Raw genomic sequence first — 72,089 nt, 5'->3', positions numbered from 1 at the left:
TGTGAGTAACTTACAATGGTACCAAGCTACTATTGCTGCTATAAATCCAGTTATAGCAGCCAAAAAGGCTTTCATTTTCCCTATCCTTTCTTCATCCTCCACCACCTCCTCCTCCTCCTCTTCTCTAGCACGCTTACACCAAAAATCCATCCTGAGTTCCTATTTTCTTCTCCATGGTCATAGTAGCAGCGAGACACATTAACATTTCAAACCTGAAAGGATGTAATTTTTAGTCAGTAAATTTAATTTGAGAACAAAAGAATCTCTGAGAAAGTAACTCCTAATGTAAGCCAAAAAAGGAAGAGCAATCATTGGAAATGGGAAAGAAAAACGAAAGAAAGAAAAAAGAAAAGGAGACGTAAAGAAAGACCACCAAGAATTGCTCTAAGAACAACCTTATATACACACTCCTTTTAGCTACTTTTCAACCTATGAAAGTTAACTTACAGATTCCACGAGCCACTAGAAACCTGAGCTTTTTCCTAACATAATCAATCTTCAACAAACAATCATCCCTCCTACCTAATGCACTTCTAATCCAGCTTCCTTTTAAGTTTCACTCTGTTTTTCTAAGCAGAGTATCACAATCTAGTGTCTGTAAATCTTACCCCACCTCATCAAATTGTAGGTACTGACATCTATCATGTCTCTACAATCAAGTTTGTTATAATATATTTAAAAAAAAGTGTTGAACCTATAAAATCACAATTGGTGTGCTTACCTTAAGCTTCTCATTGCCCTCCGTCACTGTCTTTCCATCTTTTTTCTTCCTCCAGTTATGATGACTGTCCTAAAAGTTCTCAGCACCTTCCGATCGAAAAGAAAAAGCTTATGCTCTTCCGATATGAGAACTGTAGGCCTCCAGAGTCGACTGAAATTTCTGGCAGAAAACTGCTATATATAGGGCCACAATTAACATGATCCAGTGCCTCACTTATCATTTGCCTTTCTCAGCTACTGGTGAGATCGGTGTCTTAAGGTCCAATTCTCAATTATGTAATTGCCCAGCCAGTTCAAGATCTTGTTGGTTAGCTCAGTTAACAAACACAATATTTCTAATTTGAAAGCTAAGATCAATAATTCTAATTTTCATTTCTCTACAAACACATGAAAGTTTACAACTATTTCTAGTAGCAACACCTATTGATATATACCGTATCATGCCTGGTGAATGAAAAAGAACAAGTTCTTTCTTCAATAAGAAAACAATGTCCTATTATCTGAGACACGTATAAGAAGCACTAAGATGCCTATAAATATTAATTAAATGGAAATGGTAAGTTGAATCTGATGCTTCAGTGGTAAATTAAAGAATATGCTGAAACTAAATGCTATAAATAGAACGCTCCGTATCACTCTCAATCTCTATAACTCTGGACTATTCTCTATCACCCACAGAAACAGAATACGATAAGAACCAAAATCTTCTTTGTGTTATCTTTTCACCAACCCAGTAATTCAGAGGAAAGAGAAAAGATGAGAAACCAACACATGAAATGAACCAAACAGAAGCAAATGCAGAAAAACCAGAAAGTCACTGAAACCTGAGTTCCCTAGATCAGAGGCAACTCATTTCAGCCTCAAGAAATATTGGGATTCACTCTTTCTCTACAACTTTCCTGTTTCAAAACTTCAACCAACAAATCAATATATTACCACTGAAGCATCATATTCAACTAATTAACTACCATAGCTAATCTATAATCTAGCATCAAATGCAAATAAAGATTCTGCTCAATGCAGTCAAAGCTTAACAAGGAACAGCCTCAATCTGGCTTAATCTAATTGCCAGTTTTTTCTGAAAAACTCAATTTACACTTCTAAAAATCAACAATCATTCTCAACTCTTGGAGCCTACATGCTGCCCACAATCACAACAACCAAACTCCACAACAATCACAGATACAATATCAATCCAACTCTTCTGAATATCCAATATCCAACAGTTTCTCAATTACAAATACAACTTCCAAATCAAGACAATAATTCCACATGTTTTTAGAGCAGTCTAAAGAGGAAAATAGAACAAACCACACGTAGGCTAAATAGGTAACCTAAGATCAAAATAAAGCAGCGGCTGATGTTTTGCCTCAACTCTTACTTAGCAGAACCAACTGATGTGCAGTTTGGGCAATTGAAACCAAAAGGCCTAGGAAAAGTATTTGGAAGAGTGGACAAAAATAATGATCTTAAATAGAAGGGAAAATAAAGAAGATTTTAATACTATCCCGTTTAATTCTTTCTTAAAAACCAATGCATGCCACAATGTATAAAATCCTTTCAAAAACCGAAACGAAAGTCATATATCAGACCAGCTTCACCCCGCTGGTCAAGTAGTGAAGGAAAACTGAAAACTCGTAAGAGCAAGTTCACCCGTTGGGTCACCGGGTCACCTACTATTCACTGCTTTTTAGTGTATATTTTCATTCTCTGGGTCACGGTCGTGCCCGTGACCCAGAACACTGTACAGGGTGACCCAGGGCACGAAATACACTATACTCGTGACCCAGATGGTGAAATTAACACTAAAAAGCAGTGAATAGTGGGTGACATGGTGACCCAACGGGTGAACTTGCTCTAAGTCGGGACTAGCCCCACTGGTCAATTAGAAAAAGTAAGGGTTAATGCTCATACACCCCAGATTCCTGAGAATACTTCTCATACACCCCAGTGTCTTATTTTTATTCCTCTTTACACAACTCTTTCTCATTTCTTTTCTCACCAACCCATCTTATCAAAGTTCTTACCAGTAGTACCCTTCTCTGATGTCTCTGTCAGTTGTTGGTTTTCTTTGCTATCTGTTTTCATTTGTTTAAAGTTTTGATGAAACGTGGTGGGCCCATCAGAGTTTATTCGTTTACATATATATACAGACGTTGCAATCATCCTCTATTTCAAAGGTAAACAGTACACTTTACTATTCAAGATTTCTATCATTGACAGACTTGAGTTAAATGCTATCTGCAAAAATACTAGCAAAGAACTGCATAAGGAAAGAGAAAAATTGAGAAAATTGAAAGAATATAGAGAAAGTCTTAATAGAGAGATACCCAATTACTGGGATATTATCTATAGACTTCAAACCAGAATTTATAAATTAGAAGAAGATATTGAAAATCTTTTATACATTCTGGGAGAGGAACAAAAACCTCTTGATTACCTGAGCATTGGTTAGATCCGCAAATCACTGGTATCAGAGCTTGCAAAGAGCTCAGCAGGGGAACCCCCCCATGGGGTCAATATCTGATTTGATTATAGAGAAACTAAATTATCTATTAGAAACTTCTGATGAAAAATATCAGATCCTGCAGAAAGAAATATCTAGATGTCAAAATCATCTAGAAAAAATTCCTGTTATAATCCACCAATTAGAAAAATTGGAAAACAAACTGGATTATATCAAAGATCTTCCAAAAACGGAAGAAGAAAAGCTAACAAGTGTTAGTAGAAAAATCCTTGAACAGCAAAAAACGCTGGATTTTATGAAAACTATACTGAAGGACAAGAAAGTGCCTACAGTAAAAAAGAAAGCTAATGGATTCAAACCATTAGAAAGACCAGATAATCCTGTTCCAAACTTGATTTTTCTGGATCCTTCTACTAGTTCTACTAGTATTCGGTATGAAAAGCCGACAGAAACTTGAGATGTCAATATGATGAGCATCTTCGGGAAAAAGAAAGGAGTACAACTCCTAAATGCTGAAGAATTTGAATACAATGAAATCGAGCATGAGGTAAAAAACGCCTCAATCCCAAAGCTAGATTTCAAACAAATATACAAAAGGGGAACGTTTGACCTGATGGATAGCCATCATTTCAAATTATTTGAATTTACAACCCCCTCTACAACAGGAGAAACTGATCTACTTCTGATCACTCCTGCTGAAGTTGCCAGAGCAAAGGCAAAAAATTATCAATTTATGCACATTGGAGCAGTCCAAGTTGGCATAAAACTTCTTGCTCGAGAAGGCATAAACTGTTCAGTTCTATGTGTCTTACAAGACAATATACTGGAAGATTTTCAAGCTAGTCTTTTGGGAACCCTTGAAGCATCTCTATGCAACCAGGTGGCATATTTCAACTGCTTCCCCAACTTCTCTACCAGCTTGAAAGATGCAGCTCACTGTCTCCGACTGAGAGTCAAGACAGATGGCATATCTATGAAAAATGATATGCAAGAATTGGCAATAGTATACATGATATACTATAAACTGATGAGTACCACAGTAGAGCCAAAGACAAGGATATCAAACATCCCTGGTCGTACTGGATTCCTCACCAGTCAGAAGAACCATTCACAACAGATCCACAAGGTTACTTGGAATGAAGTAACGTTTCCTATTGAATGGAAATTATCTGGTCCGAAGCTACCAGCAGAAAGTGCAAAAGCTAAAATTTATGAAAGCAGAAAGACTGGAGAAATCAGTCTAAATTTTGACAATCACAGAAAAAGTGATGTCTGTCCTGAGAATATCAGGATAAACAAAAATCTTCTCAGAAGAAGCTATAGCACTAGAGAAGCTAGTACTAGTGGAACAAAACCTACTACTGAAGAGCCAATCACTGAAGAAGACCTAGAAGCTGATCTAAACAGACCAGTAAATATGCTTAGAGCACAAAAGCTCTATGATCTTTATGAAGAAGCAGAATTCTGTGAAAATCCAGAAAGATTAGAAAAACTAATCGAAGAAATGAAAAATTTCAATCCAGGAAAGGAAAGAAAACTCCTTCCCTACCAGGATGTCGAAATGGAAGAAGGAGAAAGCTCCAAAACTTCCATCACCAGAGAAAAGGGAAAGGTGAAACACCCTGTGCAGAAAGCCCCTACGGGCATAAATGGAGAAAGAAATTCTCAAAGATTTGTCCCAGAGGACAAGATACCCAGAGTACCTATTACCAATTTTGGTATCTGGTTAGATCTGGATAAAACTCTAGACAAGAGAAAAACTCTTGACCAATGGGTAGACAGCCTGATGATGGCATCCGCTCTCACCTTTGGAAAATTCGAAGCTCCTGATCTTCAGATGTACTTTGAAACTACTCTCACAGGAGTAGCTAAGAAATATTATTTCTCTTTCAAAGAAACAACCAGAGGAAAAGAATGGCTGGAAGATATCAAAGCTTCAAAATCTCCGTATGATTTTGCAGTACCCATGTACGATCAGTTCTGTGGAGATTCTGCAAATATGAGTGAAAAGGCCAGAGAAACGGCCAAATCAAATATCTATGCTCTCAAAATTTGTGACATGAGATATTTTGAAGAATACTTGAATGAATTTCAAGAATATTACTGTACAATTGGTGAACTAGAAAGCACAGATCTAGTCAACCTGTTGCACAGGAAACTCCCTGAACCATGGAGAACAGCTGTGCGAGAAAGCATAGCAGAAAAATCAATTGAAAGATTTTCAGTTGGAGGGATTGCCGACAGAATCCGGCAATTACTGAAAGAACAATGCAAAGCCAATCTTAGAGCAAAGATGGCAAAGAAACAACTCAAAGGAGTTGAAAATTTCTGTTATGGAATACTGGACATGCCAACCAACTGGGGATGTCATGAATCTAAGTTCCATAGAAATAAAAAAGGAAAATATTACTCTAAAAATTTCAAAAAGAGTAATCAAAGAAGAGATTGGAAATTCAAGAAAAGTTCCAATTACAAGAAACAACAGAAAGAAGATCCAAAAAAGAAATTCTTCAAGAAAAAGAAGAATACTCATCAACATAAACAACCAAGCAAGAAAGCTTGCAGATGTTGGTTATGTAAAGCTGAAGGGCACTATGCCAATGAATGCCCGGAAAAGGGTAAAAGATCTACTAAAGCTCTCTTTGAAGAATATGAGCACATAGTAGAATCTGCAAATATGAAAGGCTACAAAATAGCCTATTCTGATGATGAAGAAGACGACAGGTCAGTTTACTCTGCCTGGTCTGAAGAAGAAGACTGTTCATCTGAGTCTGAAACAGATTCTGAAGTAGAGTACTTCGAATCCAGACAAATGAACGTTTTGAGAATCAAAAACTGGGAAGAAAGCAAGACAGAATCCTTAATGTCTTCTTATCAGGTGAACCCTGGTACATTTGTTTGTGACTACTGCTTATGTCACGAAAAGAATGGTCTCCCTATGTTTTGTGAAGAGTCAAAAAAGACTTATCACAAAGAATGCTTCATAGCTGAAGCAAGAAGAAAAACCAAGAATGGTCTTATCAGCCAACTGGTTAAACAAGAATATGAAGAATATTTCTTTGAACAAAAAGAGAAAGAAGTAGAAACTTTGTTCCAAGAAATTATAAAACCATCTTCCTCAAAAATAAAGGAAGAAATCATCGAAGAAGAAAAAGCCGATGAAAATTTAAATTTTGAACTGGTTGAACCACCAGAAATTGTTCCAAAAGAGTGTAAACCATTCATTCCAAAGGAACAAGCTCAAGAAAATGAGCTTCAACAATCGAAAGTCGTCTCTACGAGTAGATACAGCAACTACATAGAGATTGGGCTAAAATTCCCTGATCACAAAAAATATCATCTACATGTCTTTGTAGATAATGGATCAGGATTTACAGTTGCAAAGAGATTTGCAATTCCAGAAAAACTCTGGAAAGAAGAAAATAAAACAGTTACTGGTGTTACTTTCGATGGAAGCCATCTCACCATGAATAAAGTAGCAAAAAATGTTCACATCACCATTGGTGGAGGAACATTTATTATCCATAACGTCTGGCAATCTGAAGGCCAAGGCGCAGATTTCTTGTTGGGAAATGATTTCATTCTCCAACAGAGATTTATTCAGGATGAAGAAGCAATAGGCTTCAGAAAAGGAGAACGGGTGTTCTGGGCTGATAGGCTTACTCAGGCCAAAAGTATTGTAGGTCCAAACTTTACTACCCAATATCAGAGATCGCAACAGAATAGTGGTGATCTTACCCCCTACAAACCCAAATTTGAACCCATACTCCAAATCAAACAACAAGAAGAATTACTTGTTGAAGACACTTCTGAAGAAGAAGAAGAAGAAGCAGAAACTAGTGAAGAAGAAGAAGCTAGTTTCATCCATGAGCATAACCTCAAGCACTTTCAGAATAAGCTTGAGTCTCAGAAAATTCCCACTCTTGAGAAAATCAAGAAACTACTCGAGCAGAACATCGATGTAGATCCTCAGAAGTTTTGGGAAAAAGACCCAGTGGTCTGTGAATTAAGATTGCATGACATGAATGCCATCTGTCATGTAAAAGCCATTCCTCAGTACAAAGAGGAAGACCAAAAAGAATTCAGAAAAGATATTAAAGATCTCCTGAACAAGAGATTAATTCAACCTTCCACTAGCCCTCATCATACCCCAGCATTCTACGTGAGAAACCATGCAGAAACGCTAAGAGGAAAAGCTAGAATGGTGATTGACTACAGAGATGTCAACAAGAAGATTGTCAAAGACGGTTATCAAATTGCTCAAGTAAGAGTACTGATCAACCAGCTCAGAGGAGCTAAAGTCTTTTCGAAATTCGATGCAAAGTCGGGTTTCTGGCAGGTCAAAATGCATCCTGAGAGTGTACCTCTCACTGCATTTGGAACACCTCAAGGACATTACGAATGGTTAGTAATGCCTTTTGGTCTAAAGCAAGCTCCCTCAATCTTCCAGAGAAAAATGGATAATATCTTCAAACATGTTGCGGAGTTTTGCGTCGTCTATATAGATGACATTCTGGTCTTCGCCAAAAACAGAGAAGAACACATGAAACACCTCTATGAGGTTGTTAAGCTGATAGTTCAGCATGGAATCATCCTAGGTGAAAAGAAGATCTTCTTTATCCTCGATGAAGTTGATTTCCTAGGAATAAATATCAAGAATGGAGTGATAAAACTCCAACCTCATATCCTTGAGAAAATTTGGAAGTTCCCAGATAGACTTCCTGATGCTAAGAGTCTAGAGAGATTTCTTGGTGTCATAAATTATGGGAGAGATTTCATCCCCAAAATCTCAGGGTTAACAGCAATGTTATCTCCTAAGACAAGTTCCAAAAGAAAATGGAATTTCACAGAAGATGATGAAAAAACCGTGAAGCAGATAAAAAATCTCTGCAAAAACCTCCCTCCTCTTCAACAACCAGAAGAGAATGATGAGATTATCCTCCAGACAGATGCGAGTGATAATTACTGGTCCGGTGTGGTTCTGGAGAAAGCACCTGGAACTAACATTGAAAAGATCTGTAAATTTTGTAGCGGCAAGTTCAGCCCTGCAGAACTGAATTATCCCACAGGGGAAAAAGAAATTTTGGCTGTAAAGAAAACGATTTTAAATTCTCCAGCTTTTCTTGGAAAACCCTTTACTGTTCGCACCGATTGTGCTAGAGTAAAGAATTTCAAAAATTTCAAACTTGATAAAGCTGCTGATAGAGGAAGATTAGCTAACTGGCAATTATTTCTTAATCAATACGATTATGTTGTTGAGTTAATTGCAGGTAACAAGAACTATCTTCCAGACGCCTTGACAAGAGAATTAGCCATGTTCAACAGAAGAGATGACGACGAAGGTCGCAATCCCAGAAGCAGAAGACTTGGGAAAGAACATGAAGATATCGAGGATCCCAAAGAAGAAATCCTCAAAAAATTCCTGCTAGGTCCAAAAAGACCAGCCATAACTGATCAATCCCAGGGTAAAGGATTGACTAGCCCGTCTCAAACGGCAGACGGTAAAGGCTCATCAAGACCGTTGACGGCTGTTGCTTTGCCAAAAAGCAAACCTACTCCAACTGGAGTAATAAATGTTTTCAATTATGAACTTCGAACGTTCGATACTCCTGTGTTCAGAACTGGCAGGAGATTAGCTTACCACCAGAAGGCAATTCTGGATAATCTTTTATTTGCCTTTCAGGAAAGAAGCAGTGGTCTAATGTTTCCAGCTCTCTTTGCATTAGCTGAAGAACTATATGAGAATGCAAGGCCACAGTTCGAAGAATTACAGCAGAGTGCTGTCAAGAAAGAAAAAATTAACTTCCTTGAAAGTCCAGAAAATGCTAGGGTCCCTATCATGGCACTCACTGAAGCAGACTGGCATAACTTCCACAATCTAATAGGAAGGCACAATTCAGAAGACCTAGTTCCTCCAACCCTCTTCATCATAGCTGGATCATATGTTGGAAGATACTTGGTAAATGTTCAGAGTGAACACCCCCAAGAACACAAGCTTTGGCTTGTTGAAAATGGTTTTGTCCATAATCTGTGGACTAAAACTAATGATGATCTAAAAGGTTTGCCGCCCATCATCGTCAATACAGTCAAGAATGTCAGAAGAACTGATGGCATACTCCGACTGAAGTTCAGATCTACTCCTCCAGAATGGATCAGAAAGGCAAACGGTGAGGTTGAATATATTTCTCCATATCATTATGTGAGAATCATTCAAAGAGAATATCTACAACCTGCCTGTGTTGGGTACAATGGCCAACCAAATTCAAGCATCCCATGGATGAAGGCCATGGCCCTGGAATATATGAAGAAAATCATCTCTGAAGATATCAGCAATACCTTCCTGGCAGCAGGAGAGAAAACTATTATCACTGCCTATGATCATCCTGACGTAGTCAGCAGTGACCTATTTCTATCTCTCACCAGAAAAGAGATAGACTCGACAATGGCATGCATGCAGTGGGTGGAAAAGCTTGAAAATGACAACCACTATAAAATGTATGTTGATACAGATGTCGAGGACAACGTTACAACCACTCGCATGGCCCAGACAGACAACAACTCCTTTGTCTTTGGCCACCATTCTGAAACAGATGAGAACATGTGAAGCCACAGGTGATGAATAAAACACTAACTTTGCAACTGTAGAGCTTTAGACTTTTTCTAAAGGTTACTTTTGCTTTTTCAAAAGAAAGAAAGAGACGCTTCACCTACTCCTTTTCTGCTTTCTCCATCCGACCTCCATTATCAGGAGCACTCAGAAAGCTGAAAAGTCACGGAGTTGTTCTGTACATTTTGGTATTTTGAATTCTAGTTTGAGTTCCGCTCTCTATATAAAGAGCTTTGGTTTCATTTGTAAGGCATTCGAAAAACGGGAAAACATCAATCCGATATTCGAAAAGAGCCATAATAGTGTGTTTCCATTTATATCTAGAAGTGAAGTAGTGTGCTTCAATACAAGTAAGTACCTGTTCTCATTCTTATGGATAGCTAAACAGCTTTTGCTGTTTACCTGAGAATGAGGCTCTGAATGTTTAACATGTATGTATATTTGAATAAATAAATTCGTATGGTTGCTCACCCATTTCTTCAAACATTTATAGTTGTCATTAAATTTCCTTAATTATAGTTGTCTTTATGTTTCATCTTTAGGTCACCATCTAAGTGTCTGCATCTTGTAGAATTCTTAGGTTCTGGTTGTACTGTTCAACTGAAAAAATCAGTTTTAAATCCAAAATTAAGACAACCAGCAATGATTCCGTCTGTTAAGTATCCGTTAGGCAAGAGGCCGTTAGGAGAAATTAGGCATGTTGAAGGCTAGTTTTGTTTTACTTTTGACGTTTAAAATGAAGTTTGTTTGGTCAAACAGTATTAGCAAAACCACAGACTAATATAGGATACAATTGACATTTAGATAAAGACTTATCCCTGTTAGTCTTTTCTTAAAAGAAACAGTGTAATACAAAAGTGTTGGGTAGTTGGGAAAAATACCGGTGCTTTTCGGGTATACGGGAAAAACCCCAAAAAGTAAAATAGGAGAAAAATGATCACCATACAATGATGAGCCTCCCAGGCTTGGGTAATAGCCTCTCATGTTAAATACTCTTTTTACTCCTATAGTATCGTTACACCACCAAGGCGGAGGGGATACAGGGCTGTGGTGAGCCTGCCACTAAGGTTAAAAATTTGTTAATTTATTTTTAATCATTAAATTTAATCCATCGCATTTTTCTGGCTGTCAGATTAGAAATTAAGTGATTATAAACGAATTTGGGCCATTTATTTTGAAATAAATAAATCTGAACCGTTGGATTATTGACCGTTGGAGGCAGCATAGTGACTCCAGTCATGTGAGCTTTACATGTCGCTTTTACTTATCGCGCACATGTGAAGCACGTTCGTCTGCTTCAGACCCTTTGTTTTTGTCCTTAGCGCGAGTTCATTTTGCACTTTCTCTCCGCGTCGCTCAACTTACTCTATTATTCCAATGTATGCTAGGGCTCACGTCATGTCCCACCGAAGCCAAAATGACTTTTGTCCTTCAATCCTTCGTTAAAATGACGCGAGTTTTGACAAAAGAGTCATTTTGACTCCACATTGGATTGGGTTGGAGATGCTCTGTTGGATTGGGTTAAGCCGTTTTGGCTTTGTTTAAGGGCATTGGAGATGCCTTTAACTAGACTGAATGAGCCTCGGGTAGAATTATTGTTGACTAAAGCTAGCCAGACCTCGGCTAGAATTGGTCTCGGCTAAAGTTGTCCGAGCCTCAACTTTAATTTTTCGGCTAAAGCTAGCCCGCAAAACATGGCCAAATAAGTGAGGCTACTAACAATACTTCCAAAACCGAAACAGAAACCAAAACACACGACAGTGTGACACGCCAATAACATTGACAATTTGAAAGGTCAAGAATACGGGCAGGTTCACTGCATTCATTTGATTCAAGTTCATCCTTGATACAGTAGTAGTAGTTTATGAGAAGCAACTCTGTCTTAGGCTTTGCCTCATTTACACAACACTCATCACTGACTGTTGCTTTGCAAAATTCCAAAAGCCGTTTTCAGAATTATTTTCTACCCAATAACTACTTTTCACTCATATTTCTAGATTTCTCCTACTCTTTTTCACCCAAGTAGCTTAGCTAGCTATTTTACTACTAGATTTCTTCTCCTTTTACCGTTCAATGGAACCAACTGTACATCCAAGACTGTAGAGATGCCCAACCCTCTTTGCTGACTGAACTGCACCAGTTTTTCTGCAACACACGAAAAACCATGGTGGTGTCCTATTTGGTTTACGCTCTTTCTTGCACATTATGCCAAATCTCTCTGTTTGAAGTAGAGCCTACTCCAAGGAAATCAATGAATGGCATCACGCTCGTCTTCTCATTTTGATCTTCTCCAGACATGGAAGAAACATTATTATTGTTGGTCCTGTAGGTGGTAAGTACTGATTCATCTCCAGAAGTTTCTGAGTTTGAAACTGATGACTGACCGTTCTCATTGCCCTTGATCCTGCAAGACTCTGCAACTACAATATGCAATAATTAAGTAGCAAAATTTTGATTAAAACAAAAAGAAAAAAGAAAACTAGGAAAGAAAAAAACAAACAAATAGTATGCATTTGATTTTATGACTCGGAGTGGAAAACGAAACATACTCATTTGTGATCCAAAGATTTTGTGTTGCTGAAATGGATTAATGTTCTTGAAAAAGCTGGGAACAAGTGGTCTGTGTGAGGGAGTGAGGGAAAGATTAGTACATGTTGAGGCAGAGGCTGCTGAGCCAGATTCATCACTACTGGTGTTGATTGAGATCGTTGAACGATCACTAAAGGCATTATTCTTAGTCCCATCTTCTTCATCATGATCATGATGAGGAATAATAATAGGCTGAGAACTAGAGGAGGGCTTTCTTCTCTTGTAAACGTTGGATTGCTCTCTGTGCTTTCTAGCCATGATGACATGCCAATGGTTCTTGACAGCATTATCAGTCCTTCCAGGGAAGAGCCTCGCAATCATGGCCCATTTGTTGCCATAAAGTCTATGAGCAGATAAAAGCCTCTCTTCTTCTTCCTCACTGAAAGCCCTTCTGTTGATCCTTGGATCTAGCTGGTTAAACCACCTCAGTCTGCAACTTTTCCCTACACAAGATCGAAAACAGTCAGCATACATTTCCAAAATTGAAAACATGAAGCTAGTTTGATTATTGCTATTACCTGATCTGCCATCAAGATGCTCAGCAATCAAGTTCCAGTTTTGAGGACCAAACTGGGCCACAAGTTCTTTGAGTTTTGAGTCTTCAGCTGGCCTCCAATGGCCTCTAACACAAAGCTTAGTTTTGCCAGCAGCCGTGCTCTGTATAACATCATCATGATCAGATTCATCTCCAACAAGATTCAGAGACAAGGCGCTCTTTCTGTCATGAACACCATAACCCATTTCCGAATTAGCCACGACTCCAAAGGTGGTTTTTGAGAGACACAGTTGAGATGGAAAAAAGTTCAAATCTTGACGATAACTAGAGTCACTCCTCATCTGGTGATGTTGTTGAGGACCCATTAATTGACACACGCACTCACACCAGAAAAACCAAACTGGGTATTTGCCGACACTACAAGTGCAATGGCAACAGTTAACAAGGGGGTTTTGGTTTTTCTGTTAGACTGGTTAATTAGCTTATAGTGAACCACAGAAAGAGCTTAGAGAGAAATGGATTTTGTTTTGGGAGAGAAGGAAGATATGATGAGCAACAAATCTAAAGGCAAGAGGGAGAGTGAGAGGAAGAGTTCATCAAAATCTGAGCTTTGTGAGGGGATCTTATAGAAAATGTGAAAGGAGAGAGTGTGCAGTTGATGCACTTGAATAGAGATCCGCTCGTGTGGGTGGCGAAGGTGGTGGGACGTGAAAACAAAACATATGCTTTGGGTTGGTCTTCGTTGTTTGCTTTGTTCTGTGTGAATAGCTTGTCTCGTTCTTCCTCGGGCTTTGGGGAAAACCAGAATCTGTTTGTCCATTTGCGAAACGTTTCTCTGCTTTTTTCAAATAACGGAAATTTTCAAGGGACAGAGTCTTACTTTTATGCGCATCACCTCTTGGTTCCCATAACTGAATATCATTTGTTTAATATTATAATCGTCTAATTTATTTTTGTACCACTTCAGTTTTCAATTCCTACTTGTTATTCTATTAATTCTATTATATTTTCTGTTCCCATTTTGAACTATGCATGTCGGTTTCACTCAAATGGAATACTATGCTATATTCTATATTTCAAAATTAAGGTTTTGTGCATTCCAAAATTTTGATCACAATTATGGATAGTGCAAGTACCTAGTAGTAAAGCCTAACTGCGTAAACAAAGTGCTTCATTTTTGGAAAAAATAAATGATTGTAATAATGTAGATAATAATAGAGAGAAAATAGAGAGACAAAAATATGAGGGAGGTAGAAGTCTGTGTTTTATTCTCATTATTCATAGGGTTTACACTATAAAATATAACTAATGAGTATTTATGTAGACAACCACTTATATATACTATTTACACCCTCCCTCCTGAATGTTCACTAATAATATGGTGTTGGACGCGCTTAATGTTGCCTCATTAAACAAACGAATAATAGAGAAATTAGAGAGACATAATATATGAGAGAGGTAGAAGTCGTTTCATTCTCATTAGACCTTTTTATATAGGAGTTGGGTCAAAAGGCAACTAGGTTGAATAAAAAACTCTTAGATCATCCTAGAGTTTATAAAAATAAGGGCAAATTTCATTTTACCTTTTGGATCTTTATACTGTAAATCACTTGTGTTCCTACACTTTTAGTTTAATCACGATTGCCCTGTACCTATCATTTCAATCAATCTTGTCTAATCCTTAGCTTTTTTTGCCAACTATTAGGTAGTATATTTTGAAACGCCACTTATGATTTAATTTTGCATTTCATGTAAGTGAACCATCATCCAACAAGATAGCCCAATAGAGCCGCATTTTCACAAAACAATTGACGGAAAATCTAATAATTGGATAAGATTGATTAAATTGGAGAACACATGATGAAATTAAAAGTATAGGGACAATTTAAGGTGTAAAGGTGAGGGAGGTAAAATGAAATTAGCCTAAAGAAAAATTATATATAGAGCCAAGTATGCTGATAACATGCTATAAAGTAGAGAATAATAGAGAGAGAATAGAGAGAAAGAATATATGAGGGAGGTAGAAGTCTGTATTTCATTCTCATTAGACCCTTTTTTATATAAGAGTTAGAGTTTACATCATAAAGACATGCCTAATGAGTATTTACTTGGCTATATATATATTATATATAATATTTACAACAATGATCTTACTTACAAAAAAAAAAAAAGGATTTGGAATTCTAGTTGCCTGGCTTTGGGTCTTCTGCGATGCTTTTATGCTATGGGCATCGAATTCAGCGTAGATGTGTTATTTTGTCCACTGAAGTCACCACATCTTTTCAAAGGTCCAGACATTCGTTTTGAGTTTTGAGTTTTGAGCTCGGTTATGCGGGCTTAGGACGTGACTGAAAAGAAACCCACATTGATACTATATTAAACAGCAGCAAGTATGAACAGTGGCTTACTACCGCACCGATTCAATTTTGGGATTAATTTGAAAAGTTTTGTACAATAGAGAATAAGTCACCCACCTATAAGTTATATTTTATCTTATCATTTTCCTAATCTGTGATCTTCACTCTCCAACAAAATGCATATTAACGAGTTTTAGTTGGGTCTTTTACCAATTTCAAGAGAGTTCTTCACATTCGATTAAGATTGACGTATAATTTTTTAATGGTTGATTTTGATGAGAATGGCTGCATTTGGTTCTATGGTTGGTGGATCTATCAAGCTTTTAGCAACGGTCACCTCGAAGTCATTTAGAGTCTCCCTCAAATCCGCAATAATGGTAGACCGGGGTGATCAGAGTCCTCACATATGGGTCTGTTTAGGTGCATGTCGTTGTATCACCTTGGCTTGCCAACCGGTGTGACTGTGTGAGACTGAGAGAAATTGAAAATAACGACCTAGATGTACGTGTTTGTGATGGAGACTCCCTAAAAGGAAAGACATACATTAACATAGAGCTTGATCGACTATGGAATATAACGAACTTGATTTTATTTTCAAATGCGGGTCGCTTTCTGGGTCATTTGAAAAGGAAATTGTGTTGGCCACTTTGTTGGTTAACTGTATAATTGTGATTTGTGGAAGATCCTAGGGGTCAAAAGTTTTAACACTACTATATATGGTTCGTTCAAGCAATGCATGCAACAAATTAAAGGTCATCTATCACCCACAGAATACAGAAAAAGAGCATGAAATAATAGACAAAAAGATCACTGTGTAGGAGAGGGACATCAATTTTAATTATATTGCAGCACTAAGAGCATCTCCAACAGACTAGTTAAATTTAATTTTTAGCTATATATAACTATTTTTAAAACAAAAATCAACTCCAACAGACTAGCTATACCCAAGTTAAATTTAGCTTTAGCTAAAATGGCTAGCTATATTTAGCTAGAGAATCTTGCATAGCTAAAGCAAAAGTTATATTTCTCTCTCATTTTTGTCCACATGTCAATTTACAATTCGATAAAATTTAGTATATTATTTACAAATAGTTACTACTGCTGAAGCAACATTGTAACTAGGAAATGTAAATCCAAACTAGGAAATGTTGTTAATTGCAGGGTGTACTTTTCCACCGCCTAAGGGGCGAGGGGCTCTCTGAGAAAGTTGCATTTACCTTGAATTTACCAAAAAAGCCCAGCCATGATTACATTATTCCCCCACTGAAAAGTGAAAAACACTGATCAAAAAGAAAAGAGACAAGAAAAGTGAAAAGCAGGTGAAAGAAAGAAAATATATCAGATCTCGTAACAGAAGAAAGAGATTGACAGCAAAACCCGCTGCCGTTTCGTTTTTATTTTTATTTAACAGATACTTGAATAAATGTCTTTTTTTTTTTTTGCTATTAAGGGATCTCTCGTCGAGCTCATTTTTCGATTATATATCGTCATTTTAATAGTTGAGTTTTTAAGTCTTTAAAAATATATTATTTCTGTAAATTTTCAGCTAAATTGATGGTCGTTAATGTATTCATAATCGTGATTTACTGTTATGAACATGAACAGATTCGAGTCAGACAGATTATCAATTTGGATGAAAATTCACTAAAGTAATCTATTAATGGGAGTCTCAAGAACTCAACAATCAAGAGGTCAATATTGGGTCACAAAATTGGTCTCATAAGCGATACTTTACGATAGCTAATCCCTCACTAGAAGAGTTTTGCAATAAATAATTAAATTTTTAACAGTCTGTAAAGAAAATTATAAGATTTTCGGCTCACAAAGCTAGTATTAATACCAATTGATCAAATGGTAGTCATTTTCTTTAGTTTGTAACGTACACGCAGTCAGTTTAGGGGAACTGAATGGTTATTTTTGTCGATTGCAAAATGGCCGTTTTGTCTTGTTCCCAAAACCGTTTTGGTGTTTTGCCTCGTGGATTGGGTAGGTTGCACGTGCGGATGGATTCCTGCAGGGTTACACGTGAAGGGTCAAGGGCAACGAAATCTAGGAAGATAATGGGGAGGGAAAGTGGGTCCCTGCGCTGCAGAGAGTTGTTGAGAGAAAGTTACGTGGGGAATTCGGAAGGACGGTAATGCCCTTGGTGAAATGCAGTCGTGCGGCCTCGACGACCGAGCCTAGATTACTAACTCCTACATCATCATTATTTAGCTTTCCAGGCCCACTCCTATCATCATTTTCTATTTTCAGTCACTTTAGTTTTTTTTTTTGTTTTTTTTTTATATTATGAAAATAGAGAATATCACAAATGATCATTCAATTTTGATAAGTTCGACACTTTGGTTACTGACTTTTAAATAATATAACTTTAGTCACTCAATTTTAGCACTGTTTTACACTTTAGTTATTGTCGTTAAATGTTTCACCACGAGGTGTTAAAATTGAGGACGTTTTAGTCCAACCATGAAAAGATGAATCTGAAAAAAAAATTAAAATTGTTAAAGTATATCTGAATTGTGTGTCTGGCGTAAACTCTAGTTACTTGTCTGAGTTGTAATAAGGTTAGTCTTACAGATATTCTCAAAGATATCTTCGTAGATATCCAAATCATTATACGATTATGCTTCCTTGTAAGACTCTGATTCTATGCTTGTAATCTTCCATATAAAGAGTCTCCTATTATCAATGAAAGCACAACTCATTGACACGACCTGCCCTATATTTCACCCTGAAATCCGAAGTGGTCATGCGGGGCCCACCTTAGAAGAAATTCTACAAAAAATTTGGCTGAACTTCCCCTAAAAATGGACTACAAAAAACCTGTAAAAACATTATAACAATCCTTAGTAATCAAAACCATCATCATCTCCTGGAGCCTACCTGCTCCCCACAATTCATAATCAATTTTCCAACAAATAACATAAAACAAATATGAAACTCAAATCTTAAATACCAAACTATCTTTCTTATAACACAACTGAAAAATGGTTATCAGAGCAATCTAAACAGTGAATTGAAATAAAGTACAAGTAGGTTAAACACTTAACCCACAGGAAGTCGGAAGCGGATGAACACTATGCCTTGACGCCTATGCATGCTCGATCTCAACCTATATGTATACTGGGCATGAGAAACCGAAAAGCACAAGGAAAAGCATTTGAAAAACCGTTAGAGTGAGTGGACAAAAAATAAATTATTTCAATGGCAATGGAAATAAAAGAAGATTTAATGTTTTCCCATTTTATTATCTTAAAAACCAAGCATGCAGTAAAATCTCGTGAAATAATCTTAATCCTCATCTTTTCTGCCATCTCAAAATGTACTGTAAATCATATCAAAAACTGTCTCAAAATCTCATTAAAATATTCATATACTTAAGTATCTCGAAATCCTTTCATAAATCTCATATATCTCAAGATATAATGATATCTCAAATCATATTATAAATCTCAAACACCTATTGTAAAGTATCTTGAAAAACTTCTCGAAATCTCATTAAAATGCTCATATACTGAATACCTCAAAATCATTCAAAAATCTCATTAAAATACTCGTATCATAAAATAGGCGATGACTAGATGGAACTGCTGACTAGTCATCTCATGCCACCTGGAGGGGACTACCGACCAAGGACGTATCGGAGAGTACCACCGACGAACGAGGAGGTGATGGCTAGAGCGTACTGCCGACTAACCATAGATAGTTAGAGGTACTGCCAACTAACTACCTCATGCCATATGGCGGGTACTGCAGACCAGATGACGCATCGGAGGGTCATGCCGACCGAAATTATATTCTGGAGGGTACTGCCGACCAGATTATTGTCTAGAGGGTATTGCCGACCGAATAACTAAAATCAATCTTGTTAATAAATGCTTTCGAAAAAGAAACTCAGCAAATCAATAATAAATCGTCGAAGACATAATTCGTGGACTCTCGAGAAATCGATCATACACAAATATAATCATTGAAACATACGGTAAATCATCTTGAAAATATACTGTATGAATCTCAATTTACCGAAAGGAATCCTCGAAAGCTCAATAATTCTCATAGTGAAATCAACTCCATAACTCAATATAAATTCAAAGCCAATATTAATATTCGAAAGATAAATCAATAATTCTCATAATATTTTTCTTAATCAACCACTTTCCGAAAACCATTTCTCAATAACTCATAATTCAAATAGCTCGATAATTAATAAAAGTGCTCGGAAAGGAATTTCGATACTAATCTCGTAAATCATAAATAAATCTCATTAACCAAAGCTCATAAAATCATAAAACTCAATAATTCAAATCATAAATTAAACTTCAATCGAAAAAATAATAATATATTGCAAGCACAGTTAATTTAAAATTAAATGTCCACTCACAGGTTTACGCTATGACGTCCGTCCAAAAATTTCATCCTCAAACTCGATCTACACTTTGTCCTGAACAAATTAATATCATGAATAACTTTTCTTGAGAATCGAAACTAAATTGACTCTACTAAAATCGAAGCCCTAAAACGATAATTCGTCCAATGCTCAAGATCAAACGTCCGGGGTGGACTTGTGTATCATATTTAAATTGTTAGAGTTTCAATTAATATGATTTTTGTGTCACGGGGTGGCTTGTGTTGTTTTCTTTTGGGAAAAGAATTTGTTGTTTTGGGAAAATAGGGTGGGTGTTCCTTTTTCGCGAGTTGATAGGTTTTCCTTGTTGGGTGAGTTGTGCGTGTGTGTCTTGAGTTACTCATACTAGCTTTCATAAGCTTACCGGTTTTGTTGTGTGGTAACCCGGTGCACTATTTAATGGTGTAGCGGTTAATCCTGCAGGTTAGGATAATCGTGACTGAAGCTGAGACCGCGTGCTTATAGCTATACGGTAGGAAACCAATTTTGTGACTTTACCGTTGAAAAGACTTCCGTTGTAGTAGCTCTGAGGAGCATTTACTTATTATTTTGTTTGGGCAATTTAATTCGTAAACTTGTGTAATATTTGACTCTGCTGAGAGAGTCTGTATTGACATAATGGGTTCAGGGCATCAGTATGTACTTGGTTTAAAAGGAAAAAATTTTCCAAGTATTTTGTTATAACATCCCGTATCTTAATTCACCGGTCTACTAGTCATTTGGACAGTAAACGACAATTTGATTTACTTTTACTCTTTTTCGGTAACTTTAGTGGCCCTAAAAGTTGACTTTTTGATCGGGTCAAAATTTGAGAAAACTTCCTTCGTGAAAGTTGTGGGGGACGTTAAACCGAGCGCGTGCATATGTGGTTCGTAAAAATCGGAGCTCGTATGTGAAAGTTATAAGCGAAAAAGGAAAGGTTACTGTTCATGGTAAGTTTCCAATTTTGGAAACTTACCGGGCTCTCTCTCTCTCTCTCCTCTCCCCCGATCTCTCCTCCTCCGGTTTCGGGGTTTTTCGAATTTCCGGCGTAACTTCCGATTCCGGCCACCTGACGGCGTGCCACCGGTCATTCTAGGACCGCCTCTCCCTTCTCTACACGCTGGTACCCTGGGCTTTCGACGATTTGGCCGGAAAACCTCGATTCGAAGCAAAATCTCCTCCGGGTGCGATTTCGGTTTTTCCGGCGATTCCACCGTTTCCGGCCGTCGCCGACCACCAAATTTGGATCGAATGGAGCACCTCGAGCCGGCGAACGTTTCCCCTAAGGCCTCTTGCTCCGATTTGCATCGTGGAGGCCGAATCGACGAAGAACACCCTAGGGTCCGAAGCTTGATTTCTGGGTTTTCTTCATCGGCTTAATCCGAGCTCTTAAAAGTAAAATTGGGACTTGTTGCAGTTTAGAAATTTGTGGGGTTTGTTGTTTTGCAGCTACTGTCAATTTTTGGTGGCCATCGGAGGTGGTGGCCGCCGGCACGTGAGCCCCACGCGCCGCCACTATGGGTGACGCGTGGAGGTGTGTAGGGCAGTGTTTTAATTCCAGTTTTTAGCCCATTAAATTCTATAAATGTTGTAGAGCTTGTATGTGAAGTTTGGTGATTTTTGGAGAAACTTGGAATTAATTATGAATTTTTGAAGTTTAGGGTTTCGATTATCGAATTACGAGAGTCCGACCGTCAGATATCTCTCGGTTCTGCCTTGGAACCTTTAAATTAACGAATTGGTATTAGTGGTATAATTTGGATTGAATCCGAGGAGAATTAGAGAGATGTTATATGAGGATTCGATTTTGAGAATCGTATTTAATTAGAATAGTTATTCACGAAATATAATTGTGTACATGGCGAAGTACCGAGCTATTGCTCGATGAAGGAACTCGTATGCGTGATCGTCGGAATAGTACCGTGAGTGGACTTTTATTTTTAAGTAAATGATGCATGCATTTATTTCCTTGAATATGCTCTATTTATTTATCAATTGACATTTCGAGCATGTGATTTAATCTCGGAGATTGTTTTCGCTTTATCTCACATAATTACTTTCGATAATGATTCGTTTCCGAAGTTGCTTATGATATATAATTTTAAGTGATGAATTATTTTTATTTCCGCGGTGATTTCCGGAATTATACTTTTAATTATATTCTATTTCGATTTGAGACTTTTTTGAAAGAGTTTTCGAAATGGGATTTCGATGGAGTTGTTTTTCCTCATTTATATATCGACTTCGGTTTTGGCATTGGGAATGCCTTGATGATGATTTTGGAATTGGTTTTGTTTTGATTTATGGAAATTATGTTTTATTATTATTTCTCTCCTAATTATTTTGAACTTGAGATTATCTTGGCGTGTGGGACACACCGTTGATTTATCTTGGCGTGTGGGACACGTCGTTGGAAATGCATTTGCGAGAGTTGGGGAAGCCTTATGTATTTATGGATTTATGTGGTTATCGGATTTCCCTTTTGCCATACTGTGGGTGACTATTATCATTGCTAGCATTGATCTTCCGCCTTTGTGGCGAAGTGATGGGATCACCGAAGCCCGTCCGCTTTGTCATGTCGAGACATCTAGAGATCAGGCCACCACCCAGTAGGCCACCACCACAATTTCAGGTCGTCGTTGAGCAGAAAACTGCCCTGATTATGCCCATCACATGCAAAGGCAACAAATGAGAGAAAGAGGATTGGATCCATAAGCTTTGGATTTAGAAGGCAATCAGAACCGCCATATACATTGCCGACATCGGTAGACGACGTTAGGGTTAGTGCAAGAACAAGCGTTGCTAGAGAGAATATGTTTTCCATCTCTCTACTATACATTTTTTTTTTTTTTTGGAGTTTTGGTTTTGGGCACTGGGGAAAAATAGGTACTTATGGGAACAAAATACGAATAAAATTATTGAGTTAATTATTTTTGTTCTTATTTAAACTTCAATTTTTTTTTAATGAATCAAATTCATAAGGGTGGCAATATCATTTATCGCAACCCAGAATGGACATTATGCATAACCTTCCGCTATCATCTGTAAACAAACAAGAAGATGTGTTAGCGCCCCAAGTGGTACATAGAACTAGGTCCACTAATTAGACATCAAATACATCAAAAAACAAATCTCTTCATTTGGTACTACTCCAGAAGATTCACTAAAAGCACATAAAAGTGCATAACTCCCTAAAAATTAAAGAATTACTAAAAATAGACCAACTTACTAACATGGAGTTCTCTAAACAAAAAGAAATAATAGAAAGAAAATCTAAATAATACTATGGGCCTAGGGAAAATACCCCAGCCCAAATCACCAAGCCAAAGGACAGCCTAAAGAAAGGGCCCTGCTCAATTCCCAGCAAGCTGGCCTTGACCTAAGAACTAGTCATCGCCTGCTCCACACTCTAAGTCGTACGTACAGTAGCTTCAAAGCCTCCCTCAACCACGCCGCTACGACTTGCACCGCAATGACCCGCTTCGCCTTGACCTGTGCCTCCATGACCCCTTCCACCAAAGATCCAGCGTCCACGGTCCATATCGTCAATAATGCAGCACCTCTATGCCGCCATCGATGCAGCATCATCACGTCTCCGTCGGTAAGGATAACACCCCTACTCTGTACAACATGACCACAATGCTTTAGAGGCTTCGAACCAGGAATTCGTTACCAAAACTGCTTTGCCTATACATCAAGTAAACACCGGTCCTAAGAAGCCGTTCCTGAGCCATGGCATCAATCACTCGTCCGGCAGCAGACCTCACAACGTCGGGAGACGTCAGATTGGCATGGTATGTAGATTATTGGTATGGCAGTTAAGAGTCCCCAAGTTTGTAGATTTTTTTTCTTTTTAAGAAAGAAGAACTTCATTAACAACTAGAGAGGAAGCTCTATGTGTTGTAGATTTCTTGGTGGAAGATCTTTGTTTCATCCTTATCCAATTGAGTGTTGTTAAGCTTCAACATACACGAAAGTCTGCCAATCAAGTTCACCATTTACTAGATCATGAAGCTTTGCCTCTTAGTTGTAATTCTATTTATTTGTCCGAACCTCTTCCGCATGTAGAGGAGGATTTGAAATTTGATTGTAGCGATCTCTAATATATGAATTCAATTCATTTTATTCAAAAACAGGAAAATAACTTATGAATAATTTTTTGTTTAGTAAGTTAAGTACTGTTTTTCTTATTCAACTAAAAAAAAAAATTAAAGAATTATTAGTCAAACAGATTGAGTTCAAGTAGAAACCTAGGGTTTATGAGTATAGTAGCAGCGGCAGACTTCGTTGTCGTGCCTACTGGCGGTATAGTCGGTACTCCTCTTCTCAGAATTGGGCGAGGAGAAGCCTTCGTCGTCAAGGATAGGTTCTCTGGCTTGGATTTCAGATCTAGAGCGCGAAGGCAATTTACGCGTTAGGGACATAGAAGAGCAGGCGCGGCAGTATTTGAAGATAAGTACCGGTCGGTTTCGTCGGCAGCAAGGGGTGTTAACGGATCGGAGAGGGAGCAATCTGGTGATACAGGTTGATTTGGTGGCGACACTGCTGATCGGAAGCTATTTGATTCGGCTGCTGATGGGGTAGAGTGGCAGACCGCCGGAAACCATGCCGGGGTTGGAGATGCAGGGGAATCCTCCTACTAGCTAGTCAAGATCTGACTTGGGCTTGGGTCTACGGGCTTAGGCTTAGGTCGAGGCCAGTTGGGCCTATTTTTGGGCTCTAATGTTTATTAGGGTTTTTAAGCCTGTGTGAGTTTGGTTAAACTTCTATGAGTCTTCTATGACGTTTCTAGTTTCTTGCTTGTACCCCACAATTGCGTGATTGGCAATTGAGGGCTAGTTGAATGTTTTCTTTTCCATAGGAGGCGAGGTTTTTTCATTCTTGCATAGGCTTGCTTAAATGTGATCGTCCCAGTGATCTTTAATGGTTTGCTTTAGCTTAGGTAGGTTAGTCCAGATTTTCTTGCAGACTTTCTTATGTAAGTTTTTGTAAACTCTAACCTTTGGCTGTTGATTTAATGAATTCAACTTCTATTTTTTGAAAATAGAAAATTAAAGAAAAATAATTGTCATGGAAATTAAGAGTCCCCACGTTTATAGACCTTTTTGTTTTTTTTTAAATAAGAGAAGAACTTCACTAATATTAACTGTGGACAATACATCCTAAGAATAATTGTGGCCTCAATGTAGGAGAGAGAGAGAGAGAGAGAGAGAGAGAGAGAGAGAGAGAGAGAGAGAGAGAGAGAGAGAGAGAGAGAGAGAGAGAGAGAGCGACACTCCAAAATTCAATTGGACATATCAACTATTCCAACATAATGCCATATGTTTTAGGAAAACTGAAATTGGGAGAGAATTGAGTCGTGTTTTTATTGATAATAGGGGATTCTTTATATAGAATATTACAAGCATAGAGATAGATTTGTACATAGAAACATAATTGTACAATGATTGAATATCTACGAATATCTCTAACATAAATCTCATTACAACTAGAGCAAGTAACCTATAGTTTGGGCTAGTCACATATTCTTGTGTCGCCCAAACATGGTGCTCCTCTCATTGCCTCATTAAAAACCTTGCCGAGTAACAAAAACTCTGTGGGACAAAAATAACCTCGGTCGAAAGGGAAATAGAGCACAACACACCCTTCACGTTTCGAGATCAACATGTAGACATCTCCCCCTGATGTCTGTGTCTCCCCTTGTTGACTACGATCATGGGAGTTTAAATAACCTCCACAAATGACGCTACTAACATGTTTCTCGAAAGTGGAATTTAGGCAACGACTTAGTGAGCAAGTCTGCCACACTGTCCTCAAATCGAACCTAGTTCACTTAGATCTTGAGGAGAGTCTGTTGTTGCTAATTATGCTTGATGTTGTCACTTTTGATTTAGCCTTGCTTCATTTGTTCCAAACAAGCAACATTATCCTCATAATACTCGTAGGCTCATTTGTGGTAAGACTTCAAACCACAATTGCTTCGAACATGAGTAATTAAGGATCCAATCCATATACATTCATGAACCACTTCGTGAAGAGCAATAATCTCTGCATGGTTCGAGGATATAACGACTAGGGTCGGTTCTGTAGACCTCCAAGATATCACGGTCTTGCCCATGGTGAACACATAACCAGTTTGGGTACGACCTTCGTGCGGGTTAGAGAGATACCCAGCATCAGCAAAACCTTCCAAAACACTAATGTCGTTTTGGGATGGGGAGAGGGAACGCAGACCACTGTTGGTGGCGTTCTTGACATATGATGGGTCTGAATCTGTAGGGATAGAACAAACCCATATCAATCGTACATCTCAAGTATCGAAAGATATCTTTTACACCAATCCAATGGCATCGCGTTGGCGCAAAGCTATACCTAGTTAACAAGTTCATTGCAAATGTGATGTCCGGTCTTGTGTATTGAGCTAAGTACAATAATGCGCCTATTGTACTTAAGTAGGGAACTTCTGCCTCTAGCACGTCTTCGTCATCATCCTTCGGACGAAGACGATCCTTTTCAGGATCAAGACTATGGATATGGACGATCATGGGTGTGCTTGAAGGCTTGACCTTGCCAAAACGCCTAAGCATTCATCAACACAATGCTCAAGTTCCAAACTGAGACATGATCTTGTTCTCCCAAGATCCATCATCTCAAGCTCGGATTTCAAGTGTTCAGCAGTTTTCCTTAATTCTTCAAGGGCTTCCAATGAAGATCATGTCTAACATGAACCACGATAAAATCCGGAACTTGTCATACAGACGCGGGGGCATTCACCTATCCTTTTTCCAATCAAGTAGTCACTTTAGTGAGCGTTTTATCCTCATTGCAAACGTGCTCCGTGGTCTAGAGCCACTTGACTTGGGTAAATGAAGTTTACCATGAACTTTCATGTGTATTTTGTATCTAGATCCCCATAGAGATACGAAGTGACAACATTCGTAAGCTGCATGTTCAGTTATTCGGAAACTAACAAACTGACAAGGTAGTGGAGTACAATGACATCCATTACGAGAGAATATGTCTCATCGTAGTCGATTCCAGGACGTTTTGTGAGAAGCCTTGCCCCATAAGGCGAGGTTACCATATCTTTTTCTCATTACGCTTTCTAACGAAGACCCATTTGTCAATAGGTTTTTTGTTAGGAGGTGTTGAAATCACTGGCTCGAAAACCTTCCTCTTCATTAGAGAATACAACTTAACCTGGATCGCATCTTTCTATTTAGGGAAATTTCTCTACGTTGGCATTCATTCATCAATGGAGTGTGGTTCGATATCATCTGACTCAACAAACTCTTACGCTATGAAATGCGCAAAAACATCATTAATCATGATGGAGTTTTTATTCCACGTCTCATGTACACTAGTGTAATTTTCAAAGAGCTCTATATTCTCACGAATAAGTTCTGACGTTGAGGCATCCCCTAACGATATCCATAATCCGGAAGATTCTCATGAGACAGATTGTGAGTGTCGATGATCAAAGGATTGGGTTGTGCCAAAGTATCCTTTGAACGCACGGGCTTCCCACGCATCCTAGCTGGAGCCATGACCTGTAACGCCAGAATGCCACTCTCTATGGTGTTGGCGCCATGCCTACCTCTGTGTAGGGTGGCGCTATGTCCTCTCGTATGGATATCCATCCTTACAGGCATGATTGCAGCAGATATGTGTGATCTCGTCACTTTAGTAGGAATCGAGATGAGACATAGTGGGGACAGACCACGACAATTCCTATCGTTCCTGTTGAACATCCATATTCTTATCTCCCCCTAACGACGGGAAGACTGTCTCATCAAAGTGACAATCTGCAAGACATACGGTTAAGAGATCGCCTAGCAAGGGTATGAAGTGGCGAACGATTGTTGGATTCTCAAATCCAACTTAGTTGCCCATTCGTCTGTAAGGACACATCATCGAGCGCTGTGGCGGTGCAATTGGCACATAAATGGCACACTCAAAGATGCGTAAGTACGAGATACTGGTACCCAGTGACTAGCTGTAACGCAGAGGTAGATTGAGTGGCGGTGGGTCGTAGATGAATTAACATTACTGCATGCGATATTGCATCACCCCAAGCGGATATAAGGAGATTGGTGCGCATTATCAATGTCCGGGCTACCATCGTAGTCATTTCCGTGAAACCATTTGAGTGTGTCCATGGGAATATGATGTCCAACATCAGTCCCAATGCAATAACCATCGAAAGTCTTCGATGTAAACTCTCTAGCACTGTTAAGTTTAATAGACTAAATAGGATGATCCGGGGAGTGAGCCCGTTGTCATATGATATGTGCTAGAAGTGTAGTATAAGCAGCATTTACAGGTGGACAATGGCACACCACATGACCAGCATGTTTGCATGTCAACCCACATCATTAAATATTTAAACGTCTGCAAGTTTGTTGAATCAGTCCACAGAATCACCAAGGATTCTATGTAAGAACAGAATAAGTATGTTTATATTATTTGCATAGGACGGTCTCAGTCTTAATTTCCCCAAGGAATGGGCTTTGTATAACGAGCGAGAAGCCTTAGAAGCAACCAATGAAAATTTTGGTTGGACCTGAGCGTCTGAAACGCTATTTGAAGCAAAGTTGGTGATTGCAGCATCACCTGGGGTGCCATCACCATGATGGATGTCATCCATGGCGTCATGGATAGGGACAGTGCCAGCCCCAGAGGTAGCAGAGGTGGTCACACTTAGTCCAGGAATCAACTTTTAATTCATGCTTCGTTTCGCTCAAAAGAATGGATTGTCCGTGTGAAGCCTTTAATAGATGACCTATCATGTTGTGACAAAGCGAATATGTGTCTAATTTCAAAAGATCTTCTCTCATAAGTTTATTGGATTTAATAGCTCGAATAGTGACATAGAGTCCCCTAGAGAGACACATAAACTTCTCGAAGATGCGCTTTTGTTCACAATCATTAGAGGTATTGCAAAGGAACACATTTCCGTTCTCTACATGCGTTCCCTCATGCAATCTGTTGGCTCAAATGGCTCAATAGGGTTTGATTCTTTTGGGTGCATCACGAGTATGAAAGTATGTGCAAATTTGTGTGATGTTACCTACTCCCAAGATTAGGAGGTCAAGTTTTAGTAAAGGGAAAAAGTAAGAGTATCGTACCCAAGGAATTGAGTAACTCTACCCCAACTGGATCACCATGAAAATAAAACCTAGAAAACACATGCGAGTCTATCTTTTTACAAATTAATAGTCTCGGCCCCTTGGAAGCCGAAACTATCACTAATGATATTTACAATGGTAAAATGGTGAATCAGCTTTGTTGATTTTAAGTTCTATAAAGTAAAATAAGTTGCACAAAAATAAACTAAGCAAATAAAATAAAATAGAGACTTTGATCAATGAGATAAATAGGAGTATAGGTTTTGCACCTAGCCTCCCTCATGCATATAATGTAACCCATTTTCTAATAACAACATGCTTTAATTTGATAAATTTCCCCTTAGTGCTTTGATGAAGGTACCAAGAAACTAACTAGTCATGCAATTTAACAATCTCTTCCGAAGCAAAGCTAAATTACACAACCTTTATACCATTCAAATCTTCCGGATCCTAAATGGCCTATGGTGTCGTGAACCTAAATTCTTCCGGAACCTAAACCCACAACATCATGCTTTAATTTCTAGGTAAGAAACCCAAGCAATCTAGTTCTTCCCGTAAGAATAAGTTAGACCACCACCCTATTAGCTACACATGCTTCTCGGTTACAAAAGATAGTCAAGCTAAAGTTTCCGATTTCATTAATTCCTACAACATGCTTCTAGGTGAAAAATCCAAAAACACATGTAAGAAAGCATTAAAGTAAAGTAGCTAAAGGATTCAAAACATGCATATTCATCAAAAAACATGACATCACACTATTTTATACATGAGTTTGGCTAGGGCTAAGGCCTAGCCCCAAATTTATTCTACTCACAACCCATAGTTACATACATCAAACCCATAAACATAATAACATCAAGCAAAAGAGAGGAAGAGTGGAGAAAGTGGTTGGTTACCAAACTAGCTCCCCTTGATGCAAAACTAGTGAGAGATGTTTCAAAGTATGGAAATTTCAGTTTTCTCAAACCCAAATTGCCATACAAATCCACAAAACTCTTAGAAAACTTGAAGAACAAAGGCTTGAAATGATGAAACTAAGGTATGATTGATCAAAGATGTAAAGGATCTTTGGTTTTTGGTAAAAACCCAAGACACTTTACACTTTTCTCTACACAAAAACTAAGAACTATGAACTACATGATGAAGAACTATAGAAAATGGAGAGAGAAAGGAGATGAAATTGATGAAGGAAGGCATGAAAAAACGTCCAAAGTGAGGGGAGGGTGTTTTTATAGGCCAAAAGTGATGAAGGGAGGGTGTTTTTATAAGCCAAAAGTGATGAATGGAGGGTGGAGATCAAAGGAAATGAAGGGCTAGATGTGATTGACAAATGTGTAAGCAGAAAATGCGGATCTAGTCTTTAACTCCACATAGAAATGTCCTAGAAAGCCCATAAATATTTTGATGGAGGAGAAAAAGTAAGGGTAGAAGGGTCATTGTGTATGGGAACACGGTAATAAATGAGAGACAAAGGTGTAAGGTGTAAGAATGTGACCACTTGTCATATTTCAAATTTTGAATTTCAAAATAACATAGACCTAAAGTCTTCCCACCTAAAGTATCTAACCCTAGTCAGCTCTTCCTTGTCCTCCACACATGGTCTCGGCCGGAAATGTCCAGAATCCGGCGTTGACCACGGTTGACCCATTTTTTGTCTGTTTGTGCACTTTCTTCTCCTTTATTCCTTCAATTGAATCTCCACCGATAGTTCGAAATTAGCCTTTGAATTCTTCATACCAAATATTCCGACATGAGTGTAGATCATCCTGGTAAAATTTCAGAGCTTGGTTCACCGTGGTTTGGCCGGAACTGCTGCCGGAATCTGTACAGGTCCGGTTTTACAGTTTTTGTCTTTTAGTCAGAAACTTGGACCGATCTTTTGAAGGCCTTCCACTCAGAACTAGCTATTTCAATCTTCATAATAAATGATCCTTAGGATTTCTAGAATGGATCTGGAAAGTTTCAACTCATTTGGAGTTCATTTGGTCAGTCTTCAGCTCTTCCTTCCTTGCCTAGCTCGGTTTCTCCTAGACGGAGTAGGAAAATGTGCTAAAATTGACTTTTTAGTGCATTTCCAAGATTCTCCATCATTTCCTAGCATGATAAGGAAAACATAAAAAATATACATAAATAAACACAAAGGTTAAGCAAAATTGTAAGATTAGGAGAATAATGACTAGGTAATTATGAACCTAACAGATTCGCCCTAGGAGCGTAGAGAATTTTTGTGACAATAATCAAGGTGCCATTTGGCAAATTGAATTTGGGCTATTCCATGTCCTTGAACTAATCTTGATGGCCTAGTCATCGTAGTCACAAAGTAATATGCTCAGAATCAAAATGGAGTCATAATGAAAATGTAATAACCTCGTTAGAGGAATTGTACGAAACTCGTCGGAGGAATAATACGAACCTCGATAGAGGAATAATACCATCTCGTGAAAGAATCAAAGACAAACATTTCACCCTTCCTTTAGTTTTCTCACCCCTCCCTTTAGCTGTAACGATCCTCCTCTTGTCGGAGAGCCATCATTCTGTTTCTTTTTTTCATTTCTCTATCGACCTCTCTCTCACTCTCTCTCGTCCGAAAGCATCCAAGAACAGAGCAAACTTCTCCAAGCTCGTTCTCGCTCCATAGGCCATCGATCGACCCTAGACCACGTCCCAACCCTTCACTTCTTCCTTGCGCAGCTGCCGGTGGTAGCCTTTCGCCGGCTCTTGAACCGTACACGACGGTGGAACACGAGGCCGGTTTGAGCTCATTTTGGTTCCAAGCTTGATATCTCAAGCTACCGGCCATCAATCCTCACCAAACTTCATCCACGAGCTCGCCTCAACTTCCTGAAGCTCCCAGAAGTAACCTTGCACGTCGGCGTGGCTTGTGGTGGCGACTGGAAGCTCAACCCGACCTAGATCGAAACTGGACTGTGGAGCTCGATATCTCGAGTTGTAGAGCTTTGTTTTGAGTGATTCTTGATCCAGTGAGTTCTCCTTGAGTTTCTTAACAACTCTTCAGAAGGGATCGAAGCGAGAAATTGAAGTTTTTACGTCGGAATTCAAGCTCGCCGGATTCTGGAAATTTTCCGGCCACCGACGCTTTCGATCAAGATATCTCGAGCTGTAGAGCTTCGTTTTGAGTGATTCTTGAACCAGTGAGTTCGTCTTTAAGTTCTGAACAAGTCTCCTGAAGGAATCGAAGCGAAAGGAGGACATTTTTACGTTGATCGGGGCTTCGCCGACTTCTGCAAATTCTCGCCGGTTTCTGGAAAAAATTCCGGCCACCTCGACTGTTTTAGGTAATTTCAACCACTTCCGGTCATTTTCAGCTTACATGGTAGTTATGAAAGTTGTTAAGCATGATGAGAGGAAGAAGAGCAGCCCGGCCCCGACACCATTGGTGGTGGTCGGCGGCGGCTCTGCCACTAACTCCGGCGGCCCTTTCCGGCCACCTCCGGGGGTCAAAAATATGGTTTCTGTACATTTTCAGATTCTATATTTCAATACGATCATTTTGATATATTATACGCAATTTTTGGATATCGTATGATTAAGTTATGAATTTTTAAGTTTAGATCGATTTCGATCGTTAGATTTGTGATCTGTGAAGTTAGGACCGTCAGATGGACTTGTAGTTTTGATATGATGATCTTATGACTGTCCCAGTGGCTTTGTGTGGTCATGGGCGAAGATCCGACCGTTGGATCTTCGTATAAATGCAAAACAGTGATTAGGGAGGCGATTCGTGAGAATCCGTCCGTCGGATTTTCGTATAAATTTGTGAAGATGTTAGTAAGGACGATTCAGGAAGATCTGACCGTTGGATCTTCGTGATGATTTTTGGAGGGTGATCCTAAAGGCGATCCGTGAGGATCCGACCGTTGGATCATCATTTAATTTCGATCCGACCGTTGGATTGTTGTTTGAGTATGTTTTTGAGTTGTTGGCTAAGTTAAGGTCATGTTTGACTAGGTGATTGACGGTCTTCCTTGGGTGAGCGGTTTCGGTGTGTATTGTGTTGAATTGAAGACGCAGCGGGAATATCGAGGTGAGTAAATCGCACATGGTTCATTCACGAACCGAAATTCAGTGATTTTATTTAATTGAGAAATTGTGGAAATTGTTTTACGAAAATAAATATTTGTTTTAAATTATATGGACTTGATCGACTACGGTCCATAGGTAAGTAAAATGTATTTAAACTATAAAAATGAATTTCTAGATTTTATTGCATGTGAACTATAGTTGGTATTAGTGGTCACTCTTGTGTGGGTGACTACGTATATATATATTTACGTGGAATATATATTGGATGGTGTGATTTACTGAGTTATATTTTGAGCATTACCCTTGGAATATGTGATTTATCTTAGATGTTGTGTTGTCTATGATAATGGGTAATTGAGTAAAGTGCGATAGTTGAGTCGTTGAGATGAATTAAATGAGGAGTCGAGTGAATTGAGAAAAGCAGTCATTCGTAAGGTGAACCTTGGCCCAGGTGACACTTTACGATACAGTTAGAGCTCTAGTCTGTCTGCCGTCATACTGCTTGGGGGATAAACGAGTTATCATATGCCCTTGGGTATGACATGACATACTGAATGGGGTGATTAATATAATTAATCATAAGCCTGTAAGTATGATATACTGAATGGGGTGATTAATATAATTAATCATAAGCCTGTAAGTATAATATACTGCATGGGATGATTTATATAAATAAATCATAAGCCTGTGAGTATATATTGAGTAAGAAGTTGTTTATTATTGAGTAGTTATGATGAGATGTGAGTTGATTGATGCTTGAAGTGATGTTGTACACTTCAATTCTTATGCAAAACAAAATTAAAATGTGCTTGAGTTGATTGTGTTACTTTAAATCGTGCAATCCTTTCATTTACTCATACGAGCTTTGCAAAAAGCTTACCGGGTTTGTATTGTTGCAATCCCGGTACACTATTCAAACGGTGTAGCGGGTAATCCTGCAGGTCAGGAGAATCAGGGCGGTGATCGAGCGGGTTAGAGTATTTGTTATAGTTTTACAGCATTTGTAATAGTGAGGTGAGTTAAGCTCATTGAGCCTTACAATTTGATTTGGTGAGAGTGTGTTGTAATAATTAACTTGAGGATTTGATTTATTGTAATATTGAGAGGTGTGAAGTGTGGTTGTTTGTGAGAAAAAAATTCAGGACGTTTATTCTATTAAGTTGTATAATTCATGTTTCGGATTTTAATTGTATTTAAAATTCGGGGCGTGACAGAAAAGAACTCAAAATTTTATTCATAAGCCAATGGTGTACATCATTGTCTCTTAACCATTCAGAGAATCTAATCCAAATGCTAGCTAATGCAAAACAAAGGTAGTCGTTTGACTTCTTTCAGTAACTCTAAAATAAATATGACCAGGTGAGTAGAGAGATGTCGGTGGAGCAAAGCTCGCTTAAGTACCACTTATCTCAAAACCTTCCTAGACATCATACTCATTTCAGATGAGCCTATGTGAAGAAAAACTAAACCAATGACATTTACTACAAAGTATATGGAAATTGCCTATTACATCTCTTGGAAAAGTAAAGACTTAAATAGAATTGGTGATCTATTTATCCCAGCTAGATTTGAAGTCTTCAACCCTTCATTCTAGATCATCTTCATGATCTTCTTGTTCCACATAGTGAGCTTTTCTTGCTTTACAATATGCTTTGTAGGCGGTGACAATATCTTCATGAGCTCTATAAATGTGTGCCCAATGACTGGATATTCCACATCGGGAACATTCATCTCTGTGCTCAGACTCCATTGATTGAGGCGCTTTGAAAGCTTCATTTGGATGGCTCTTAATGTTGGTGGCGCCACCAACATGGCCAGAGGCGTTGCCTCCCTCTCTCGTTCCACGTTGACCTCTTCGGTTCCGTGTTCACTTGTTTTGACGGTTACCTTCCTTATTAGAGCAAGAATATGGACCAAAACATCCAGAATTGTCCCTAAATTTAGGGTTTCGCTCTTCGCTCTTGGCGCCCTCCCTTAGGGGAGCGGCTATAATTGGACTCCGGAATATGCTCTGTTCCCACGGGTCTCAAATTATAGTTCATCACAAGGATGTTGTCTTGTTTTTCAGCTACATTCATAGCTCCAATAAGCTCATGAAACCTTTTGATCCGTCCTGCAGTAACATTGATTCGATAGTTCTTAGCAATGCAGAGACGGAGAAGGTAGAGAGAGTCCTCTCAATCAACATCGCATCTGTGATATCTTTTCTACAGAATTCCATTAAGGATTTAATGCGAAGTGCTTCCGAGTTGTAGTCAATAACTGACTTGAAATCACAGAAGTGGAGGCTATGTCATCTCACTTCTAGTTCAGGAAGTAGGGAGTCACGAACGTTGTCAAATATTTCTTCGAGTGAGGCCCACAACCTTCTGGGGTCTTCTTCGTTCATATACTCATACTGGAGTGAATCATCCATATGACGAGTCATTAGGATGATGACTTTCACCTTATATGCCTCCAAGGCTGCTCTATTTGTTTCCAAAGCTTGAGCTTGCTCAATAGTTAACACGTCATGGCTAGGCTTGAGAATCGAAAAAATGATGTGTTTGTGGTCGATCATATCATCTCAACAAACACTAAGTTTGGAGGACTCTACAAGCTCCAAGTTTGGAGTGAGCGCGAACCCCCACAGTTCGGCTTTTGGTCTCCCCTATGAAAGAAGAAAGGGGGGTAGAAGAAGGGAGGTTGCAAGTCTCCTAGAAAAAGAATAAAAAAATGAATAAAAACTCAAAAAGGGAACTTATAGAACCTTTAAAACATACTCCAAAATTGCCCGAAAAGTCGCCGAAAAAAATCACTGAAAAATTGTCGGAGGGTCGTCAAAAAATTGGGATGGCGGGTGGTGGTTGTCACTGGCCGGAGACAGTTGGAAATGGTCGGTGGTGGCCGGAATTACCCTAAAAACTTTTCTGTCCTGTTTTCTCCCTACAGACCAGTCATTCAGGCGGCCGGTTTGTCAAGTTTTAGACCAGGTCTTGGAATGATCTAACAGGTTCTGGAATCCTGAGATCGAGGTGCTGCTGCTGGAAAAATTTGGTGGCAATCGGAGGTTCGGAAGGCGGTGAACCAGCGGTGGTTTTGTTGCGGGCTATTTGGAGCTTCCGGCGGCAGGTTCGGTACTTTTCCGGCAGGTTTTTGGGATTCCATTGCCGGTTCTGGACTCTTGAGATCAAGCTCTTTAAGGTGTGAGGTGGAGGCAGAAAAGACTTCAAGGTTTTGTATTCGAATTTAGGGTTTTAGCTTCTTGAATCAGGGTTTAGCTATTTGTTTCAGGATTAGGGCTTCGTGTTGATAACGTGTTTTAGGAAAACTGAAATTGGGAGAGAATTGAGTTGTGCTTTCATTGATAATAGGGGCCTCTTTATATAGAGGATTACAAGCATAAAGATAGATTTGTACATGGAAACATAATCGTACAATGATTGGATATCTACGAATATCTCCGAGAATATCTCTAACATATACCCTATTACAACTAGAGCAAGTAACCTAGAGTTTGGGCCAGACCCATATTCTGAATTTACTTGAACACCATCTGCTTTCAAAGCTTTTCTAGCGAGCATATCAGCGGCTCTATTACACTTTCTCAAGATTTTCTTCCAAAATACCACTTCAAAAACTGGTGTCATTTTAAACCATTTTTAAAATTTTAGTTTGTCTTATCAATTTTATTTATCATTTCATTCTTCATGTATTAAACTATAAATTCTTAGACTTTTAATAAAAGAAGGGCAGATGGTGAGTTTTTAAAAATTTTAACTATAAGCGGATGGATTGCTTTTGAAACTCAAGAATTTAATCACAATCCTTCATATCTTATCAATATTGATTACTTTTGAAAATAAGCTAGCGAAAGATTTCACTAATACTATAATATAGCAAATATACGTCTACTCTCTACCAGCACATTCGTAGCTGTTTATGAGACGAAGCATGCATGTTTAAAGCAAGAAGATGAGCAACAAGGATGCGTAAGATTAGTATATATGTAACGCAACATTAATACATGTCCAAAGATTTTGTACAACTTAATTTTGAAATATGAATGAAACTTGACGTGCAAGCTCTTAAGGTATTTCTAAATAATTTTGATCACGTCTCGATTTTTAAAACAATTAAAAATCAAAATAATCTCACAATTATACCTGACGTGAATGGTTCAGTTATCAATACAAAATACTTGAATTTTTTTTTCATTTTAAACCAAGTACATACTGATGCCCTGAACAAAGTAATAAGTAATTGCTCCTCAGAGCTCACTACATAGCAAAAATCTTAACAGTAAAACCACAAAAATAGCTTCCTACCCGTACAGCTGCTACAAGAACTCAACTTCACCCGCGATTATCCTGACCTGTAGGATTAACCTGTACACCATCGAATAGTGCACCGGGTTGTATGAGTAAACTCAAATACAAAAACCACACAACTCACGCTAATAATGAGGAAATCCTTTCAACCCAAGGAAAAGAAACACACACCATGATTCCTTAAAAACCCAATATTTTTTTCTCAAAAGAAGCAATACAAGTCACACCATAACAAAATCATATAAAATGTTAACCTAACAAATTAATATGAAACTCCGGTCCAACCTGGACAATAAAAGTCAACTCAGTAACAAAATCATATAAATCGTTAACCTAACAATTCGATATGAAACACTGGTCCAACCTGGACAATAAAAGAAAGTACACACCCGAATCTCTCTTTTAAAAATATATACCCATAAGTGCCACAACACAAAGTTATGCCCCATGACAGTACAACGACATATAGACTAGAGCTCTAACTGAATCGTATCCAATCATCTAGCCAAAGGCTTGGTATCCCGATATTCCTGCACTGAGGTTACAACATGCAACCCCATATCCTTAGGCCAACCTGACCCTTAAATCAAAACATTTAAACGAGTCGTGCTGGACCCAAAATGTTACCCAAATCTCAAAAAAGAGAAATCACAACCTCTGACTCAGAAATCTTCAAACACTTTTCAAAACAATAGAAAATACAATTTCCCACAATATATTGTTTCCCGAAAAGTCATACCCCAAAATAATAATATGAACTCACTCACAAATATTGGTTGCATCACAACAATTCCACCAATACATACATACATATATATATATATATATACACACACACACGTAGTGATTCACTCAGGAATGCCACTAATACCAACATAGTCTACAATCGCAAAACTCGAGAAATTTATTTTTTATAATTAAAATCTCATTTTAACTTACCTATGAACCGTAGATGATCAAGTTTATATAATTTAAAATAAATATTTATTTCCAGAAAACAATTTCACAATTTAGCTAATAATCCAAAATAATAAGTGAACTCCGTTCATAATGAACCTTGTGAGATTACTCACCTCTAAATCCAGCTGCATATTCTCCCACAGTGCCCCGAGATAAAGTACATAACTCTCTCAGTCAAGCACCTAAGTAAAATAAGGTCTCAACTTAGTACACGATTAAAACGAAAGCGGTTACGGTTCAAACCGAGCACTTGAACCAAAGCCCAAAAATTTCTTTAATCGAGACAAAACTTCCTTCGAGACCTCCCAAGGTCTCCGAAACACTTCTAGGATCAATATGTCAAAACGACAAGTCGATCCAACGGTCGGATCCTCACGGATCGAAAACCGAGATAATCAAAATTACGGAAAACCTAGCATGCTTCAAATGATCACAACATGACCCCATAATATATCAACATGCTCGTATCGACGAGTAGATGACAACCATGGAAACAGACACTCAAAAACTGGCCAGAAGCGTCGCTACGCGCCATTGGCAACCCCAAATTGGGTCATGAAGCCTATGCCAAAATGTTCATCTCAACATGTACAACAACTTTCACAACTAGCATAACATCAGAATCTAAGCCATTTGGCCGGAATTTATCTCGAAACTTCAAGAAATCAGAAAAAAACCCGAAATTAGATTTTTGATCGATTCTCCGTCCTCGCTGCAAATCGGTTCAAGCCACTTGGAGAGAATGCTTAGTGTCTCCTGGGCTTCAAGAAATTACCAGTGGCGAGGCCAAAGGTGGCTGAAGGACGGAGATATCACGGTGGACGGAAAACGCGCCACTGCCGTTGCTGCGTCGTCCAGGCGGCGATTCGCCGTGTACCACCACCACTGATAGGAGCATTTTAATGCAACGTTTTAATAATTATTTCCTCATATTTTGCTTAGTTATTTCCTTTACTTAATCATTTTTAATTTAGTTTCTATTTTCTAGGTACATCGACTAAATGGAGAAGAAATGAGCTTAAAGGCAGAAGGGATGCTGAAATGAAGAAATGGAGTTTTCCTGGTCTGACTAGAAATCCCAGTCAACGCAGGAATCCTGATGAGGCTAGGAAACCTGAAGGCATTAGGAGACCACATGACTTGAAGATATTATGGGAAATTAAATCTGATTTTTGCATGGGAAATCAAGGAGATTACGTTGAGAAAATCAAGGGAGAGTTTCAAGGGATTGTGCAACAAGATAAGGCTCAAAACAAGTCCAGATTCGTTCCTTAATTCCCTCAAGATCTGTTGGCTGAAATTAGAGAATAAAATCTGCAATTTTAATGTGGAAATCAAGAGAAAATCAAGGGGAGGACATTAAGGATAAAGCCATGGAGAGATTTAAGGGAGAAAATTTCCAAAACAAGTCCAGATTCATTCCTAATTTCACTCAAGAGCAATTTGGCCGAAAATTGTGAATAAAATCAGATTAAATCATGGGAAATTTGGCAACAATATATTAGGGATTGATTTTGGAGCTTTTTGATTGGTTGGATGACAAAGCAGAGCTGATGTGGCATTATTTGATTGGCTGAAGCTGTGTGGATCAATCTTGAAGACTTGGAGACTAAGTTTCCATCCTCCTATAAATAGGAGCATTCTCTACAACAACAACAACACCACAACACCTCTTCATTCAGAAAAATTCTCTCCATTCTCTAGTTGCAAAGTTCTGCGTTTTCAAGCAAGGAGAGGAAGAAGAAGAAGGAGCCGTGAAGATCATATCCTCCATCATCCACCTTGAAGGCTTGCTTCGAAGATTCAAGATCCAATCATCTAGCTCTCCATCTCCATCTCCACTCACGGTGTAATTCGTTCCTTTTCCTTGTAACCTTTTTGGTTTCCTTGTTTGATTTCGTATGAACTTGTTTCTAGCTAACCTAATGTTTAGGGCGAAGTTTAAGCCCAATTTCTATGTTTAAATAAAGTTTTCAGATTCTATTATTGTAATTCGAGAGTTGCTTATGTGAGTTTGTTTAATTAAATTTGCTTTATAGATATCTTTTGTATTTTAATCTTATGTGGTTCGAAACACTTAGGGTTTTGATATGAATGGTGCTAGATTTAAGAACATGAAATCAACTTTTTGTTTTGTGTAACTTGAATCGAAGTAGTAAAGGTTTTGGACAAAAACCGAATTTAATTAAAGAGGATTGCAATTATGTGGACTTTTTCATACTAAGTTGCACACTTGAGTTGATAGCCTTTCTATGTGTTTCATGCCTTAAACATGTCATGATTAAATAGCTTTCTAGGGCTTGATTACATGTTTGATAGGATTAATCTTTGTGCTTTCACTTAGGTTAATTAGCATTGAAAAGTAAAAAAATGGGAAATTATTTGCTTTCGAATATTTCACATGATCAACTCCTTTCTCATGACTTAGATGATCAATTATAGGGTTTGAATCGAATTTGATTACATGGAATTGGTTTTGATCTTTGTTCCTTGCGTTCCACCCTTGTATATATGTTTTTACTTGTTCTTTATTTTATTTATTTATTTATATTTTATAATTCTAAACCCCCCTTTTGTGTTCACTTGTATATATTTTTATTCTTTGTTTTATTTTTGTAAATAATACTTTTTACTTGTTTTAATTCTTTATTTATTTTTGCAATTACAGGTGTACCCTCAATCCCCGGCTAGAACGATCCCTACTTATTCTATACTGACAACTACATTTTGCAGGGTTAAATTGTGCGCTTACTTTTAGCGTATCAACCACAGACTTGAAAAGGATGAAGAGGCGGTTCGAATGGGACCGGTGGCGGCCGGATTGGTGGCCTGACGGCGAAGATATGGCTGGAAGAAGAAAACGGGTCGAAGGGCGGTAGAGAGAGAAAATCGGATCCGGATTTCCTTTTTTGGAAAGTTAGGGTTTTCTTAATTTTTTTTTCCCAAATTTTTCTATTTATCCAAAATTAAAAAAAAAAATTCGATGGCCATAACTTCTTCATATGAACTCCAATTTTTGCTTTCCGCACGTCCACGAACTCGTATCGACGCGCTCTACGACTCTCATGAAGGAAGTTTTTAGGAAAACTCAACGAATAAAAAGTCAACCCCTTGACTCCTCGAAAATAACATGTTTCGAGTAATTATTCGTCCGAAACACTTTCTCTGCACCCTTGAACCACAAAATCTTATTAACGAACACTTTATTAATTCCAGGAAATTTCAAGAAATTAATAACAAATTTCCGGGGTATTAGAACAATAGATGTGATTATTTTGTTCGAATATGAAATGTTACAGCTCATGTTTTCCGTGTATTTCAAATACTTTGTGTAACTCTCAATTATTTGAAAAACTATTTACTAGACATTTATTCTAAAACGTTACTAAATCACTATGCTCATAATATTAGAGCATATTAAGGTTATCGGAGTTACGATATTTCAATAATTATCAAATTAAATTTTTACTATATCTTTGAGTCTATTCATCTACTATATATACTTGTCACTTCTTGCTCTTACATACACAGTGAAAAATTTATCATCCTCTATGGTTATTTCTTTAGCCATTTCTCTTGTGAGTTCATACATATTCTAGAGGGTGTTTTGTTCTTGATCTTCGATAATGCCAAAGGAAAGAATTAAGCATTTCTAGGATCCAAGTTTGCGAGTGTATAATACTTAAAAGGATTAACAGTGGTTTTACCCTGAACGGTAGGACGCCACTAACCTGCTACACCGAGACATTGTCGATCTCCAAGGAGCGAAATCTACTCTTAAGGGCAGTGTTTACACGCCTCAATCTTAAACTCTTTTTGAATAATGTATCCTCCGAAAGCGTACAAATCCAATAGATAAGTCTTATGATTCTTGTTATTTTAGTCTATTATCACAATGAAATTATAATTATTATTTCTTATTAATATATTGAATTTGTGTGATTTTGTAGGAGAATCAAATTTGGTCGATTGGTCTACACGAACTATCCATCGACCAAATTTTCCAACAGCTCATTCTATACTGTAATGGGTAGAATGAGTGGGTTGGACCATCCTCTACAATGGCATGATTTGTGACTCTAATCTGTTATTACCTACTTTGGACATAAAGAGCAGCCTTTGTTGAGAAATGGCGGGTGGATCTCTCTCCACTTACCAACTTTATTTGACTTATTACAAAACTTTTCCTAATACAACAAAGAAACATCATTTACTAGGAACATGTACAATAACAAGAATATGTATGCTTGGTTAGTTAAACCATTAATTATATAATTACAATATGTTAAAAGTAGTTATATGTGGTGTCCAAATAGTAGGATCGACCACATCGAATCGTCAACAACAATATCGCTCTATGTACTGCTTAACAAGATAACTACTTGGATTGTCAACATCATTTGGTTAGTTAATTTAACCGAAAATTCGTTGGTTTAGTTCTTAATATTGTGCCTAACTAACTAAGCAATTTATTTATTGCCTCTGTATTTAGGTATCGACGAGAACAATATATACCTTGTACCAAGTAATTTAGATCATGCCGTTAGGCAAGTTTGTTTAGTTTGGTCGATCACCATCCATCTTAGTGCGACAATATAATTAAATTTGATGTCCCTCTCCTATACAATGATTTTTTTTGTCTATTATTTCATGCCCTTTTTTCTGTATTCTGTGGGTGATAGATGACCTTTAATTGGTTGCATGCATTGCATGAACGAACCACATATAGTGTTAAAAATTTCGACCCCTAGGAGACACCACAAGTCACAATTATACAGTTAACCAACAAAGTGGCCAACACAATTTCCTTTTTAATTGGCAGAGAAAGCGACCCCCATTTGAAAACAAAATCAAGTTCGTTACATTCCATAGTCAAGCTCTATGTTAATGTGAATGCCTTTCCTTTTAGGGAGTCTCCATCACAAACACGTACATCTAGGTCGTTATCGTCGATCTCTCAGTCTCACACCGGCAGTCAAGCTAATGGAATACAAAGACATGCACCTAACAAACCACATGTGAGATTCTGACCACCCCGGTCTATCATGACTGCGGATTTGATCCAGAAACTGTAAATGACCTTGAGGAGACCGTTGTTGGAAGCTCGACCATATCCACCAATCATCGACCCAAATGATGCCATTCTCATCAAAATCAACCGGTAATTCTATCTTAATCGAAGGACAAGAGCCCTCTTGGAATTATTAAGGATCCAATTAAAACTCGTCGACATGCATTTTGTTGGAGAGTGAATATCACACATTAGAAAAACGATAAAATAAAATAAACTTATAAGTTAGTGACTTATTCCTATTTGTAAGGAGCATTTTAAGTTAATACCTAACACTGAATCAATGCGATAGTAAGCCAAGGGCTATACTTGTCACTATTTAACATGGTATCAGTGCGGGTTTTTTTTTTGTCACGTTCTGAGCCGGAATAACTAAGTTCAAAACGAATGGTTGGACCTTTAAAAAGATGCATTAACTTCAGCGAACAACTAACATCTACACTGAATTCAACGCCCAAAGACATAAAGGTATCGCTGGAGACCCAAAGCCAGACGACTAGAGTTTTAAGGATGACAGAGCTCTTGCTCTCACTCCCAATTGTTTTTTTTTATTTTTTATAAGTAGATATTCTTTTTTTAAATAAATGAAGCACTCTGTCCACGCAGTTAGGCTTTACTACTAGGTATATGCACTGTCCAAAACCTTTTTTTTTTTTGTTACAGCACTATCCAAAATTTTAATAAAAACTTTGCAAATTTTGGAATGCACAAAACCTACAAAACCTTAATTTTGAAATATAGAATATAGCTTGTAACCAAAAAAAAATATATATATATATATAGAATATAGCATAGTATTCCATCGAATGAAACCGACATACATGGGCTATGTTTGGGGGGGCTTTTTTGCTCCCCTGCTTATAAGCACAAGAGCATCAAGTGTTTGGTGACTGAGCTTATTCTCAGGTTTTGAAAAAAGCTGCCCCAGCTTCTATCTAAAAGCAGAAGCTGACTCCCCCCAGCTTTTAGAAGCCAGAAGCTCGATCGATACTGTAGCGGTAGTTACTGTTCATTAATGAATTTTTTTAAATCCCGAATTCTATCCTCCGTTGGCTGAAACAATTACAGCCATCTGCCACCCACCCTCGATATCAGTCTCTCGCTCTCCCATCTCCCATCTCCCTCTGCTCGATCCCATCTCCCTCAAATAACATCACAGAACGCATCCCATCCGATCTCCCTCTGTTCGATCTCCCTCTCACAGAACCCATCCAATCACAGAACGCATCCCATCCGATCTCCCTCTGCTCGATCTCCCTCTCACAGAACCCATCCAATCACAGAATGCATCTCGGCCTCACTTGCATCTGAAATTGAAGCCTCAATCAAGCAATTTTCGAATCAAGCAAGTCAGTCTCCTGCCTCTGCTTCGTTCTTATCTTTAATGTAATTGTTGTTATAATTGTTTTGATTTTCGTAGTTCTTGTTAAAGCTTTTGCATTGTGACTTTCGCAACCTCTTCTAAATCAAAAAACACGCTGGGGTTTGGTAGTGGGTAAGAGTGGATTGGGAAAGTTAAAACATTTTGGTGTGGTTTTCCCATTCTCAAGCATCGAATCTATTTAATTCAAGAACCAAACACCGATATTTACTCAAGTAAGAACAGGGATTTCTTGTATCGAATCAGGATATTGTTTTTGTTGGAGAACCAGATGAATTCTTAGTACTAACATAAAGGTAAATTTCTGTTACACTTGGCCAAAAATGGCACCATTATCTTTTGTCAATGCAGAGACTTAATTTGTGTCACGTGAAAACTAAAGGGAAGAAAATTTTTAATGCACATACGTACTTTGTGTTTTTGAATTCCCATTTCTAAGTTTCTGTTTCACTATTTCTGAGTATGGTCCTACGAGTTTTGCTTTAAAACTTGATAAAATTCAGAGTTTCGATATTGAGGCATTGAATTATTTGAATATCACATTGATTCCTTAAGGCATTAAATCTGTTCGTGTACTGTTTTTAATCTGCATTGGTTTTTTTTTGTTGTTTTGAGATTGTGTAGGGAATCATACTTCAGTCCTGCTAATTGATTGCTGCATGGTTGCCTGACTAAGCTGCAAATGGACTGGAATGCAAACATTGTGCTGCAATATGCTGTTGTTGGCTTGTTGAACCTGAAGAGAAGGAGTAAAGCCATTGGTCTGTTGCAATAAATTCAGTTGGCTGTGTTTGTGAATTTGTGATATAGAGCTTCAGTTCTTTACCTTTTTTGCTTTTTTCTATTTGGATTTCAGCCATTCAGACATTGTCATGTTATTTAATTTTGTGAGTTTGTCTTGCTGGCTTGACACTCTTTGGCTTTGCCATGAAAAGTTGAAAACTCATCAAGTCCGAAACTTTCATAATTTCCAGCTTCTTGAACTGATGATTTGTTAAACTGCTGGTCCTCTTGAATTTGAATTTTCAATTCCTATTTGATCTTTCATGCCTTTTCCATAGTTGGAATGTGATTTTTAATAGATTATAACTTTGAGGAGGGAATTTAGGAAATGGTTCACTTTATGTTTGGTAAAAATTGAATTCTGGAGACAAAAGGATGTTTTGGGCTCATGATACAAGAGTGTTTCTATCGGTACTTCGAGATCCCGAAATGAATTATATACGGATACATGCATATGGTGATAGACATTTTGTCTGCAGTGAAGAAAGAGAAGGTTATGGGTCAAGTGGTGAGATAGAAATGGATGATGATGTAGAAGAAGAATATCATGGTCACGGTGCACAAGAAATGGACGCAATAAGAAATAGCATTACTCAAAGTTTGATGAATGCGCGTAATAACGTGAACATTTGATGTGAACCAGAAACCATGATTTATAATCATATAGTCACCATGATTTATAATCATATTGTCCAATATTAATCAAATAGTCACCATGCTTTATAAAAATTGAAAGTTAACAAAAATTAATAAGGACATAATAAAGATTAAAAATAATAACAAGAGCATTTGAACAACATTGTTTTGTATACAATTAAGGCAAAATAATCTCTCATGTCCAATTTGGTCATTCCACAAACAAAAAGCACAAGCCAGTTTGATTTACCAAACACTTTGTCACTGCTTCTGCCACTGACAGCTCTTATAAAAAGCCAGTTTACCAAACACTCAGCAGCTTTGCTTTTCAGCCACTTATTCTCAGAAATAAGCAGAAGCCAGCTTTTCTGAAAAGCCCAGCCCTACCAAACATAGCCATGATACATGGTTCAGCAGAAAATATAATTGAATAACAGAAGTGGTACAAAATTAAATTAGAATCATTATAATATTACGGGTATTCAGTTATGGAAACTAAGAGGGGATTGGCAGATGGTGGGGGTGATGAGATGAGCATAAAAGTAAGACCATGTTCCTTGAAAATTTCCGTTATGTGAAAAAAGCAGAAAAACGTTTCGCAAATGGACAAACAGATTCTGGTTTTCCCCAAAGCCCGAGGGAGAATGAGACAAGCTATTCACACAGAACAAAGCAACAACAAATTAAGACCAACCCAAGGCATATGTTTTGTTTTCAAGTCCCACCAGCTTCACACCACCCACACGAGCGGCTCTAAATTCGAGTGCATCACTCTCTCCTAATTTCCCATTTTCTCTATAAGATCCCCTCGCAAAGCTCAGATTTTTGATGAACTCTCTTTCCTCTCCCTCTTTCTCATTTCAGATTTGTGGCTCATCATATCTTCCATCTCTCGCTTCCTTCTCTGCCAAAACAAAATCCATTTTTCTCTAAGCTCTTTCTGTGGTTCACTCTAGTCTCTAGCTAACAAGTCTTGACAGGAAAACCAACACCCCCTTGTTAATTGTTGCCATTGCACTTGTAGTGTCGGCAACTACCCAGTTTAGTTAGTTTCTTGCTGCTTGTTGATATATTGTTTTTTTTTTGGGGGGTTTGGTTTTTCTGGTGTGAGTGCGTGTGTCAATTAATGGGTCCTCAACAACATCACCAGATGAGGAGTGACTCTAGTTATCGTCAAGATTTGAACTTTTTTCCATCTCAACTGTGTCTCTCAAAAACCACCTTTGGAGTCGTAGCTAATTCGGAAATGGGTTATGGTGTTCATGACAGAAAGAGCGCCTTGTCTCTGAATCTTGTTGGAGATGAATCTGATCATGATGATGTTATACAGAGCGCTGCTGGCAAAACTAAACTTTGTGTTAGAGGCCATTGGAGGCCAGCTGAAGACTCTAAACTCAAACAACTTGTGGCCCAGTTTGGTCCTCAAAACTGGAACTTGATTGCTGAGCATCTTGATGGCAGATCAGGTAATATCAATAATCAAACTAGCTTCATGTTTTGAATTTTGGAAATGTATGCCGACTGTTTTCGATCTTGTGTAGGGAAAAGTTGCAGACTGAGGTGGTTTAACCAGCTAGATCCAAGGATCAACAGAAGGGATTTCAGTGAGGAAGAAGAAGAGAGGCTTTTATCTGCTCATAGACTTTATGGCAACAAATGGGCCATGATTGCGAGGCTCTTCCCTGGAAGGACTGATAATGCTGTCAAGAACCATTGGCATGTCATCATGGCTAGAATGCACAGAGAGCAATCCAACGTTTACAAGAGAAGAAAGCCCTCTTCTAATTCTCAGGCTGTTATTATTCCTCAACATGATCATGATCATGATCATGGTCAAGAAGATGGGGCTAAGAACAATGCCTCTAGTGATCGTTCAACAATCTCAATCAACACCAGTAATGATGAATCTGGCTCAGCAGCCTCTGCCTCAACATGTACTAATCTCTCCCTCACTCCCTCAAACAGACCACTTCTTCCCAGTTTTTTCAAGAACATCAATCCATTTCAGCAACACAAAACCTTTGGATCACAAATGGGTATGTTTCTTTTTCCAATCCGAATCAAATGCGTACTAATTTTTTTTTTCTTTCTTTCTTTCTTAGTTTTCTTTGTTCTTTGTTTTAATCAAAATTTTGCTACTTGTTGCATACTGTACGTAGTTGCAGGCGCTGGCAGGATCAAGGGCAATGAGAATGGTCAGTCATCAGACTCGAACTCAGAAACTTCAGGAGATGAATCAGTACTCACCACCTATAGGACCAACAGCAATAATGTTTCTTCCATGTCCAGAGAAGCTCAAAGTGACAAGATCAGCGTGATGCCATTCATTGATTTCCTAGGAGTAGGCTCTACTTAAAACAGAGGAGATTTGGCAAAGTGTGCAAGAAAGAGCTTAATTAAACCAAATAGGACACCACCATGGTTTTTGTATGATGCAGAAAAAGTGGGGTGGGCATCTCTACAGAGTCTTGGATGTACAGTTGGTTCCATTAAAAGGCAAAAGGAGAAGAAATCTAGTAGTAACTTAGGTGATGAAGAATAGGAGAAATCTAGCTAGAGAGTAATATGGGTGAAAGATAGTTATGAGGTTGAAAATAATTTTGAAAACCGTTTTTGAAATTTAGCAGCAACAGAGTCAGTGATGAGTGTTGTGGAAAATGGGAAAGCCAAAGACAGAGTTGCTTCAAATGAATGAAGGGAACGTGCCCATATTTCTTGACTACAGTTTTCAGATCGATGCTGCTGTTATGCATGTCAAATTGTCAATGTCATTGGCGTGTCATGTGTGTTTTAGTTTCTGTTTCGGTTTTGGTTTTTGTTGTATTATTATTAGCCTTAATTGTTTGACCATGTTTTGCACGCCCTTACAATTAATTCCCCTCCTTCTCCCTACCTGCCTACATAACCTGCAGTTATGTTACTCAAGTGTTGCATTAATAAGTCTGCCTAGAAATTCATCTCGACTAGTCTTGATCCTAATTAATAACTCTTGGCACTCTTGAGTTTTAACTTTTAACAACCAAAACCAAGCAAGAAAGAAATCTAGTGCGGTCTACGTATTTCTACGAGTCTCTGATGTTTTGACATTGATCTATAAACAACCAAGCGTGATAGTTAAGAATAGATGCATATACTATACAAACGGTATAATACGTGGAGCATAAAGAGAAAACAGACAAGCGTTGGTATTTTGCTCTCGCAAATATCCACCTGCAGCGTCTTTCAATAGTGCTAGACAATTTAGTTTATACACCTAAATAGATGCGCAAAAGTTATTTATAATAGATGATAAATTATTTTTATCCGCAGAAGCAAACTATACCTTAACCTGAAAGTACAAATATTTGTTGTTAGTGATATGAGCAACTAGTGATCGTTTCCGCAGGAGATTAGGCTGTAATCACTAATCAAGACTCAAAACTAAACTAAGTACCTAACTGCAAGTCAGAAAAATATGACATTAGATGACTCTAAACTACCATAAGCATCACAAAAATTTACAAACACTATCTAGACACAATAAAATATATGCAAACAAAATTTGCCAATTTGGGGATATTTTGATATGGCGGAATTGATTAAAGAAAACAAAACAGAAATAACTATGAAAATCTTATTTGGTTTTAGGGTTTTCAAGAACACGAAGGGAGAAAGATAGCTATGATGCTTTTACGACTAAACAATCAATCAATGGACAATTATTTAACCCAAGTTCATGTATTTGAAAAAAAAAAGTTCATGTATTTGTCATTCAGCCTAGAGTGCTAGAGTATTACATTATTAATTATTTTACCCAAGTTCATGAACCATATTACATTTTCTTACTTGGCTTGCTAAGTGAAAGGTGTTACCATGCAAAACTTTCTTCTTAACTTGTTGACTTATAAGGATGTTATCTGGATTCTAATAAATTGAAATCATTAATTAAGTACGAAAAATATTTGAGTCGTAACAAGAAACCTAACACAAGATGTTCATCACTCGGTCATATAGAATAGGGTGCTAGAGTATTACATTTTCTTACTTGGCTTGCTAAGTCAAAGGTGTTACCATGCAAAACTTTATTCTTAACTTGTTGACTTATAAGGGTGTTATCTAGATCCTGACAAATTGAAATCATTAATTAAGTACGAAAAACATTTGAGTCATAACAAGAAACCTAGCACAAGATGTTCATCATTTAGTCATATAGAATTTGGTTTACACAAAAAGGCTTCAAGTTTCTTGGCTGTCTCTCTGAAACATGCAACGATTAGGTGGTCATCTACGATGAATTATTCTGTGGTGCCGGAGTACCACGCGGCATTATTATGTGGTAGTCTAAACCAATCATTTTACTCGAATTTGGTGGAGACCATACAGAGGATGGAAAAACAAGAAAAATACCAATCAGAAATAAGTATAAATCATGTAGATCAATAATATCAACTCAGACCACCACGTGTACTATGGTCTGAGACCATATTATAATTTCCCGTCATCTACATGCTTAACAGGATGACTCAAAACAAGATGGCTGAGCTTGATAGAGAGAGCCTAACTGACACGCTCAAAGCAAGCGCATAATTTAACCCTGAAAAGATCGTTAGTAGTATAAGCAAGTAGGGATCGTTCTATTCCGGGGATTGAGGGTACACCTGTCATTGTCAAACAATTAAACAATTAAAATTAAAACAAAGTATAACATTCACAAAGATATTCACAACTATAAACATTTTACACGAAAAGGGGGGATTTTGTTTTTGGTTTTTCGAAAATAAAACTAAGTTAACAAAACAATTAAAATGCAAAAACATAAAAATACAAATGGAATGAGAGAACAAAGATCAAAAACCGAAACATATGATTAAAATCGATTCAAACCCTATTATTGTTCATCTAAGTCATGAGAAAGGAGTTGATCATGTGAAACGTTAGAAAGCAAACAATTTCCCATATTTTACTTTTCAATGCTAATTAATCTAAGTGAAAGCACAAAGACTAATCCTATCAAACATGCATTCAAGCCCTAGAAAGCTAGTCAATCATGACATGTTCAACGCATAAAGCACATAGAAAGACTATCAACTCAAGTGTACAACTTAGTATGGAAAAGTCCACCTAATTGCAATCCTCGTTAATTAAATTCGATCTTTGCTCAAAACCTTTACTACTTTGATTCAAGTTTACACAAAACGAAAAGTCGATTTCATGTTCTTAAACCTAGCACCAATTATATCGAAACCCTAAGTGTTTGCAACCACATAAGATTAAAATACAAAAGTTATCTATAACGCAAATTTAATTAAGCAAACCCACATAAGCAACTCTCGAAGAACAATAATATGAATCTGAAAATTTCATTTAATCATAAAAAATTCCAGAAATTAATATTCATTCAAACACATATGTCAACTAGAACAAAACCAACGAAATTCAAAGCAAAGGTTACAAAGTAGAGGTCGAATTACACCGTGGATGGAAGATGATGATGGGTGAATAAAGATGAATTCTTTGAACTCGAAAGCAAGCTCCAAAGGTGGATGGTGGAGGAATAGGTCACGGCTTCTTCTTCTCTTCCTTGGCCTTGCTTGAACTCGTGGCTTGCTCTAGAGGATGGAAGAACTCACGGCTATGCTAAAGGGATTTTTTGATTTTTCTAAGTTGTAAAACGTATGGAGAGAGCCTTTGACGTTGAGAATGAGAGAGTATATATAGGGGATGGCTTCCTTGCTCTCCAAGCCGTGCATATCTTCTAAGAATCCTCACGGCAATTGCTTGATAACTCCACATAATTTCCTCCAATGGTAGCTTGCCACATAAGCCCTATGACATGGTCCAACCAATCACAAAATTCCAATGTTAATTCCCTAAATAATCTTGCCGAAATATATAGAGATATATTCTGATTTTCTTCACCAATTTCGGCAACAATATATTTAGAAAATATAGGGGACGAATCTAGACTCCTTTGAGAGCTTTTTGTGTTCAACACATATTCTCTTTCCTTTAAAATCTCCCTAAGAAATCTCCATCGAAATCTTTTCTTATTTTCTGATTTTTCTCACGGCAAACTCCTTGTTTCTCTCTTGATTTTCACGGCAAACTCTCCTAGGGTTTGTTCCATGCGTCACAAACCCTAGTTGCATGGGCTTTTAGTGGGCTTTGATCCAATTGCCGAAAATCCACAAAGTCTTGAGAATTCTTGGGCCTTGTTGCTTCAACTTCAAGCCTTGTCACCTTCCAACGTCAAGACACTTCATTTTTCTATTTCTTCTTCATAGTAACGTTGGAAACTTCATTGGTAAGCTTTCCTCCTTTTCACAGGGTTTCCTGGTTGAAGCAGGAAAACTTCTTTTCTTCATTTCTGTGGCTCATTGTTCCTCATTTTTGCTCCCCTTGACTTTCGCAAGCTCCTCTTTCCATTCGTGAGTTCATTTCCACTTTTTAGCTCGGAGGTCCTGAAAATAGAAACTAATAAGAAAAATAGAAACTTTCCTAAAATGAAAAATGGCAACTTTCCTAAACTGAAAATGGGAAACTTTCTAAAAATGAAAAATAGAAACTACCGAAAATGGAAACTTACTAAAAATGATAAATAGAAACTACAAAAATAGAAACTTTCTACAAATAGGAACTTTCCCAATCAAAGAATGGAAACTTTCCTAAACAGGGTTTTATTAAGGAAATAACGCAAGAAATGTAGGGAAAAGCAAGTAAAACGTCGCATTAAAATGCTCCTATCACTAACAAAATATATCGAGAGATGAAAATCGCATGAGGATAAACTAGCCTTGGTGGCATCTGCCTGGCCCGACTGCCTGTAGGCCAAAGATTGAAGAAGTAGAACATCCCAAGTTCCCAACATAGTTGAGAATATCCCTTCGAGAATGGTTATGCACATGGATGCGGTCCCAAACGATTGGCCCAGGTGGATAGTAAATTATCTCAAATACGGAATTCAGGTGGATTCAAATTTGCTCACCATTTTTATTTTGTGGTGATATCACCACCCTAATAAAACTTGCCACGTCACGTAGAATTAATTTAATACTTAAATTTTATTTTTTTAACATCATGATTAACTATAATTATGTTTTATAACACATGACAGTTTTATATTGAGTGGTAGTATCACCACCAAAGTATTAGTGGTGAGCTGCTAGAGTCCCGAAAAAGATCAGAAAATGGAAAAGAAAGATGTATGCCTCATTTGCACACAAATATCTTATGCAGAACCAAAGACGAACTAGCTGGGAGTGATGATCTCTAATTGGGCTGGTTTCTACTTAACAACTTTAGCTGACCAGACACGTCTCAAACTAATGAAGTTCCCATTACCATTGTTGTATTTCACCAGGAATTATCAACATGACATTCCTGTATCATCCGTTTGTTATAGTTTCACTAGAAAGAGTTTTAACAGTTATGTCAAAACCTATTGATTCGATGATAGTTGATAACCATGCAATCTTGTTTAGAAAGATTTTGGGTTGAAAATGCAAAAATTGTACTATACATCTTTTCTTCATAAAGTTGTATTTTTGCCAAAGTCTAATTGTGTATAAAATTCTTGTTTAGTCTTTTAAGATACCTAATTGAGTTCCTGGGCATAATTCTCTTGATGTATCTACGAATGGGACAAGAAAAAAGGGTGACACCATCTACATATGATATACTTGAAGATGCATTTGATGTAGCAGTTAAGCGGGTAATCGAAAAAGGAGAAATTCTTAGGTAGGGCAAACGTACCAGCCACGTGGTAAACCAGGCCAATCATATCTCTCTATTTTTTAATTGAATTCCAAAACTACCCATGTTTAATTATAATGAAATACCCAAAACACCCCATGCATAGGCAATGATTGGTTGGGCGTACGGCCACGTGGCACGCTTGCCCTACCTAAGAATCTCTCTCGAAAAAGTAGAGACATTTTGAAGGAAGCCGTATACAATTTGCAAGCCATAAATATTATACACACACACACACACACAGATATATATATATATATATATACAGATCCTATCTAGAGCGGAGCTCCGCTTTGAAATTAACGTGTGAAGTTCGAGTTTTGGGTCACTTTTCGGTTGCATATCCACATCTCGACCATTCAATTTTTAGGTACTAGTGTATAGATCATCTCTGTAAATTTTCAGCCAAATTGATGATTGTTAAGACATTGATAACTGCTTTAAAGCTATATATATATATATATAATATAGGGAGCCTTGAATATAGAGAGGATCTCCTTAAACTTGAGATGTGGGGATGGTTTTATTTTTTAGCATGTAGTTCAATAATCTAAACCATTCATTCTCTATACACACACACAAATGAATCTTACAACAAATTAGCCAAATCGGACTACATTTGTTTATACAATTTTAGATGACCAAATGTTTTCTGACACTTATGTGTAAGTGGCACCACAAAATTTTATTTTCCATTCAAATGCAGAGGCATCGAAACTTTGGAGCTGAGTGCTTGATGGTATTGGCCCTTGGAGATTATTGTATGAGACATTAAAACTTGATAAGAAATGAAGACTTGCGGTGGATGCCTGAATTTTTCCAGACAAATGGTTCATGGAGAGATCCAATGCCTCCACATCCTTGAGGTAAGATAACTGGTCTGGAATATTACCAGAAAGGTTGTTATTGCTAAGATCCAACACTTTGAGGAGCTGCAATTGGTCAATTTCAATAGGTATATATGTTCCCATGTAGGTTATTGTTTTCTATGAATATAAATGGGGTATAAAATATATAATTGTACTGTAAAGGTGTTGCAATCGACACTAGGACGGTAGTAGATAGGCAGTTCAATAGAAATACGATCTACTTGAGCTGCAGTTTGTTCAGATACTAACATAGGTAGTGTGCACAATTCCTTCGGAAATTCTCCAGAAAGTTGGTTAAATTGCATGTTTATAGAATGCAGCCTTGGAAGAGTCCCCAGTCAACTTGGAATTGAGCCAGTGGTTATGTTGTGATTCAGATCCAAGACCCGTAACTTTTTGAGCTTCGATAACCATGAAGGAATTTTACCACCAAGGTTACATGAACTCAAATCTAAAATTCGAAGATTTTGAAATCCATTAAAATCCACCATTTCAACATCATTTGGCAGTTCCTCACCTAAAAAACTAGATGCCAAGGAAAGCACTACGAGACATTTGCAGTCCATCAGTATCTTCATTGCCCCTGTCACATTGGTCAAACGTTTGTTCCAACCAAGTGAGAGGAAGGACAAGTATTTCAAGGAAAGAATTTCAGGGTGTATTTGAACCTCTAGATTATTATAGCTTAGTCGAATTGCTTTCAAGGACTTGCATGAGTATAGGCTTCTTGGCAAGATACCACAGAAGTTATTTTTCCGCATGTCAAGTTTACTAAGTTGACCAAGCTTGGAGAAATTAAGCATGGAAATATGGCCTTCCAAGTTGTTGAATCCCATACGAAGTTCTACAAGGTTTGTGCAATTCATCAAAGATAGGGGAAATGAACCTTCAAGATAATTAAAATCTAAGAGTGTGTTTTTACTTAGAGAGCTTCCCAATATGGAGAGGGAGGACGCCAGTAAATTTGTTATAAATATGGCGTTTGATACTGTAGACTCGTGAGCAGATAACACAAAGAGGGCGGAATCACATAATGCCCAGAAAGCACCAATAATATTAATATAATAAATGTCTATAATCTATGAGATAAAAAGGTAAATACCTTTGCATGTCAATGGTGAACTACAAACATAAAGAATATAACATGCAAGTAAACAAGGCCGACCATACAAGGTGGATCCAAAGTGATTTGCATAGAAACTAGACAATCAACCTTCTGTAGCAAATGCACTACAGTTCTGATCAGATTTATAACCAAAGGCCTGTCTCCTAAATTCCTATTTCATCCTACTAGAAATGCATGTATGTGTTGTTGCCTCTTAGGAAATGGGTCTATTACACTCTATTTAGGTTTAGTTAGAGATTCAATTGCCTAGTCTTAGAACCCTCTAAGGCTCACTTTGTGGTAGGCATCAGAAGTTCATAACACATAAACGAAGATGTTTGGTGTCGTTATTTATTTAAGGGTTAATTTCATTTTACCTTCCTAACCTTCACACCTTAAATCAGTTGTAGCCCTACGGTGTAGAGGTCAGGGAGGTAAAAAGGGCATCAGGATCTTCATTTTAATATGATGCTCAATAAGTCAATAATCTTTAAGCCTACTTATCTTCAGGTTGTTTCCAGAATCTTTTTCTTGGCGGTCCTGACAGTAAACAAAGGGTCATGTGTGTGGACCAGTAAAAAAGGTCCGCAAAGAAAAAATCCTAGATGTTTTTAGAAGAGAACTTATTGCAGCTCAGTAACATTAGCAAAAGTTACTGACACCAGTGAGTGCCGGTCGGTAGCATTTGTAAATGTCTAACCCTTTTCTATAAGTAGAACCCTAAACTTTCACACTAGTATTCTTTTGTAAATTGCTCTCTCCAATATTCCTTTGGTATGTGCAGTCAAAAAGACATATGTTATACTTGATAAATTAACAATGCAGAGGGAAGAAGGAAGTAGGTCGCCTGTTTGGTTATTATGGCTGCAGAAAAAACTGTCTTGGCAATATACAGAAACAATATTTGTATGCAAACTAATAGATTAAGATTCCATATTACGAAAAGCACCAGCTTTATTCAAATGTTTATTGTAAAGCTAGTCACTAGCATTTCCCGACTTGCTAATTATAGAATAAACATTCAGATAATAGTACGAGTGAAGTAGATTGTTATACTGTTATGGTAAATATTAAAGAATTTAGTGCAAAGTCGCAGGCATATATGCCATAGCAGATGAAGTGCAGGTTAAATTAAGAACCTTTTTCAAACCATGACTACATTTCTTGAATCATAAACATAAAGACACTTACGCAATATTCCCAGCAGTTGAAGGTGAATCATACTCACCAAAAAGGCGCATGAGATCGTCAAATTGCCGGTGTAAATCATCAAACATCTTGATAGGAGCCCTAAGTTGTAAGACACTTGGTTCACTAGAGAATATCCGTTCAGCACTATCACAAAGATCTGCTATTTCATTGCAATCCAAGAAAAATTGCCTGCGAACAGGAGGCTTCCATCCATGTGGCTTTAAAAGATGTGCTATTACCTGGTAGTAAAAGAGAAAACTCATTACTAATGTGACCCCCAACTAGATATGTAGACATCACATGTAGGATGAAATAATCAACTGAAAACTAGGGCTGGGAGCACTACATTGGTGAATAATAGGTGACAGGATTATAATGTTCATTAGATAAGAAATCGGATAGAACATGCATGTTTATATAGCGTTATTCACGGTTGAACTATGTCAGGAGAATGGATACTCTCTTAATCCTTTACAAGCAAAAACATAGCCAAGGGAGTATTAGCTAGTACAGGATGATAGGTATTTCAAGCTCAGAAATGATAGGTTTTTTTATAAGCTTTGCTGGAAGCAACTAGTTACTTCCTGAAATGCCTCTTTATTTTAGTATGGTCTAGTCCGTCCAATACCTCCTTCCTTCCCGCCAACATACGCTACTAGGAGAGTAAGCAAGCTATACCTTGCTTGCTACATGATAATGCTTGCTTGCTAGAAAAGTGCCTTTATGCATTCACACATATACAATACATTTAAGCTCCAAAGTCCAAAGTCCAAAGTCCAAAGTCCAAAGTCCAAAGTCCAAAGTCCAAACTTGGTTTTTCTTATATTGAAGGAAAACAAATGTAAATGTTTATAGTTTCTAACATAAAATAGCATTATCTGAATTAGATTTATCATTTATAACAGTTGAATGTGTTCATTCAATTTATCAAGTCTGAAAAATGAAAAGGGAACCTGTACCTTTTTGGGCACACTATTAATGGACATCTGCCGATCTAATAACTTCCTTGCTGCAGTTGCACTCTCCGGGGTCCCATAGCTAACCCGCCTGCCTTCATTTTCAAACTGATCTATTGAAAGCTGCCTCACCATGCCGCCCAAGCTCCCCCAGTCTCTGCAACTACAACAACCTGAGATAGCGTAAACATCACATCAATGACGGATCCAAATAGATCTAAAGCTCGTGGCTCGAATAGAGACAGCTTATAATAGTGAGCAATCACAATCATATACTAACAGCTCTATGATGCACTCGCACTCCAGCTGACGGAATATTATTTGACCCAGCATTTTCAGGCTTGATCAAGGTAGATATTTGCTTCCCGCTCGGGGTAGCCTCTGAGCCACGATCTCTATCAGGTAACTCTACTTCTCCATTAACTTGTCGTGCCTTGGCAGCAGCCAAAGTAGCGCTGATTGCCTCAGCTTCTGCTGCTGATGCTTCAACTAAATACTCTACACCTTTACTCAGTCTCCTACAGAATAATCAACATCCAGTATATATTTATAAGACCAAGAAGTACCGCTGACTGACTTCAAAGCTACAGCACAATTTACACAGAAAAGTAACTAACCTGGATCCCTGGAGCAAGGCATTTTCAGTGCTTCTATCAGCATACATGTCTCTTCAGGCATTATCTGCCTCGTTCTTTCATCAATGAATCCATATCTTCCAGGCAAACGGCCTGGTGGTAAATTAGACTGAGCAGCTGCAGCTGCAGCATGCGAGGCTGCAGTTGTTGTTTCTGCAGCAGCCAGATCTTCCGCAACCAGTAGGTCATCAAGCAACACCCCTACCACATAAAAACAACAATGAATATGCTTTTTCTTTACAGGAAACAAAATTCACTAAAATAAAAAAGAATACAGAATACTAATAAGGAATTCACTAAACTTAGAAAGCTACAGCCGGCAACAAACAAGAAACAAAAAGAACCAAACTAGAAGCTGTAAGATAGACGAGAACAAAAGTTCTCAAACTTGAAGAAATTAAAACAAAAAAGTGGAGAACTAGCCCTAAGCTCCAAAGAAACTGAAGCCCACAAATCATCCAGCTCCTCCCCACTCAATTCCTCAAAAATTCTTCTGTTTCTTTCCAGCCAAATCACCCAAAAGATAGCCATCACAACATATCTAAATGAACAGAACACCATTCCCCTGTTCCACCCACCAAAAGATTCTGCCTTACTTAGCCTTTCAGATTGAAGTAGAGAGAGGAAATTGAGCAAGAGAAGGTTGTCCATCGAATGTCTAGAAGAAATTTACAAGTAAATTTCCCTGAAGATTCCAGCGACCACCTTCACCTATGGTCTGCATGAGACCATCGCCACACTATCTAATTGAGACTATAGAGACATAAGTTCCTTGACTTCATAATCATTCAAATTCCTCCGCTACCCAGTGATTTTTTTTTATAAAGGGGTTTGGAACCCAGACAAGCTGGGAGGCTTATCCCCACGCCTGACTTATTGTATTAGAATTAACATTATGCATCGAGGGGGACGTAAAGCCTTGACCTCGTGCATGATTACATGAATCCTCATAGAGTACATCCTGAACAATAACAGGACACTCATCTAACCAAACATCATTCAAATGATTACATGAATCCTCGCTACCCAGTGAATATGCTTGAATGCTATCAACAGTGAAATTTCATTAGCTAACTCCATAATGAGAAAAAGCTTGCACAAAAACCACCAAATAACAGCTTATAAATACATCCATTAACCACTACATAGCCACACCTAGAATACCCTACATATGCCCATTTCTTCCTAGCTCACCTCAGACACATTCCACGCAGAAATAATTAGAGAATTAATTAACGAATCAATAAGAGCTTGGCTGAAATTCGAGATATTTGTATGTTGCATCCAGAAAAAATTACTTACAGGTAATCTTAAGTTCTTAACCTCAAGAAACAAAAGCATTATACATGCAAAACCTCAGTAGGGCTAGTCATCCATCAACATCTTATTAGCATTGAGTGAAACTACGTTCATGCCAATAGGATCCAATGCATTTTGTGATTTACAAATATTTACTACGTTGATAAATACAAGTCTTAAAGTAGGGGAACTGAAAAACAGCTAGATGAATTGTTGATTATATCTTACCACCACGTAGACCACCGTATATAAATATCAGGTCACCAACCGCAGCAGCTGCATGCCTGCAACGCCGTGTCAATTCAACTGCAGCATCTCCACCAGCTGCATCAGTGCTGTATCTACCTGTCCTTGGACTCATGACAACAGATTTTGTATCGCACCAAACCCCGGCTGCAGTATCCAACACTGTAGACAATAGAAATATGAGAATTCGTAAGGTCACATATGATGGAGAATCTGTTGAAAACAAAGGAAACTTTTCACCAGAAAACAACAGCAGAACTTAAAGAAAGCTACATGTATCTGTTTCTCATAGAAGCTTAGTTACTTTCCCAAAATTTTATACCCCTTGCTACCACTCTTTTAACTTTGAAAGAATTATGATAAGTTAAAACTATAATCAAGTACCTGCAACACTTGATGAATCTTCAACCATGCGCCCACCACCAAGGGCCCCTCCGGAAACATGCAAGCGTGCATTAACAAAAACCTAGCATCATAATATGCATGCAATTATTTTAGAAATGAAAGTTTCAATAGGAAAGCACTTGGTGCGGAAATGCAATAAGTGGATGCCAAAACCTACTGCTGCATGTTGATATCTGGGAGAAGGGGAGACACCAGGAGCAATTGCCCATTCCCAACGGCCATCCCTATGTTTGGCAAGGCCATATGCACTTGCCAATGGCTGCAAGAAAAAAACCAAGAAACAGTTTGAGCCTAATTCACAGTGAAGAGATGTTACTAACAGAAGGAACAGCTTGCTTCATAAAATTGGAAAACAAAGGGGAAACAAAACCACATTTAAAAATACGACCTACGTAAGGGAAACAAATGGCTATGTTATACATTTCACAAATTTCAAACCCAAGCTATCTATTCCTACACACCAGATTAAGACTTTTTATTAACTTTTTACTTTTGGGTTAAAACTAACGAATTTTATCACATCTAAACTACCGTGACCAATATGTAAAGTGAGACCAAATCAACCACTAAGACAAGACAATAAACCTATTTGACTCACCACACTGTTTGCATCCCTCCCTCTACAAAGGAGGAGAAGACCATCCGACCTTGCACTTGCACTTGCATACCTGGTCATATACAAAGAGTAAATGAGCTAGTTGACTACACAATATCTTAAAAAGATACAAGCATGTTACTCAAGCCACCATCTTCAGTGTGTAACAAGTCATAATGCATGTGAGTTAACAGATAACTTGATGATAGAATATTTTCTTTTATACGAACAAAATATTTTACTATATCCAGATAAATAAGCAAGAAAACCTCAAGATCAATTCTCCCACAATTCCAGTTCTAAATATCAACTAGAACCATATACTTGTGACACGTATAACAAGAGATTAACAGGCATCTGTTAACAGTTGTCAATATTGTAGTTAATTTGTACATCAACTTAAGCGTGACATAGGTATTCAAGCTAACTTTTTCTGGTCAAAAATGTCCTTGCTAATACTAAAAAAGAGAAAAGGGCCATGCTTCCGGTTCAGGTTTCAAACATATGGGAAAGGACATGTTTTTTACTTTTCTTCATCATGAAACAAAATACTAATCCCCCGCAGAGGATAGTAGGCATTTTCAAAGACAGCAATACAAAAAATGTGAAGCAGACTAAACTCCCCCAACCAAAAATCCACTTTTAGTTAGCCGATGTTACCAATTACATACCCAGATCCTCGATCTCTTTATGACTTTCCAGGGGCACATGTATGTATTGGTTAACATATTACATTCAGTGCTTCGGTTAGTCTTTGATATCAGTAGCTTTTATGAAACTTCCTAACCTTCATCCTACTAAAAATTTGAAATTATGTACCAGCACATTTCTATTCGAATATTTCCTATTATAGAAACCATAACATGTATTAGCCATATTCATATATCTGAAGCTTGCTTTATATTTTTTACAAGAAACATAGTTTATTAAAATAAAGATGAAGATTACTATACATGGAACAAAGCATTCTCAAATTTCTAAGAAACTTTAACATACATCTAAAACAGAATTAAAATCACATTTTTTTTTTTGAAGTAATTAAAATCACATTTAATACAATAAGATGCTTCCTTTGTTGTACAGTACTTTCACTGGTTCGTTACTTTTATATAAGAAAAGGTAAATTTAGTTTGAAGAGTCTCCTTATATATCACCTATAATATATTTCTGCCTATGGTCTAAGGTCTCCTATTCCTCTCTTTACAGCATCATCTCAAGTTGTAAAACCAATAGTTACTCTTATAGTAGCTTGAGTTTTAAATTATGCAACAAGGTTAGCAAGTTAAACTGCATAACTTCAAGAGTATAAAATTTTATCTCAAACTCTTTATCAATTACAAAGTGATGCCAGAATATATATCAGGAATTGAAAGAAGCAGTGACCGGCATATGACTTCAATTATCATGGCTAATCAATGATTTACTTTGAGATAAGTCTATGAAGGTAATAAACCACGCCTTCTGAGAAGAAACCTAACTACCCACCCTTCCCCAACTCCCTTCTTGAAGGTTTCACCAAATTACTTCATCCTCTAATCCTACCAAGAAAGGGAACACATTCTTGCCAAAATGTCAAACAGTTTTAAAACATGGTGCTCACAACATATGCACACACCCCAATGAAATATGTTTTAGATAAATGATTGTCTCTAAGCACATAAAGCAACCGACAAAATGGTAATGACTTTAAGCAGGAATTCGATATCAAAACTTGTTTTAACGTATAAATATTCATTTAGAAAGATTAATATGTGATTTTCTTCTATGAAAATCACATATGAATTTGACGGCCATAAATGTATTCAGGGAGGGGAGACGCACACCCACACACGGGGAGAGAGAGAGAGAGAGAGAGACTTACATGCATGGTGGTGGACCCTCCCCCTCTGGTTCCAACTTATGCCATTCCTATGGCTTGGCAGCTGTGTCCAGCGCCCAACCATCAGCTAAAGGCTGTTTATCTGGAAAGCACAAACCAATATCCCTTGTCTTAAATATCAATTGAGAATTTAAGCATATGAATACCTTTTCCTTCAAATATACACAGAAAAGATAGAAAGATAGACCCTGAAGGGACTCACCATCATTCCCACCAATTGCCATGAGATATCTTTGCCCCACCAATGCCATCACATGCCCGTAGCGTGGCCCTGGTCCAGGGGAACAACAACCATATAGGAAAATTAGCTCCATTTCGATAAATAAATCATTCAACAAATTCTAACAAAAGAGAAAGCAAATCATTCAAAAGTTTAACCTGTGCCATCGAGGCCGTTGCTGAGTGAGGTCAAGAACATGTAGATCTTCAGCAGACAAACCAGCAGGACCAATTCCTCCCTGTATTGATATCAATAATTCCAGTCAGAATGTAATTATGTTTCTAAGAATATGTTAACACAGCTTTGACCAACGAAACATAACCAATGAGATAAAACGCATTGTGCTAACCTGAATAACAACCATAGTTCCTACAGCAGTTGCTACATGTGCTGCCCTTGGTGTTGGTGGTTCTCCAAAGGGAGTGATCCTGAAAAGAATAACATTGTGAGCACTAAATTAAACAGAAAGAATACTAAGGACAAAAAAATAGCCCAGGCTGAAAAGATAACTAATCAGTTCTTAGGATGACCTAGACCATTTATTTGTTAGGATGTCATAACAGTGCACATCAGCTGTGGCACCAGCTAGTCCTGAAATCAAGTAAATCACAATGGTCATAAACTTTTGGGACTGAAACAATAACCGCAAAACACCAGAAACAATATTCCTTCCTCTTTTGAGCTCTTATTACAAGCATGAGCAAATCATATATGAATTGGGATAACAATCATGTTTTGGACCATAGAATAGAGCAGAAAAAGTAAACAACTTGATAGGGTTATAGGTCCTAATCACAACCAGCACCTAATGCTACCTAATCTATATATGCTAAAAACAGTATGTAAACAATGGAAGGTCATAAAGTTCGCATTTAAGGGTAAAAAAAAAACAAACAGTCTGACATCTATATGAGCATCAAAACATGCCAGGTAAAGGTAAAACCATAGTGTCCATTGAACCACATTGCATTTCATAATCCTTTCTAACATTTAAAGTTGCTAATGTTCAAAATATGCCTGATAGCCTTCCAAAAAGAAGGAAAAAATAAATAAACTCATATATTCAAATTTGAAAGTCCAATCGATTCCTCAACAATTGTTTCTGCATCAGTAGTGTTCTCAGGAACCATGTCAGTACAATAATCACATGATACAATAGGAGGGGTCAAGTGCAAGCAGTGGTCGATTCTCTTCTCCAACCAAGCCAGTCTCCTCTCAAAGCTCAACACCCCAATGTGCATACACCGAGTTTCGACTTGGGCAACTCTAGAGCAAGCACGAAGCAGTATGTAGTAGTCAGCATGTGCAACGTAAGTGTAGGCACCTTCATCCTGCTTCCTCACATAGTGAAGGTAATCAAATCTTTTGAGATTCACCCTTGGTGGAATATAACAGAACCTCTTCTCCTCCATGTCTAATTTCATTCTATTAATGGCTTCATCTTTGAGAGTCTCAGCTAATTCTTGGTCATTCACTTCTGAGTTCTGACTATTCTGTGAGCTATCACCAAAATGAGCACCATTTTGGCTCCTCTTATGGTCATCTGCGAGAGAAGTTTCGTCATCGGAGGATGGCGTCCTAAGCTTCTTTTCTCTAGATGGACTACTACTAGTGCATTCTTCATTATACCTTGGTCTTTTCTGGTCATCAGTTCTACCACTATGCAATCCTTGCCCCACTGCTGTATCAGAATCCTGAAACCAACAAAATGTGTTATATGATATTAATATGTTGTACTGCTACTAGGTACGCGTCCTATATATATACGTAATATCATATGTTGTTAATATTGAAGAAAAGAATATCTGAACCTCCTCACCATCTTCAGTTTCCCTTCAAAATTACAAACACATGAAAACTTTCCATTTAGTTTCTCTAAGGAAATTATATATCTCTTCCAGATGGGCGATTCCATCAAAGCTAGTTGCACAGTTTGCAGCATCTTTGCAAATTCAGCCTCCTTAATTGTGCTGAACAGAGACATTTATTCTGTTTTACTTTTACTATGCTAATTTTTTTTGGTACCGAAGCTCTTTTATAAAGAAATTTTAACAGAATGTAAATTAAAAGCATGCATAAAGAATTATTTTAAGCTGACTAAACCAAAAATTTATCCAATGTATCGGAGCCTATATTTCGATAAGAAAATATCAAAACTCCAAGCAAGCTACATATTACCTTTCCACTTTGATAGAAGTTCCATAAAGATTCAATTAACTTTTCCTCCTTGGGATCCTTACGCGATGGTTCTGATCTAGCAAAGACTGTATCCTTGCAGAACTGGAGATATGTTGGCAAGTCCTTGCAATATTCTGTCAAGACAAGTGAATTTAAAACTTCATGATTAAGTAGAGGAAGATAGAAAGTATATGTACTATTGATATATAAAACATCACAAAAATCTGCCACAAATTGCATCATCATTTTCAACAATAAACCACTCCAACATATTTACCATAGTCATCAGCAATTTCATTATGTCTTGCTTCAAGGTTGGCCAAAAGTTCTGCAGTATCCAACTTAGAGTTATGCGCACGAGATAAGTTTCTAAGAAAGTTTGTATCTGAATCATCTTTACTGTGAGGCAGAGCTTCTGAATCCTTATCAGCATCATCCTTCGTTTCGCAACTGGATCTGGGGTCCTCATCTCCACAATTGTTAGATGTGGAAGATGAAGCATGTCGACTGCACAAACTTCTTTCCCATTCTCCAAAACCATGAATATTATAAAGAATTCTCACAGCTACAATCAGTATTGACATCACACAAACACGAGTTGGAAGCCTCAACTCGTTTGTAGATAACCATAACTCTGGAGACATTGACCACTCATATATGAGGCACGCATGAGGGAGAATCTTTTCGACCGGAAGAGATAACTTATTTAGAAAGCGGGAAGCGATAGCATAGAAATTGACTGGAGGTAAGTCCAAGCCTATGGACCCAGCAACAGATACTGCTAGTGATTCTAGCTTCTGCACTGGAACTGATTCAGAAGGCCTAAACATCAAGCTTGAACTTATTGGGCAGGCATGTGAAGGCTGTCCAAACTGTTTCAGATCATTTTCAATTTCAAGAAAAGCAGCAAAATATGGGAGCTTTCCTTCTAGGGACCATTTTACCATGTCGGTTGCCAGTACTGCTTCCCTGGCAAGATGACAAGCCAAAAAAGAAACAGCTAGAGTATAAGATATAGTGGTATAATCTTCTTCAAGGACCTAAACCATGCCTTCACTGCTTGAGGGTCATACTTTGCACGATGTTGTGCATGGCTTCTAGAAGGCATCTTCAAATTTTCAGGTGGTTCTCCTGAAATTAAAAGTCAATAATAAAAAAATATGACAGTAATTATACAAAGGGAACTCTGCCTCAAGGATGAATGAGATCTAAATTTATCTAAGTTTAAACAAAAAAATAAAGCAGACTAAGAACTCTTATCATATTAGCACTGACATTGAGCTTTAAAAAGAGAATTAACTGATTGTTTTCATTCTTGGCCAATCAGAATTAACTGATCCTAAAATTCATATTTGGGCACAACAATTAAGCTCTTTTTAAGTGCACTAGTATTACTCAAAGAATCAAGCTCCAAAACAAGAAAAATGAAGTCAAGTAACATAATTAGCTTAGTTCTTGAAGAAAACCTTGTTGGCGGATCTCAGTCTCATTGGAGTCAAAGATCTGGTCAGCACAATCATCATTGAAAACCTGAGTCCCAGCCAAGAAGCGGAGCCAAATGGTCCCAGCCAAACCACATATCAAGGGATTTACCTTTAACTCCGTGACCAAAGCCTCACATTGGAGCTCAATCATCCGTTGCAATCCCATCACATACCTAAGCCTAATCCATCCGTAATAGTCCTCATTCTTTCTCCCATCAAATGAAAAATCCTCGAGCCCTATGGGATCCTGATCTTCAGTTTTGGCTTGGCTTTGACTAAACAGCTGATAATGAGGTGACAAGTCGTCTAAGGGTTCAGAGAGGGGCTCTGGTTTGACAACAGAGCTGTTAATGCGACGGGTGTGACGAGCAGAGTAGAGGCCTCCAAATGGGTTGCCAGTCTGGTCGAGGAAGTCCTCATCCGCCACGCCGGTGTCCATGAAGTCCTCGGCTTGTGAGTTGCACTGGGTGCAATAGAAGAAGCCATCATCGCCATCTTCCAGCCCCACATTGCCGCAATTCTGGCAACGCCATGTATCTGGGTTCCCCATTGCTGGTGGAGATGATTTTTTGATAGTGGGACTGTTTAGCTGATTGCAGAAAAGAGTTGATGCTACGGGCGGAGGCAATAACAGACCTTATCTTGAATTTGGGGAAAAAAAAATTAATATATGTATCGGTATTAATTAAGCAAACAAGGACTAAAGTTAAATTTTCAATAACCTGAATTATGGGGAATTTTGGAGAGGTTAGAAAAGAGCACAATCGCCAATACTGATCTTTTGTCTGTCCTACAAAAATAGAGAACTTCATAGAACCATAATGCTGGCAACTACATAGCTATAAGAATCAGCATACATCACACAGTGTGCATAAGAAATGAAGCTTAGAAACATACTAAGTAGCTGCCGTGCGATGCTGCGGGTTTGGTTTTTTTTTTTTTCCCTTAATTTTGAAAGTGACAGAAAATCTAGCAACAAAACATGACTAAAGCGTTGATACTGGTTCTAGATTAGCAACTAAAAAGGCAATTTTACATATCATGCATCCTGGACTTGAAAGTGGTAGAAAAAATAGCAATGTTTCTAACTTGCCCTCAACAGAAGGTAGGGACCAGGATTTGAACTTTGCAGTATATAACACATGGATCACCATACAAAAAGAAAAGAAAAGGGGGTACTTCATTGGAATACACTGACTGAGTATACATATCCTTATTGATGCTTGCTATTGCTGATTTTGAAACGGCAAAATTTCCAGCATAATGGAGAAAACCTTACCAGTATGCAAGGCTTTCCCTCCACATATTACATATCAATAGTCCTATTCAGGGGCGGATCCAGGATTACAAGCTCGGTGGGGCTTGAACTTCTTAACAAAGGAAAAGAAAAAAAAAATTAGTAGAGAATCTCGACGGTGAATGATGCAATATGAGTAGAAAACAGCTTGAAGGAATGAATCCAAGGAAAAATTAAACATCTTAAAAGAGCTTGAAACTCCAATGCTTTTCAGTTTTGTTTCACTTTTGATCAGCCCAGAATACAATGCAGTGTTCCAATCACCTTAATACATCATCTCCATATATATGAGTACCATATTTGTATACCAAAGTGAGTCAGTTATGAGGTTTCAAACTATACTATAATATTGATTTGTAAAGTTTACACCTTTCTTGGATCAACGAATTCGATTAAGGATCAAACAATATTGGTCAAAGAATGTTATATGTTTACCAAATCACGGTAAGAAAGCAATGCAATCAACAAATTGTTTCATTCTAAAAATAAGCTTTAAAGCTCACTGTAAAAAATAACTAACAGTTAAAGGTTTCATGTCTAATCTCTGACTAATTAGTACATATGAGGTTTTTTTTTTTTTTTTTTTCATTTGGCTGCCTACAATTCAATGGGATGGAAAGGCTAAGTTTCAGAAGCAGCAGCACTCAAGCCAAACTCATGGGCACTTTAGTATCAATATCAGGTGCATTGGTAGTGGTTCTCTTTAAGGGTCCAACTATTCTATCCACTACAGCAGGAAAAAATTGGGTAAAAGGTGGCCTATTACTCACTGTTGGGTTCCTTATGTTCTCGATCTGGTCTATCCTTCAAGTGCTTTCAACCTGCCCATTTCTTAAACTCAAGTATACATATGCAGAAAATACCAGTGTTGAATTTTTCAAGCATGTTGGAGACACATATCATGAAGACGATGTCATCATGTGCACCATGTTGTTCTCAGTAAAGACTAATGTATTTACATGTATTTGTACCGGACTGGTATATTGAAATTGAATAAGAAAGCTGTTATCGGCCTAGAAATTTTCTGTGCAAATTCTCATTTATTTACTCATACTGCGTTTACGCTTATCTGCCATTTAGTTTTTCATGGTATCATCGTAGCACTAATCTACTAATTTCCACCACTTGGTTAAAGTATTTAAGAAATACTGCAAACAGAAGCAGCAAATAGTTTAGAATGTCTCGATCTTCCATGGCACACAGTAAGCAAGTGTACTCATGAATTGAAATACATTTACTATATTTTCAATGAACAATGATAGATAGAGTGCTATGACAGAACAATGAAGAAATACACAGAAATTTATTTGAACAGGATACCTTGTTATGATAACTTTTAAAAACGATCATAACAATAGTAGTTAACCTCAGCTATGGATAATGGAAAAACCAAAATCACTTGGCTGGTCAAGTAATCCTTTAAAAAAAAAAAAAATAGGGACATATTGTAAAGTTATCCTACCCTACCCATTCAAGCCATAAAACACAGAAGCCAAAATCTTAAAAAGATGAAAACTTATATCAGCATATATAAACAACCACAAAAAGATATGTTAACAAATAACTGCACATAGGAAAGATTACACATGAGCAAAATAGAGAAGTGATCAGTTCCTTTAGTATATTAGCACTATCATCAATGTTTCCCCAAAAGCACAGAAAGTATAGAACAGAATCTCTAAACACACCTTTTGTCTGGATTATCCAAAGCCATACACAAAGTAAAGTAAAAACTACTCCCCTAAGTCTGGTCAATTTCATGTTTCCAGTCACCTTCTCAGTTACTTTTAAATATCGAACAATCAAGTCTGCATCAAGGACTGTTTGGACAGCATGTCCGCACAGGAAACACAATAAAGAAATTCAAAGTTGCATTTTTCTTTTTCTTTTTTATATATTACCAGAACAATCGTAAAATACCAAAAATGTGACAATGCAGAGGCTTTGACACCAACATGGAATATCAATAGAAACAAATTATTACATAATGTCATCCTATAATCTTCAAGTTTACACTTTTTCCACACCCACACTGACTTAACAGCTATTAGCAGGAGGAACAAAACTAAAAAATTCATAACTTTTGAAACAATAGCATCAGTTTCATAAATTGAGCCTAGAAATTACCTTCACCCGTAGATTTTTGGCTTCTGCAGCTCCACCGTTTTCCCCAACCAACCGCCCAGAACCTCTATCTGCAATCAATCAATCAATCAATCAAATACAAATTCCTCAGAAGAAGCAAACTTTCGAATCAAATAGTGGACACCCTAATCGAACCAATCAACCCCCACTCTCTGTCAATTCAATTCAGCTCAGAAATCGAAGAAACCGATCAAATTAAACATACCCAGAACAGAAGTTCAGAGTGATCAGAATTTTCAGAAAAGCCCAAGAAGGATCCAAAGTTTTTCGAAGGCTACCTTGTCTGCTCGGCTCTCTCTGAAACAGGTTTTGATTGGAAATAGCAGAAGAAAAGATGGGCAGTGAGTACTGGGATGATGGGACGACGCTGGCAGTTGTGTTATCGGATTAAAGGTTCAAACTTTGGAACTCTCTCTAGCTTGAAATTATCGGATTCAATTGGATTGACTCGGCGACGACTGTAAAAATGATCTATCTAACCGATTTCTTTTATCTCTCTCGATCGCTCTTGAGTCTTGACAATTGACGGTTCCATTTAGTATATAATAAATGGAAACTTGAACAGGTTTAGCAGTTCCTGCACAGAGGAGGATGACTAAAAGAAATCAATATTCAGGCATCTCCACTCAGATGTATTAGCCTAATTCAGCAAACCCACAAATTCATTAGACTGCAAATTAGATACAGCTAAATATCTATATAGTACGTAGTAGCTCCTCTCTTCAATCAAAATTTTCATTTTGGTATAGGAGGTCTCTTCAGTTTAATCAGTAACACAGCGAAGAAAATTTGCCATCAAACGATGGACTTCGATATCATCCCAAATTCCAAGCAATGATGTCAGAATTGGTATTTGAATTGAATTAAATGAATGACTAGCTAGAAAACTACACGCACAAATTCAGCAAACCCAAGAACTGGGATTTATCAGAATTAACAATTTCAATTTGGAGATGAATTGGGTTTTATTAGAATACCAATCCTAGATTCGGTGGAGTGACTGGAGTGAATAACCCAGCAAGGCAGCAACTGATCAAGCCGAAGAACTGAAGAAGAAGAAGATAAAGGGGAAGAAGAAGACGGAGAGGGAGAGAGAGATACCTGGAGGCTGGACTCAGAGACGGAGAGGAGGAGAAGAAGTGTGCAGGCTGTGCTGGGTTGTGTTATGAAATTAAGTGTTCGTTCCCAGGTTTGAGTAGGACTTCTACTGATACTGACAGGTTTAATATGCACCGTTTCATTTAAATCATGTACTAAACGCATCGTTTTACTGGGTTACCTCGTTGAGGAATATGTTAGGTAGATTGAGCCGTAGATGTGCGACACGTGTTTGTTATCTGCTATATATACACTGTAAGCTTGAGAAGAAGGTCATGAATGAAAATCTGCATTTCTATTTTCTTAGTTTTCTCTAGAATTTTTCTCGGCTTCATTTCGCTACTATGTTATACCATGGCTACGATCCCGGGGATCGTAACAACTTGTATCAGAGCCCGCAACTGGGCCTTTCTCCGGCGGGTTACGGCGGTGGGATCTCCGGCGGGTATTACAGCGCTCTTTATCATCCTTACGGTAGCTCTACATGTGCGTTTACCCAATTCTCATTGCAACCAAACCCTTACCCACCATTGCAACTCAACCCTTCCGCAACCATCATCAGTGGCCACCTGTTCCCTCATCAATTTCCATGTGCTGCTCAGCAGCCTCTCACCACCACTCCTCGCGACCCATACATCCCTACTTACCATTCACCTCATTCTGACCTAAATCCCTGGATATACCCACCGATTTCACAACGTCATTCATATGACCTGTCAGTTACCAGTGTTCATTCTCCATTCATCTTCACCAAAATCATGACCAAACCACCTATTTACCATTCTGCTCCTTCAATTCCAACCTTTCAGTCACCCTTAGT

The 72,089-nt window shown here is 37.8% G+C and overlaps 3 protein-coding genes, 2 long non-coding RNA genes and 2 pseudogenes across 7 annotated transcripts; 3 read left to right on the top strand and 4 right to left on the bottom strand.

Annotated features, from left to right (window-relative positions):
* Positions 1-11,489: 11,489 nt before the first annotated feature.
* Positions 11,490-13,668, bottom strand: LOC133745410 (transcription factor CSA-like). Of its 2 annotated transcripts, none has more exons than XM_062173474.1 (3): positions 12,902-13,668; positions 12,344-12,826; positions 11,490-12,208 (listed from the first exon to the last, which is right to left on the bottom strand). In XM_062173474.1, the coding sequence occupies exons 1-3, from the start codon at positions 13,242-13,244 to the stop codon at positions 11,979-11,981; spliced, it is 1,056 nt and encodes a 351-aa protein (XP_062029458.1). In that variant the 5' UTR covers positions 13,245-13,668; the 3' UTR covers positions 11,490-11,978. The 2 variants fall into 2 exon arrangements, with proteins under 2 accessions (XP_062029458.1, XP_062029457.1); XM_062173473.1 differs by having other exon boundaries at positions 11,493-12,214; positions 12,902-13,664.
* An 18,472-nt stretch (positions 13,669-32,140) lies between these two features.
* LOC133742342 (uncharacterized) lies at positions 32,141-33,950 on the top strand. The gene is made up of 2 exons (XR_009862519.1): positions 32,141-32,796; positions 33,722-33,950. It is a non-coding gene; the product is annotated as an uncharacterized LOC133742342 (long non-coding RNA).
* Positions 33,951-43,960: 10,010 nt separating this feature from the next.
* Positions 43,961-45,564, top strand: LOC133745936 (uncharacterized). Its single transcript, XR_009863868.1, has 2 exons — positions 43,961-44,485; positions 45,142-45,564. It is a non-coding gene; the product is annotated as an uncharacterized LOC133745936 (long non-coding RNA).
* A 1,035-nt stretch (positions 45,565-46,599) lies between these two features.
* LOC133742021 (transcription factor MYB54-like) lies at positions 46,600-48,841 on the top strand. Of its 2 annotated transcripts, none has more exons than XM_062169716.1 (3): positions 46,600-47,402; positions 47,478-47,972; positions 48,102-48,841. In XM_062169716.1, the coding sequence occupies exons 1-3, from the start codon at positions 47,063-47,065 to the stop codon at positions 48,290-48,292; spliced, it is 1,026 nt and encodes a 341-aa protein (XP_062025700.1). In that variant the 5' UTR covers positions 46,600-47,062; the 3' UTR covers positions 48,293-48,841. The 2 variants fall into 2 exon arrangements, with proteins under 2 accessions (XP_062025700.1, XP_062025699.1); XM_062169715.1 differs by having other exon boundaries at positions 46,605-47,402; positions 48,096-48,840.
* A 5,485-nt stretch (positions 48,842-54,326) lies between these two features.
* Positions 54,327-55,402, bottom strand: LOC133744553 (receptor-like protein 2). The gene is made up of 3 exons (XM_062172646.1): positions 54,880-55,402; positions 54,692-54,762; positions 54,327-54,599 (listed from the first exon to the last, which is right to left on the bottom strand). Exons 1-3 carry the CDS (start codon positions 55,400-55,402, stop codon positions 54,327-54,329), a joined length of 867 nt encoding a protein of 288 aa, XP_062028630.1.
* A 1,129-nt stretch (positions 55,403-56,531) lies between these two features.
* LOC133744552 (serine/threonine-protein phosphatase BSL3-like) lies at positions 56,532-63,686 on the bottom strand (annotated as a pseudogene).
* A 312-nt stretch (positions 63,687-63,998) lies between these two features.
* On the bottom strand, positions 63,999-71,379 carry LOC133742020 (TATA box-binding protein-associated factor RNA polymerase I subunit B-like; annotated as a pseudogene).
* Between the last annotated feature and the right edge of the window lie 710 nt (positions 71,380-72,089).

This window comes from Rosa rugosa, chromosome 4 (assembly GCF_958449725.1).
Source record: "Rosa rugosa chromosome 4, drRosRugo1.1, whole genome shotgun sequence".
NCBI lineage: Eukaryota > Viridiplantae > Streptophyta > Magnoliopsida > Rosales > Rosaceae > Rosa > Rosa rugosa.
The sequence above is the reverse complement of the archived record's forward strand: the minus strand, read 5'-3'. Positions and strand labels throughout refer to the sequence as shown.

Coding starts and splice junctions, on each gene's coding strand:
- LOC133744553 (XM_062172646.1), bottom strand. CDS start 55,402: ATGAATTGCACAAACCTTGTAGAACTTCGTATGGGATTCAACAACTTG. Junction 54,763..54,879: donor AACCACTGGCTCAATTCCAA/GTTGACTGGGGA, acceptor AACAAACTGCAG/CTCAAGTAGATCGTATTTCT. Junction 54,600..54,691: donor TCGATTGCAACACCTTTACA/GTACAATTATAT, acceptor GACCAATTGCAG/CTCCTCAAAGTGTTGGATCT.
- LOC133742021 (XM_062169715.1), top strand. CDS start 47,063: ATGGGTCCTCAACAACATCACCAGATGAGGAGTGACTCTAGTTATCGT. Junction 47,403..47,477: donor GCATCTTGATGGCAGATCAG/GTAATATCAATA, acceptor GATCTTGTGTAG/GGAAAAGTTGCAGACTGAGG. Junction 47,973..48,095: donor AACCTTTGGATCACAAATGG/GTATGTTTCTTT, acceptor TACTGTACGTAG/TTGCAGGCGCTGGCAGGATC.
- LOC133745410 (XM_062173473.1), bottom strand. CDS start 13,244: ATGGGTCCTCAACAACATCACCAGATGAGGAGTGACTCTAGTTATCGT. Junction 12,827..12,901: donor GCATCTTGATGGCAGATCAG/GTAATAGCAATA, acceptor GATCTTGTGTAG/GGAAAAGTTGCAGACTGAGG. Junction 12,215..12,343: donor AATCTTTGGATCACAAATGA/GTATGTTTCGTT, acceptor TGCATATTGTAG/TTGCAGAGTCTTGCAGGATC.